Genomic DNA, 72,089 nt, shown 5'->3' with positions numbered 1-72,089 from the left:
ATTTCTTCACCTTTTAAAACTCTTCCAAAGATACCATGAAATTTCACTCTAGTCCCACATACTAATATTCATGTTAGTAAAAGTGTTTACCAGTTACATGATTTCTTCCCATCTTAAGTTACAGTATGCAAACACATGAAAGGAAATTAAGCTCATCAGTTCACAAATGAAACATTAAACATTTATGCTCATGAATAGGTATCTGTTTAGGCATTTTTATGCTCAGCAATATATATCATAAATATATATTATTGTTAGTAAAGTGTTTACTTTTATCATCAAATTGTTGAGTATAAGACTATTTACTAACAAGAATATATATTTATATATGATATATATTGCTGAACATCAAAATGCCTAAACAGATACCTATTCATGAGCATAAATGTTTAATGTTTCATTTGTGAACTGATGAGCTTAATTTCTTTTCATTTGCATGCATACTGTAACTTAAGATTGGAAGAAATCATGTAACTGGTAAACACTTTACTAACATGAATATCAGTATGTAGGACTAGAGTGAAATTTCATGGTATCTTTGGAAGAGTTTTAAAAGGTGAAGAAATAAAATATCATCATTGATTTTAACATATTTTGTCAATATCATACTAATAATTAACATAAACGAAAATCAAGTTAAAAAATTATTTGTCCAGGGGTCAAACTCAAGGTCAAAGTAAAGGTCAAAGGTCACGACCTTATAAATCTCTCCAATACATTATTTGATGCATGTTTTGGATTCCTCTCTGAATTTCCTAATAAATGGTACCAGTTTCATGAAAATTGGTCAACACGTTACGACGCAGTGGCCATTGAAAGTTGAAGGTCACGCCCATTTTTGTCAAAACAAGGAGAAAAGGGCGGGCCGTAGCGCGAGTACCGACGGACCAATTGGACTTATTTTTTTTTGTTTTGTGCGTGGGCCATGGTGAATTTTATGAGTACCAATTTACAACGAATTCCGAGAGGGTCGGGTGCAAAATTGCACATTCATTGGGTGAATTGGCATGGAATGACCCAGCTATGTTGTACCTGGATTCTGTTCTGTATTAATCCCTTACGTTATTATAAGTTTAAATTTGAAATTCATATATATTCCTTTTCTTACTATGTTAAAAGGTTTATGCGTAAACTTGAAACAATTATGTTAATGATGTCATGTTATATTCATTTTTACATGTGATATGAGGAAGAAATAAAATATGATTTAAAAAAAATAAATAAATAAATGTCTGGACAACAATCTTAGGTCAAAGTGGATTTGCATGGAGCCCCCCTCCCCCCCCCCCTTTTTATCAAAACACTGTGGTGCTTGCACAGTAAAAGTATACACAAGAATAATAAAAAGTAAAGTTATGACATTTTAAAGTTTCGCTTGACTTTAAAAAACAGTTATTTTCATATCCTGGTCGGTATGCAAATGAGGGGACTGATGAAATCACTCACTCACTATTTAGTATGAAATATGAAATATCACAATTTCCCCCTCATTTTAAAGTGAAATAAATTTTCATTCCTCCCTGAACGTATTATGGTAATTGTTTTATCATTTTATGGTTCAGTCAAGTTGGTCCTTACTGTCAAATCTGTAAAAACTTGAAATATTGTATAATTCAAACAATAAAAAAAACGAAAGAAATAGTGAGGGCTATCATCGACTTTTTTCATTTGCAAGTCACTGAGTTGTGCATATAACTGTTTAACTTTAAAATGTCATAACTTTCTTATTTTACCTCCAATTTTGATAAATTTCAGCGTTATGCCTGTTTCATCTTTCTCCGTTGATCGCGGGGTGGGCCGATTCCATTGACAAATATATACCAGGCAAGACCAAAGAAACGCGTATGGTCTCATTTTGGCACGTTACGTATATACGTAACATTATTAAAGGTGTCAAAAACATTAAAATACTGAAAAAGGTGTATATTTTGCTCGGAAAGCTACGTGTTTACGGTCAAATTTGCGAGGGTATATAACAAAGACCAAAATGCTTTAGTTCTTGATCTCGGCACTCCCAAACAAAAGAAAGTCATGGCGGACGCTCAAACAAATCCCTTATAAAAAGAGCAGGGAACAAATAGCCAACGCCCTGAATAAAATGAAGATTAGTGATTTCGTCAGGATGACCTACTGCTTTTCGTATTTAGCAGTACAAAAAGCTCTTAGGGATACTGCTATTCATATTACGACAGTAACATTTAAACAATGTAAATGTCTACTCATTTATTGACAAAACATACAGGCGCTTAAGAAACGGCAATAACGTTTTCTTCTTATAAAAAAAAAATCGCGTTTTTGTATACGTTTCCTGAAGGGGGGAGGGTGGATTGTCGCCTCCTACCGACTCCAACACCTCTGTACTGTTTTAGTTGAACGATTAAAAAGACAGAGACAAAACGGGATACAAATCTTTCATGATTTATTTATTAATTTTGTTTTCGGTTGTGAAAAACCCCAGAACGGTTAAAAAAATGAATAAAATGGAGGAACATAATAAAACACTTTTAATTTAGATGTTACAATTTCATTAAATGAAAATAATTTACTTTTTCTCATTGTGACAAACAGTAGTCGGTAGCATGGTTATTTTAGAGGGAAAAAGAAGATAAAGAAAAATGAAACGTAGAACGAGACGAGGAGAGCGTTGGGAGGTATGATTTCAGATCCACTATATAATTTGAGTCTTATTTACACCCTTCACTCTTTGAAATTGCAACGGAAAACATATCGAATATTGGTATGTAATCTTCAGGAACAAAATTGTTTGTTTTATTCCAAACCATTATTTATGAAAAGAAGATACCAAAGACGATTTTCAGTGAAATGTTGAGGCCACCGTCTTGAAGCCCCCCCCCCCCCCCCCAAAATCACAAAATAGTTTCGGACTTTCGTTGCGCGGTGTTAAATCATCATCATCGCACTTGCAAGGGAAAATTCACGCTTTTTTATTCATTCTGGAAAATAAAGGTGTTTGATATGCTTTGATTTCACCCTAACCGTTGAAATTATACACTTTGCAAATGATCTCTCTACAAGGAGGTAAAGAGACCATTCATGAGTAGCGGGACAATAGGCAATTAAAAAAAGCACCAGAGCAGACAACAAAGCGGTATCGATCGAACCTAGTCTGCTATGCAGACTCTGAATGGCTCGTGAAGTGGGATCTGCAGCTGGTTTGCGAAGCAAACCAGCCTGAAAGGGCGACCGAAGCCACATCTGCAGCTCCAGTAGACCTAGTCTGCTATGCAGACTCCTTGAATCAGCTGTGAATCACACACTGCAGATGTGGGTCTACAGTTGTAGACTAATCGAACCCGACCTGTCCGCGCGTGCTGATTGCCCTTACAAATTTTTGTACACAGTGCCTATTGACTTGGGGAAAAGCGAAGATTTTACAAAATAACACGACTTTTTCCTCGTAAATTTCTTAACTATTCTGTTGATTTGAGAGGCAAAACCTGTATTTCTAGAAAGAAAAATGTCTGATCTTTCATTTTTACATTTACTAAAAATCCTGAAAATACATCAGTTTGGCGCAATTAGCAATTGATTGGGAAAACACCACCACAGATCCAAATACCAGCAATGTACCAAAACGGCTCCGCCGCAGGGAGAGGTATCGGGATTCGCGGGTCAGCACGCAAAGGGTTAAGGATGTACTTTTTGCCCCATAGTCCAATGGTGCATGGACAGCCGACGTCCATGATCACGTCCATGACATAACAATTAAAATATCGCTGTCAATTCAGGGAATAGTTGTCAAGGGTATGCTATTCTGTTTCCAATACTGTCTTGTTAATGATAGGGTTTCACACTTAAAGAAAACCAAAACCCAAGAAAAGAAGTAATCTTATTGAAAAGAGAAAAAATGAGAGGAACAATTTTAAAAAAGTTTCATCAAAATCGGTTATGAAATAAGCAAGTTATGGACGATTAAAAAGTCTTGTTGTACTTTCTATGTGGATCCTCAAATTGGCAAACGTGCTTCAAAATGGCTGATTATGTGGACAACTCTTCATTTGTTTTGTACACATATTTTCAGATTTTCCCTTTATTTGACATATTTCACATTATCTCCTCCTGACCTTGACTAATATGGTGTGGATTATATTTTCCCATGACATATGTTGTGCTCTGAGGGATCGAGGCAAGATGCAATTTGAAAGATAATGAGGAAAATCTGAAAATTTGTGTACAAAACAAATGGAGAGTTGTCCACAAAATCAGCCATTTTGAAGCACGTTTGCCAATTTGAGGATGCCCATAGAAAGTACAACAAGAGTTTTCAAACTCCCATAACTTGCTTATTTCATAACCGATTTTGATGAAACTTTTTTTTAAATTGTTCCTCTTATTGTACTCTTTCCAAAAAGATTACTTCTCTTCTTGGGCTATGGTTTCCTTTAAGGGGCCGCGCATTTTCAGAATATCTAAATAGGCCTACCTAATTGTTTAGGGTGCATGCTTTTCGAACCCCATGGTCGCGCCTCGTATCCGCTCGTCGTGATGGAAGCAGTGGCGTACGCAGGGGGAGGGGGGGGGGTTACTAGGGGGTTCTACCCCTTAATTGTTTTTTATACCCACCCCCCCCCCTCCTTTAAAAAACTTGTTGGTTTTTTGGTTGTTTTTTGGTTGTCAACATTTTATTCCGTTTGAACCCCCCCCCCCCCCCGGCCCTTCCTTTAAAAATTCCTGCGTACGCCACTGGATGGAAGTCCCCCCCCCCAGCCATTGATTCAAATCAACATTTTTCGGGGGCGGACTTGAACTTTTAATTTATTGATTTCAGACGTCATATACGAGCAGCTGCCCCATATCTTATACCATATAAAATGCATGAAATTACTTAATAGGCCTATGTTAAAGGAAAAGTCCACCCCAACAAAAATTTGATTTCAATAAAAAGAGAAAAATCCGACAAACAGTGAAAAGTTTCATCAAAATCGCATGTAAAATAAGGAAGTTATGACATTTTAAATTTTCGCTTAATTTTACAGTTATATGCACATCCTAATCGGTATGCGAATGAGGAGACTGATGACATCACTCACTCACTATTTCTTTTGTATTTTATTATGTGAAATATGAAATATTTTAATTTTCTCCACATTTTCAAGTGAAACAAAGATGAATTCATCATTGAACATGTGGAATTAGCATTGTTTAATATTATATAGTTCAGTCAAGTTGGTCATTATTGTTAAATCTGTAAAAAGTGAAATATTGTATAATTTAAACAATAAAGAACAAAATAAATAGTAAGCGAGGGACATCATCGGCTGTCTCATTTGCGTGTCACTGAGTTGTGCATATCACTGTTTTGTGAAAAATAAACGAAACTTTAAAATATCATAACTTTCTTATTTTACATCAAATTTTGATGAAATTTTCAGCGTTATGCTAGTTTGATTTGTCTCTATTCAAATCTACATTTTATGGGGTGGACTTGACCTTTAATGGTTGATTATACTAGCATTTTCTTTCTTTCTTTCAGGAGCGGTTGTGAAATGAGTTGTTTCTTGATGTACTAGGCCTGTACATGTATTTATATATAGTCCGGGTTATAACTGAGCAAGGTGTGACTTGGAGAAGGAGAAATTTTCAAATAGTGCTTCTAGACAAGTTTTTTACGCTGAATATGAAGGCCGTGGCTGTATCGTGAAAATTAACCTATGAGGGCGCTTTTTTCAAAATAGCCGCCAAATTTTCAGAAAATTTCGAATTTTCGTACATACATTTTGACGTAAATATTCAACTGCCACAAAAGTAGTGTTATGTGAAAAACAAATACATTTCATACAATTATGTGTAGTTGATAAGTAGGTCATTTCGTCGAGATTTCAAGTAGAAAACTGCATTTTTGTATTTTTTTTTGCCAATACAGTGTACATGATTTAAATAATTCTAAGTAAAATAAAGCAGTTACCTTAAAATGTACCAGAAAACTTTATTGATATACTATTATTATGTGGATGAATTTACAACTCTGTTTTTTTCTTCAAATTTATAAGGTATCAAACTTGAATATTTTTAAACGCAAACTTAAAAAGATGCTCATTTGTCAATACTCCACACCAACAAGTCAAGCTAACACATAACCTAAACTAAAACTACATAATAACTTAACCTTTAACTACCAATAAATTTGTCAAACTTTACTTATAAAAAAAACCAACACTACAACATGATACAATACATTACGACCTGTGCACCTGCCATGTTCCTCTTTTCATTTGCACTTTTTATTTGCACCTCCCTTTTTCCCTCTTTCTCTCCTTTGCCACTTTTCCCTCCCTATTATGATTTTGTAGGTACTTTTTTGTGTGTTACCACTGTAATTATTATTATTTGAATTACTTTCTCTTATTTTTGTTGTCGCTTATTCGTTTTATTTTGATATTTGTGGATTACTCGTTTTAAGTTTGTCTTCTGTGTCCGTCTCGATTTATGTATAGAGTTGTATATATAGTTTGTTTATAATTAGTATTGAAACTAAGTTTAGGGGCTTGCCTTCTCTACAAGCTTTTGCTTTTCTTGGCAAGTCCCTCCGTTCATTTCTTGTTTCTCTTCATTGATAAAATTACTGCAACAAATTTTAGTTTTGTTTAAATTATGTTCAACATTCGTTACAAAATTTCATTGATTTGTCTGTATTATCGATTATATTGAATATGTATTGTTATTTTGATTATATTTTGAAAAAAAATTGAACAGAAATAAAAAAAATATAAATCTAAATCTAAATCTAAATCTATCTACACAAATTTCAAAAATGTCACTTTTTGTATGCATTTCCGTAGACTAAGTAGTCTCAAATCACTAAAATGGGGTATATTATAAAGCACAAACGCTTTTTTGCCTCATTATCTGGTCCAAAATGGTGAATTTTCGAATAAATTGGCAATATGATAATATCAGCAAAAGGGTTGGGTGTCTTCGAAGCCTCCCCCCCCCCCCTCGAGGAGTAGGCTTTGATGTGCCACTTTTTTTTTATTTATCTGGTAGAACAAAGCTAGATACTATTTCCTTTTAAGTGGTTTCAAGAAAGTGGCTGTACTGTAAAGCAGGAATGCCATTTGCCTCAATGGGGCTCCAAAATAGTGATTTTCCAATAAATAGGCAATATACAACATGCTATAGCCAGGGGTGACTTCGACAGCATTAGTATAATACTTACATCTCATTTTTCTCCCAAACTTTGAGATCGAGCAGGCAGAACATGGCATATTTCTGTGTACAACGTCACGTGACTAACGTATGTTAGTTTCCGTTACTAGACCCATTTCATTTGAAACAGTTAATACAGTCCAAACACACTTAATGAACGCATTTAATGTTGAAAGTAACAATGTTCTTGTACTATTAAGTTTGCCTACTTATATTCATAATATAGCTACAGTTTGAGGAAGCAAATATCGAGTCCAGAATTGATTTTGATTTACGATAGGGTCTGCGTAAGTATACTATATACTAGCAGGCTAGCATCGTCTGCTACGTAAACCAAAATGAGCGAACAATAGCACACAGTCAATGAGAGACCACACACAGTTCACTCCCCTTTTAACTCTCCAAGTGGTTAAAACATAGTAAATAATTGCATTGAATTTTTAACTATGCATTATTACATAGTATACCTACATGCATTTTTGTCTACGGAAATGCACAAAAGCGACATTCTGAAATTTGAGTATTCAAGTTTGATACCTTATAAATTTGTTAAAAAGAATGATACAGAGCAATATCATTTACATGATTATAGTACTAGTATATCAAAAAAGTTTTCTGGAACATTTTAAGGCAATTGCCTCATTTTTTCTTATATAGAATTATGCAAAATCATGTATTTCCAAAAATTTCAAATTTAAGTTGGGGAAAAATACATGAAATCCAGTTTTCTACTGAGCTAAATTACATACTTATCCGCATTATCCCATAAAAATAGTACCAAATTGTAGGAAATTTATTTGTCTTTTATATGACACTAATTTGTCAAAATCTATGTACGAAAATTCAAATTATCTGTTTTTTTATATCTTATTTTCTTCCTCTCTCAAATCAATAAGTTTACAATCAAAATTCATATACATCAAGATGTTTACAGGCATATGATAAATAAATAAGTATATCAATATCAGTGAGATTACAAATTTTCAGAATTGTTTAAAATCGCATACATTCGTAATTCCGAAGCTTCGTTATTCCGAAGGTTCGCTAATCCGAAAACGAAATAAGGTTCGTAATTCCGAAGGTTCGTTAGTCTGAAAACGAAATGAGGTTCATAATTCCGAAGAAGTTCGTCAGTCCGAAAACGAAATAAGGTTCATAATTCCGAAGAAGTTCGTCAGTCCGAAAACGAAATAAGGTTCATAATTCCGAAGGTTCGTCAGTCCGAAAAACGGAATGAGGTTCGTAATTCCGAAGGTTCGTCAATCCGTCAATCTCTTGCAGATGATAATCTCAAGGTGAAAATATCACCTAAGTGCCAATTTTGACGTATGAGTTTCATTTTTTGCTTTGCCCCCCAAACGAATGATTCGTAAGGCCGCCCTTGCCTTCCCATCCTCATAACAATTGAAAAGCAACGGTGTTTCTCTCCCCCCCCCCCCCCCCCCCCCCCCCCCCCCGCTAGCCTCTGCCTCTGCTTTCCCGGTTTTCATTTTTCAGAGTAACGAACCTTCGGAATGAAGAACCTTATTTTGTTTTCGGATTAACGAACCTTCGGAACTACGAACCTTATTTTGTTTTCGGATTAACGAACCTTCGGAACAACGAACCTTATTTCCTTTTCGGATTAACGAACCTTCGGAACAACGAACCTTATTTCGTTTTCGGATTATCGAACCTTCGGAACAACGAACCTTATTCCGTTTTCGGATTATCGAACCTACGGAACATCGAACCTTATTCCGTTTTCGGATTATCGAACCTTCGGAATAACGAACCCTGTTTTGTTTTCGGACTTACGAACCTTCGAAATAATGCCACAAATGTTCGGATTAACGAACCCTTTTTCGTTTTTGGATTAACGAACATCGAGGTATAGGCAATTTACGTGTTTCGGAATTACGAACCTTCGGAATTACGAAGTGAAACCTTTAAAATGAAGTTAACTGCCCACTAATTTCTTTTCCATAACAATGTGAAAACAGAGAAAAAAAATCAATCGGACAAATAAAAAAAACAGACTTTGTAAAAGATTATTTTATAGGTTAGAGGAGGATTATTAGCCTAAAACGTCCGTACACCCCGGGGGGGGGGGGCCACTTACATTGACGAGTGGATACCATGCGCGACCAAAAAAAAAACGTAAAAAGGATGTCTTTTTCACGATAAGGCACGTTACGTACGTAACGTGATAAGGGTGTTAAAACACAAAAAATAATGAAAAAAGGGTATCTATTTCGCTAGGAAAGTTACGTGTTTAGGGTCAAATTTGCGGGGAAGATAAAACAATATTAACATGTTTTATAATGGATGTCCTTTTTGCCCCAACACTACGTGTTTAGAGTCCGATTTGTGCGAGGTGTAGAAGGTGGGGTCGTACCAAACCAAATGATGTGTCCTTTATTTTTTAGGTTACAAACACTTACGATTTATGGTATATATACATTCCAAATTGCCATAATGATGTTTAATGTTAATAATAGTATTGCACCTAAAATAATTTGTCAAATGTTTACTCTTAATAAATCTATCCATTCCCATAATACCCGCTCATGTATAAAATACCATTACCCAAAGGTTTCGTCTCAGTCCTTACTCAACTCTCTTAGACACAACGGTCCCCATATTTGGAACAATTTACCTACTAATTTTATGTCATGCACTACATTGTTATCTTTTAAGGTCTTATTGAAGAGACAGCTCGTCTCTTCCTATCCCTTGTAACTCTATTTTAAGCACCTATGTATCATGCGTTTGATGGTGTGTGTGTGTGTGTGATGGTGTGTGTGTGTTTATATTATATCGTAACATGTGTTTCTTTTCCCTGTTTTGGGGGACTATGACTCACAAGTTTTTTAAACTTTCATATTAGTCTCCAATTTCATTCATTAGATTAAATCTCGATTGTTGCATGTTACTTTGTATATATTTTATGATTTTATGATTGAAATAAAATTGAAATTGAATTGAATTGAATAAAGGTAATTAAAACCGACGACCGAAGGGCCCGTGACATAACAATAAAATATACTTGTTTAGGGGTCCATTTCAGGGAATACTTGCCAAGAGTATCGTTTTGTTTCCAATACTTGTTAAGGGTATGATTTCACACGCCAATACTTGTTAAGGGGTGCATTTTCAGAATATGGAAATTAAGAGTTTAGGGTGCTTTTCGAGACCCCATGGTCGGCATGGTATCCACTCGTCAATGGAAGCGCCCCCCCCCCCCGCGGGCCGTACACACTCACCTTACACCCATGCCCCCCCCCCCCTTCGATCTCCTCTCTCCCCAGACACTCACACATGATCACTTAAAAACTCACCACAACTCCCCCCCCCACTGGCGGCGGAAGCCACACAATTTATGGGGGTTCACCTGAAATTTTGTAATGGACACAGGTAAAAAAAATTACAATCAACCAAAATTTTAGGGGGGACCAGAAACAAAATTGACAAGCAAAAAAAAAAAAAAAAGGTTATCAACAAAAAATTTAGGGGGGACCGTCCCCCACCTCAATTTTAGGGGGACCTGTCCCCCCACCCCCCCCCGCTTCCGCCGCCTATCCACCCCCCCCCCTTCCCCGCCACAAAACTCACACATCCATCTACACATGTATCCATACACGATACATTCTGCCCTGGTACAACTATCTGTATTTGAACAAATAAACAAAACTAAAACAAAAATGAAGCAATTAACCAACACATCCATAGTATTAAGAAAGGTATGCATTGATTTGTTCCCATTTTCTTAAGTGCACCCCATCAGCTTCCCCTAATTTTAAACTCTATTTGATATTCCGTATCTCTATATTCTTTAATCAAATGTGTCACTTTCTGTACGTTTGGCAATATTCCCTGTTTTCTTGAACTAAAAATAATATACCGCGGTACTTAATTAAGAATATAATATAATTTATTAAATATTTGTTAAAAACGCCCACACAGATAATTTCCAGGACTATGCAGCCTGTTTACCTCGTATGAAAAAAAAAAATGGTCTCGAAATGAGCACTACATGAAAATTTCTCCTTGCTCATATAACCCGGACTCAAAAAAGATCAAACTTGCTTTTCACATATATTTCATTCAAAACTTAACTTTTCTCCCTTAATTTCCAGTTAGCCCTCAATCCCTTATCATTGGTAATGTTGTAATGTTATCAATGTTTGTATATTCTTCATCATAATACTATTGTAAATATGAATTTGAAATTGAAAGCGGAAAATAAAACAATTTTTGAATTTAAATCCCTATCTCTTTTCCTTTTCATTACTGTCAGTCTTTTTCATTCAAATTCTTATATATTCACTCTTTCCTTCTTTTGTTAATTTCTCTACTCTGTAATGTAGATGACGTGATTTACAACTCAAATAACACATCCATCTACACATGTATCCATACACGATACATTCTGCCCTGGTACAACTATCTGTATTTGAACAAATAAACAAAACTAAAACAAAAATGAAGCAATTAACCAACACATCCATAGTATTAAGAAAGGTATATGCATTGATTTGTTCCCATTTTCTTAAGTGCACCCCATCAGCTTCCCCTAATTTTAAACTCTATTTGATATTCCGTATCTCTATATTCTTTAAAGGTCAAGTTCACCTCAGAACAATGTTGATTTGAATTAATAGAGAAAAATCAGACAAGCACAATGCTGAAAATTTCATCAAAATCGAATGTAAAATAAGAAAGTTATGACATTTCAAAGTTTCGCTTATTTTCAACAAAATAGTTATATGAACGAGCCAGTTACACCCAAATGAGAGAGTCGATGATGTCACTCACTCACTATTTCTTTTGTTTTTTATTGTTTGAATTATACAATATTTCAATTTTTACGAATTTGACGATTAGGACCTCCTTGCCTGAAGCACAAAATGTTAAAATAATGGAATCCCACGAGTTCAGGGAGGAATGAAACTTCATTTCACATGACAATGTCGAGAAAATAAAAATATTTCATATTTCATATAATACAATACAAAAGAAATAGTGAGTGAGTGATGTCATCAACTCTCTCATTTGGATGTAACTGGCTCGTTCATATAACTATTTTGTTGAAAATAAGCGAAACTTTAAAATGCCATAACTTTTTTATTTTACATCCGATTTTGATGAAATTTTCAGTGTTATGCTTGTTGAATTTTTCTCTTTTTATTCAAATCAAGTTTTTGTTGGGGTGGACTTGTCCTTTAATCAAATGTGTCACTTTCTGTACGTTTGGCAATATTCCCTGTTTTCTTGAACTAAAAATAATATACCGCGGTACTTAATTAAGAATATAATATAATTTATTAAATATTTGTTAAAAACGCCCACACAGATAATTTCCAGGACTATGCAGCCTGTTTACCTCGTATGAAAAAAAAAATGGTCTCGAAATGAGCACTACATGAAAATTTCTCCTTGCTCATATAACCCGGACTCAAAAAAGATCAAACTTGCTTTTCACATATATTTCATTCAAAACTTAACTTTTCTCCCTTAATTTCCAGTTAGCCCTCAATCCCTTATCATTGGTAATGTTGTAATGTTATCAATGTTTGTATATTCTTCATCATAATACTATTGTAAATATGAATTTGAAATTGAAAGCGGAAAATAAAACAATTTTTGAATTTAAATCCCTATCTCTTTTCCTTTTCATTACTGTCAGTCTTTTTCATTCAAATTCTTATATATTCACTCTTTCCTTCTTTTGTTAATTTCTCTACTCTGTAATGTAGATGACGTGATTTACAACTCAAATAACACATCCATCTACACATGTATCCATACACGATACATTCTGCCCTGGTACAACTATCTGTATTTGAACAAATAAACAAAACTAAAACAAAAATGAAGCAATTAACCAACACATCCATAGTATTAAGAAAGGTATATGCATTGATTTGTTCCCATTTTCTTAAGTGCACCCCATCAGCTTCCCCTAATTTTAAACTCTATTTGATATTCCGTATCTCTATATTCTTTAAAGGTCAAGTTCACCTCAGAACAATGTTGATTTGAATTAATAGAGAAAAATCAGACAAGCACAATGCTGAAAATTTCATCAAAATCGAATGTAAAATAAGAAAGTTATGACATTTCAAAGTTTCGCTTATTTTCAACAAAATAGTTATATGAACGAGCCAGTTACACCCAAATGAGAGAGTCGATGATGTCACTCACTCACTATTTCTTTTGTTTTTTATTGTTTGAATTATACAATATTTCAATTTTTACGAATTTGACGATTAGGACCTCCTTGCCTGAAGCACAAAATGTTAAAATAATGGAATCCCACGAGTTCAGGGAGGAATGAAACTTCATTTCACATGACAATGTCGAGAAAATAAAAATATTTCATATTTCATATAATACAATACAAAAGAAATAGTGAGTGAGTGATGTCATCAACTCTCTCATTTGGATGTAACTGGCTCGTTCATATAACTATTTTGTTGAAAATAAGCGAAACTTTAAAATGCCATAACTTTTTTATTTTACATCCGATTTTGATGAAATTTTCAGTGTTATGCTTGTTGAATTTTTCTCTTTTTATTCAAATCAAGTTTTTGTTGGGGTGGACTTGTCCTTTAATCAAATGTGTCACTTTCTGTACGTTTGGCAATATTCCCTGTTTTCTTGAACTAAAAATAATATACCGCGGTACTTAATTAAGAATATAATATAATTTATTAAATATTTGTTAAAAACGCCCACACAGATAATTTCCAGGACTATGCAGCCTGTTTACCTCGTATGAAAAAAAAAAATGGTCTCGAAATGAGCACTACATGAAAATTTCTCCTTGCTCATATAACCCGGACTCAAAAAAGATCAAACTTGCTTTTCACATATATTTCATTCAAAACTTAACTTTTCTCCCTTAATTTCCAGTTAGCCCTCAATCCCTTATCATTGGTAATGTTGTAATGTTATCAATGTTTGTATATTCTTCATCATAATACTATTGTAAATATGAATTTGAAATTGAAAGCGGAAAATAAAACAATTTTTGAATTTAAATCCCTATCTCTTTTCCTTTTCATTACTGTCAGTCTTTTTCATTCAAATTCTTATATATTCACTCTTTCCTTCTTTTGTTAATTTCTCTACTCTGTAATGTAGATGACGTGATTTACAACTCAAATAACACATCCATCTACACATGTATCCATACACGATACATTCTGCCCTGGTACAACTATCTGTATTTGAACAAATAAACAAAACTAAAACAAAAATGAAGCAATTAACCAACACATCCATAGTATTAAGAAAGGTATATGCATTGATTTGTTCCCATTTTCTTAAGTGCACCCCATCAGCTTCCCCTAATTTTAAACTCTATTTGATATTCCGTATCTCTATATTCTTTAAAGGTCAAGTTCACCTCAGAACAATGTTGATTTGAATTAATAGAGAAAAATCAGACAAGCACAATGCTGAAAATTTCATCAAAATCGAATGTAAAATAAGAAAGTTATGACATTTCAAAGTTTCGCTTATTTTCAACAAAATAGTTATATGAACGAGCCAGTTACACCCAAATGAGAGAGTCGATGATGTCACTCACTCACTATTTCTTTTGTTTTTTATTGTTTGAATTATACAATATTTCAATTTTTACGAATTTGACGATTAGGACCTCCTTGCCTGAAGCACAAAATGTTAAAATAATGGAATCCCACGAGTTCAGGGAGGAATGAAACTTCATTTCACATGACAATGTCGAGAAAATAAAAATATTTCATATTTCATATAATACAATACAAAAGAAATAGTGAGTGAGTGATGTCATCAACTCTCTCATTTGGATGTAACTGGCTCGTTCATATAACTATTTTGTTGAAAATAAGCGAAACTTTAAAATGCCATAACTTTTTTATTTTACATCCGATTTTGATGAAATTTTCAGTGTTATGCTTGTTGAATTTTTCTCTTTTTATTCAAATCAAGTTTTTGTTGGGGTGGACTTGTCCTTTAATCAAATGTGTCACTTTCTGTACGTTTGGCAATATTCCCTGTTTTCTTGAACTAAAAATAATATACCGCGGTACTTAATTAAGAATATAATATAATTTATTAAATATTTGTTAAAAACGCCCACACAGATAATTTCCAGGACTATGCAGCCTGTTTACCTCGTATGAAAAAAAAAAATGGTCTCGAAATGAGCACTACATGAAAATTTCTCCTTGCTCATATAACCCGGACTCAAAAAAGATCAAACTTGCTTTTCACATATATTTCATTCAAAACTTAACTTTTCTCCCTTAATTTCCAGTTAGCCCTCAATCCCTTATCATTGGTAATGTTGTAATGTTATCAATGTTTGTATATTCTTCATCATAATACTATTGTAAATATGAATTTGAAATTGAAAGCGGAAAATAAAACAATTTTTGAATTTAAATCCCTATCTCTTTTCCTTTTCATTACTGTCAGTCTTTTTCATTCAAATTCTTATATATTCACTCTTTCCTTCTTTTGTTAATTTCTCTACTCTGTAATGTAGATGACGTGATTTACAACTCAAATAACGTTGACAATCTATTTTAACTTGTTATTATTTTTTCAGCTACCATGTAAGAATATTTGAATTGAAGGAAGTTATAATGAACCATAGAGATATATACTCATGTAATGAACTATAGTAGGCCTATTAGTGCTTCTGCAGCAGCTAATGGGGGAGACTGCTCGATCCGGGGCTCGATCATCACCTGTGAAGTCACAAATGAAAAAAAAATACGCATATTAAATTGATAACTTTTTAAAATATTTAATATATCTATAATCTATACACATGCACCAATATTTCGAATATTTTTCCGCTATTCTTACAATAAACTTTTTGTCAGGAATCTCGACGCCCTTAGCCCTTTGAAGAAAGACTAATCAGCGATCGTAGAATTAAAACGTGCATCTATATATATATATCTATATCTCGAGGCGAGGGTTTATACTTGCAACATTACGACAACGTACGAATCTTCTGAAGTTTTTGTCAAGATGGCTAGTGAGGTAGAGATATATTACTTTTATAATTTGGCTACTTGAGACTAAAGTAAAGGTATTTTATTAGAGGAGCGACCATTCGTTTGACGGTGCTTTTTCGGGCATTGATTTACAATTGCACGATACATTCGCGTTGCGCAATATATCGGATAATGGGGAATTCCCACACTCCACCGAGCCATGTCGGCTTACCGATTCTTCATCGTGTGTAATTAATTACGCGTGCAAGTGAATGGCTAGTTATCACGGTTCCGTGATTTTTTGGATCAGGATGTATATGATTGATGGTGGTCTTTGCACCTAACGGATTTGAGTTAAGATTTAACTTGAATTTATTTTTATTTCACAAAATCTTGTTTCAGTTGGGAACGTTCCTTACATACATCATTATGAATTTACTAGAAACTAGTCAGTGTGCCAAATAAATAGACATGATAAATAGGCCGCTAACGTTAGACCCAATCTAACGTACGTTAGGGCTTAGGCCACTCTAGGCGACACCCCAATACTTACCCGTGTTAATAAACTGGGACTCCACTCACACGCATTTGGGGCGCCCTAGCTTAGAACTAAGCTTTGTTTTACTAAAAAATAAATATTCTAATCTTATGATTCAATAAATGTTACTTAATAAATTAGTACTGTTAAATCGGTACCCACCGGTTCTTTTCTTGAATTTTCTGGCAATTTCCCACGCTTCTGGCTTCAATTCTGCAACTGCTCCTGTCGCGGTAGACAGCTACATATGCAACTTTATTTATAAATGGAGCGCCCCTTACGAGAGTTGTTAATGCCGCGGAGAAATCGCTAGGCATTTTTGCCTGTGTGTTCAAGGCGTAGCTGTTCTATTTTTTTTTTATAGGTATGAATACTATGACTATGAGATCGAAATCACAGCGAACTCGTATTTACACTCTTCCATAATGATTCCGAAAGAGAGGCGCATCACCCCCACCCACATGGGCGCAATTCCCATGTCCCCCTCACCCAAAATAGTCGGGGGCACATTATGAAATGCCCCTCTACTATTTTTGGTCTTTTAATTCAAAATCGAAATAAAACATGTATTTTGGAAGAGACGATCTTACTTTTGGGGTGCCCTTTTTTTTTGGGGGGGGGCTTGTTTGCTTGTCAAATTTCTTTTGGTCAAGATGACCTTCTTTTAATTGGGGTGATAAACCTTTTTTTTTTTTTGGCTTGTCAAATTTTCCAGCCCCTAGTCCCCCTACCTTTGGGGAGAGATTTCCACCCTTGCCTAACACTACTCTTGATATTGTTTGCGAATCTGCACGGGCGTCGGGGGCTGGGGGATGAGGAAAAGCAATGAGACAAGAAAAAAATAGAAGGGAAAAGAGGACAGAAATAAAGTGAACGAAAGATAAATTAATGGAAAATAAAAGGGAGGAGAAAATAGTGAGAAAAGTGATGGGTAGGTCGAGATTTTATGTGCCCGTGCAAAAAGAAATGAGCAGAGGTTAAGATGTTGTCCGTTTGGGCAAATGTTTGTCTGTTTGTTGGACTGGCGCCTGTTGCAAAAATTATTAAGCTGATTGAATCAGGACTAAATGTTCCAACTGCTTCATGAGGATTTAGCGGTTGTAGGTATAAATCCGTATAAATCGCACTCTAACGCTCCAAAACTGTGTTCCGGGCTGTGTTCTGAAAAGTTGTCCTTCATATTCATTTCCGCAAAAGAATATAAAGTTTTCAATCAATTGTCTATAGTTATCCCGTTTATGATGAAAAAATACTTAGAAATTGGGTTAGGTTAGGGTTAAAAATTATCAGGGCACAAAATACATTTTTTCAGCTCGAGCGTCGAGCTGGCATTATTTGATCTGTGAGATTATGTTTTTAATGACATTCATTCTATTCACAGCAATATGTTATTAAACATTGCCGCACGCGCTGCGTGCCGCATGAATTATAGATAGGTCTATACTTATCAGGTGAATGCTTTACCGCTTCACACTGATCATGCTGATACTGTTTTGTAAATTAAAGGGGAATTTCACCTTGATAAAAATATTGCGATAATAAGAAAAATAATTTCAAAATATCGGTGAAGGTGTTATTTTTTTTTTTAAATTGGAGTTAATAGAATTTCAAATGCTTGATTTGTGACGCCATAAACAAACAGTTGCTCTATATTCTATGTAATATAAAATGCCAAAATTTCCCATTTTTAAAGGTCCGTAATGACCCACTTTTTTTCTTTTTGGAACGAGTAGGGGTATGAAGTTATCTATTGAAATACTGAATGTACAATAAAAGTCATTATCATGTATTTCTTGACATTTCATTTACTTTTTTTTACCATAATTATATCCTAAAGCTGCTCGCATAGGCCTACGCCGTCACAAATAATATTTTTTAAAATCTCACCTTGAATTTTTTTTTTTGGGTGGGGGATGGATTTTCCTCGAACACATACCAATTTTTCAAATTATTTTTTTCTGCTATTTCCATAATAAACTTTAAATGAATTCACCTTTGCACTACTTAATTTTTGTCTCACCTGCATAGCAGAGTGAGACTATAGGCGCCGCTTTTCCGACGGCGGCGGCGGCGGCGTCAACACCAAATCTTAACCTGAGGTTAAGTTTTTGAAATGACAGCATAACTTAGAAAGTGTATGGACCTAGTTCATGAAACTTGGCCATAAGGTTAATCAAGTATTACTGAACATCCTGCCTGAGTTTCATGTCACATGACCAAGGTCAAAGGTCATTTAGGGTCAATGAACTTAGACCATGTTGGGGGAATCAACATCAAAATCTTAACCTAAGGTTAAGTTTTTGAAATGTCATCATAACTTAGAAAATATATGGACCTAGTTCATGAAACTTATACATAAGGTTAATCAAGTATCACTAAACATCCTGCATGAGTTTCACATCACATGACCAAGGTCAAAGGTCATTTAGGGTCAATGAACTTTGGCCGAATTGGGGGTATCTGTTGAATTACCATCATAACTTTGAAAGTTTATGGATCTGATTCATGAAACTTGGACATAATAGTAATCAAGTATCACTGAACATCCTGTGCGAGTTACAGGTCACATGATCAAGGTCAAAGGTCATGTAAGGTCAAAGAACTTTGGCCACGTTGGGGGTATTTGTTGAATTGCCATCATATCTCTATAAGTGTATTGGTCTAGTTCATAAAACGTGGAAATAAGAGTAACCAAGTATCACTGAACATCTTGTGCGAGTTATAGTAGTTTTCAAAATCAGCACTGCTGCTATATTGAATCGCGTGATGCAGGTGAGACGGCCAGAGGCATTCCACTTGTTTCAAAGACAAATTACATCTAGTCATCATCATCATCACCAACTTCATTCTCATCTTCATCACCACTACCACCATCATCATCATCACCGCCACTCATCACCACCACCATCATCTTCAAGATGATTTTCATCATCATAATCATTGCCATCATCGTCTTTCTTTTTTTCTTATTTTTTCCCCTTCCAGTTCTTTTTTCCCTTCATATTTTCCTCCGTTTTTTAGAGGGGCACACCACCACGCCCCCTCACTGGATATCTGCCTCTAAATGTGTTTGATGTTGTATATAAGTTGGCGGATGCCTCATGAATTGAAATAATAGAGAAAATAAGGAAATGGAAAAAAGTAAGAAGAAAAAGAAGGATGAGGAGAAGAAAAAAGAAAGCCAAACAAACAAGAAAAAACAATATCAAAATTTTGTAATAAAGTCTTCTACGTCAGTTTAATAATTATGTTTTCAATGAAATGAGAACGTAAAAGAATTTAAACAAGTAAAAAGGGCTACATCATAGTTAAAAGAAATAGAGGGAAGCTCCGAGACAATAAAAAAGGGTAAAAAAAAATAAGAAAAGACTTTGAAACACTCACAATACGAGCATAATAAAAAAATTGGAATAAGCGAGGACAAGTAGCTGAGGGACCCCCCCCCTCTCTCTAGTTATTTATCGATCAAACTCGCATTTACAAGAACTTCTTACTAATCAAAATGTTGCGAGCAAAAAGCACGAGCTGGCATTTTTATTAAATATTCAAAACTGATAGAGAGACACCTTTTATTCAATTCATGAAACATAATAATCATTCATTAGCTTAATCGAATCATTTGATTGCAAAAGGATCTGAGAATTTAGTGTTTTTAGGAATTCATTAGAAGCATAAAATTGTATCTCAACATTAAAATAAGACGGGCGCAACGCATGAGCTAAAGCTTTATATACCAATACAAAATTTGGACATTTAAAATATTTTCGTAGTTATGAAAATGATTGATGATGAAAGCTCGAATCCTGAGGAGGAATATTTTTTATTAATTGACTTTTAAAAAGGCTGTTCTAAGCCCCATTTAATATTTGATTATAAGTCGAATAAAACAGTAAAAGCTGAAAAAATAAATTATTTTTTATTCCATCATTATTTTTATTCTCTTTAACCCTGATTCCTTTTTTTCTGGGGAGTATTTTGGTTTAAAAAAAGAGAGAAAAAAAGATAATTGCTGGCTTGTGGACGGCACACCCCCCCCTCCGTAGTTATGCGTTACGCCAATATTGGACCAAATGATCCTACATGTCCGAGGCGAAACTTCTCTTTCACCCAAATTTATGATGAATGCTAGCGTTATGAAATATATAACTATCAACGTCTGGCGAAAAGAATAACCAACCGATCACCTGACGAGAACGCGTATCACGTGATCTGCATATCAGCTCCGATCGAGAGTCAGAAGTGAAGAGCAACTGCCAAGAAAATCAAGAAAAGGTCGTCAAAATGTAAGTTTCCCTTAATTTCTTTCATTTTTTGTTGTTGCTAACAATGCATTTACACACTAACATTTAAATTTCAATAAAAGAAACGAATGATAGCTTCTACTTGTGATATAAATATAGAAATATCCTGTTCTCAAAGATTTCTAACACAAAATACTACTGATGTCGCCTATGAGGTCCATACATGTAATGTTTGGACCTCATTGGTACTAGGAGAGCGTTAGGCCTACCTCACAAAATTGAAAATTGGAAAATTATGATTTTCTTGGAAAAAACCTCGGGCAGTCATTTTCAGATTGAACAAAAAAATGGTGCCCCATGTCTGCACACCCATTCACTTTGCACATGATTCTAGGATTTTGAGCGGTCACAAGAAATGCCCAAATTTCATTATTTTTCCACCATTGTGAATAAAGTCACTAATGTGAGTCGGATTTTATAATTAATATCTGTCTATGCATTAGATGCGTAAAGTTTGTGTTTGTTGCGTATCTTCTTTTACTTGAAAGAATCGCGCAGATACGCTTAAGTATGCGCAGACAAGGCCAAGAGGGACTGCGCAGACTTAGGCCTTGGGGGAACTTGCCATATCATGCAGGGCCCTCCTTAACCCGGGGAGCCCAGGAGCTCACCGTGCATTTATCCCTACTCACGGGACTAGGGTAGATTGTGCCATTGTGGTCATAATAACTTGGAAAGAAAATTGTGAAAACAGAAATTATGCACTTACCACGATTATATGGATGAAGGTCTATCGTGTGGCAGCATCCTGACATCGAGGCACAGACTGGAATCTCAAAAAACGAAGTTCTCTCCTTCTAGTAGTTCTACCCCAGTCTCAATCGGCCATTTTGTTATGAATTTTGAAAGAATTAGGAGAGTTGTCACAACAGAACTTTTCGTTTTTTTGAGATTCCAGTCTGTGCCTCGATGTCAAGATGCTGCCACACGACAGGGTTCATCCATATAATCGTTAATCTTTGCATAATTTCTGTTTTCACAATTGTATTTCCAAGTTATTGTGACCACGATCTACCCTATTTCCGTGAGTATGAGTAAATGCACGTTGAGCTCCTGGGCTCTCGCCCGCAGGAGCTCCCTGGGTTAGGCCATTCTGGGCATAAACGCATCAGGTGACTTGACCTGAATTTTGCTTTTTGACGGGGAAAAGGAAGAAATGATAAATATAAATTAAAATACAATCAGAAGTTTTTGTTTGATGAACAGGCCGTTTAGCCTCAGTCCTATCCTACAACATTGTTCATGTTGATCGTTGGGAGTAAACTAAACTAATTTAACATTTCTAATGGATAATGTTGGTAGGCAGATTAGACTCTAATCTGCCTAATTTGCATATTAATTGGTAATGAGCCATGAATATTTTTGTTGGGTGGTCTTATTTGCCCCACTGAATTGGGGCAAATGAGGTTGCCTGATTTTAAAGCCTATTTTATTTTCAAAGTTTTATACTAAAATAAGTGCACTATCATTTGGTTTGGGTGACTTGACACAAATGGGACAAGTTCAAGGTGCATGGCCACATTGCATAGAATCAACACAGACACAATGGTCGCAGGCTGAAAGTGCAAACAAGAATACATGGATTCAGTTGCTCTCTTCTTTCAATATATTTTCCCAGCTTGAACTTGACTGCCAGGAGCTTGAAAGACTGTCGACACTGACGACCAGAGATTCAGTGAGGACCCTACTATCCAAACAGATTCAGGCCTTGAGGGAACCCGTGGAAGCCTCGAAACTACCCGACGGTCAGGACCACAAGGAAGCTGACCCTGTCGGAGCAGGAACAGAAGAGGTGGGACAAGGACAGCAGGGGGCAGTATCCAACGATGATAAACCCGTTGCATCCTCGACAGGTATGACTGCTTCGGACATACCTAAACCAAGCGAGTCACAGAAGGTGCTGGTCTCTAAACTCCCATCGAAGACCATCACATCGTATGGTAAGAAGATTAACATCTCAGTGGGAATGGTTATCAATTTGGTGTGAAAAATGGGGAGGGGGAATATTCAAATTTTGTTCATTAGCCTATGGGATGGTGTCTTCTTGCCCCACCCAGATGCAGGGTTTATGCAAAGGAGTGACTTCAAAGTTCAAGCTAAAGGCGTAAGTCACACAGCATGTACGCATACACTGTGTTTAATATGAAACACTGGTTATGGCAATGTTTCTTGTATAATTTATCCTAGTTATTTGTCTTTATTATTTGTTTCCTCTGTTTGTAGGTTGGGATCAGTCTCCTAAGTTTGTCAAGGTGTATGTCACACTGAATGGTGTCCAATCTCTAGCTAAAGATGATATCACTGTCATCTATACATCAAGGTAAGGTTAGGTTTTTTTTGTTTACTTTTATAATGACAATGAATAATTATACTGCTTATAATATAGGGCTTAAACAATTACTTGATCAGAAGTGTGCTCTAAAGTGATACAGCTCGATTACCCTGACTTAAGCAGAGCAGCTGTTCCGTGCACTGTGTTTCAAGGAATGAATTCGTACTGGGGGCCATTTTATAAAACTGTTTGTAAGTTAAGAGTAACTTTAAGAATGACTGGTGATCGTTTCTTGTGGTAAATGATATTCACCATTAAATGTTCATTTGTGATTATTTAGAGTGTAAGGCTCACTAGTCATTCTCATTCTTAAAGGAGAATGAAACCCTTGAAACCAGCTGAATCCATATCAAAGAGAAAAATCAAAGAAACATATTGTTGAAAGTTTGAGGAATATTGAATGAATAATAAGATAGTTATGAGCATTTGAATATTGAGATCACTAATGCCATGTAGATCCTCCCATTGGCAATGCGACCAAGATCTGTGATGTCACACACGTACAACTCCCTCATTACTTAGTACTTATTTCACTTATATTCTCACTTTTATAGAGTCTATCACAAGGTGAGGTGTTCTCTTTATGAGAGGACAAGTACAGAGGTTTCACAACATTATATCATTGATGAATCGTTTGTCTTATGATTAGAATGAGCAAAAAGAGATGTTTTGGGGTATGTTTTCAGTGTCCAAAAGGGGAGAGTTGTTCATCTGTGACATCATAGATCTTGGTCGCATTGCCAATGGGAGGATCTCCATAGCATTAGTGATCTCGACATTCAAATGCTCATAACTCTTCTATTGCTAGTCCTATTTTACTCAAACTTTTGTTGATCTTATTCTTTGATTTTTCTGCTTTCACAAAAGCTAACTTGCTCCAAGAGTTTCATTCTCCTTTAACTTACAATCTGCTTCATGAAACACCCACTCGGTACCCATTCACCTCACCTGGGATGAGGGCAGCACAATGTGGGTAAATTTCTTGCTGAAGGAAAACATGCCATGGCTAGTAATCAAACCAAATGTTTTCTATATATCTGAGTGGTCTATGATGTCAGTTTTGCACTTTATTGTAATATGAATTTTCGTCATTATAGGTAGAAATTCCAACTGCAATGTAATGGTATGAACGTAAGACCTTTACTGTGGGATTTATTTCAAGTTGGATTTTAGGAATGCAATTGGCTTAGCCTGTCTTTTAGTCCGGGTTATAATTGAGCAAGGTGCCACTTGGAGAAGGAGAAATTTTCATATAGTGCTTCTAGACCAGTTTTTTACGCTGAATATGAATATATGAGGTAAACAGGCTGTATCCTGAAAATTAACCCGTGAGGGCGCTTTTTTCAAAATTGCCGCCAAATTTTCATAAAATTTGAATATTCGTACATAGATTTTTACATAAGCATCCAATTGCCATGAAATTAGTGTCATATGAAAGCCAATTAAATTTCCTACAATTTGGTACTATTTATAGGGGATAAGTAGGTCATTTAGCCGAGATTTTAAGTAGAAAACTGCATTTTTTGTATTTTTTCCCAAAAATAGAAAATTTTGCAAATTCATGATTTTACATAATTCTAAGAAAAATGAATCAATTACCTTGAAATGTTCCTGAAAACTTTAATAATATATTATTATCACGTGGATGAAATTTCAACTCTGTATCATTTTTTAAAGCAAATTTATAAGGTATCAAACTTTAATTCTTCAATATCAGAAATGTCGCTTTTTGTATGCATTTCCATAGACTAATACGTATAACATGTATAATGCATATATGTATAATGTTTACCGGTAGTTAAAAATTAAATGCAATTATCTCCGCTTTTTAACCACTTGGAGAGTTAACCACTTGACTGCTATAGGCTGTAATGCGCACTGACCCCCTGGTGCTACTGAATGGGACAAACAAGTTAGATCTATTTGGGACTACAACCGATAGCAACTTGGGGGAAAAAATTATAAATAATCACATCACTTTCCTCATCACTATTTCCAATATCCATTAAAAAAAATCATCCTCCCCTTCTGACCCAGATCTTTCACTAAATTTATCACTCCTATTTTCAAAAGTTTCGTCAAAATCCTTCTGATTCACTTCTCCACTGCGAGTCGCCATTTTGGACTGAGCGTCGTACACTTTCACTATGGCAAATTGAATACAAACATTTATAAATCACTGCAAAAGTTTCGATAACTTTTTTGGAACAACGCCATCTAATGTCCATAGTCTGAAATTTGATATACACACGCTGTTTTCATCGTAGGGGTATTGACAGCGTGGTGCTGACGCCTCAAACAGAAGATAGGTCAAGCACGTAATATTACGTGCCTCGCACAGATCGTACGCTCACCCAGCACGTAATATTACGTGCTACGCAGTCAAGTGGTTAAGAGTAGGCTTTTCTTTATCAGCTACATAAAAAAAAATGTTGGCACATCAAGGCCTGACCCTCTCATGGGGGTGGGGGTGTCGAAGTCACCCCCCCCCCCCCCTGCACTTTGCTATATCATGTTGTTGTAAATTGCCTATTTGTTAGAAAAATAACAGATTTTTGGAGCACCCATGGAGGCAAAAACAGGCATTTCTGCTATACAGTACAGCCACTTTGATTGCTTTGAAACCACTTGGAGAGGAAAGAATAGGCTATCTAAAGAAGAAGCACATCGAAGCCTACCCCTCTCGGGGGGGGGGAACTTTTGCTTAATATTGCCAATTTATTTGAAAATTTACAATTTTGGACCCAACATTTAGGCCAAAAAGCGTTTGTGCTTTGTTGTACATCCCATTTTATTGATTTGAAACCACTTAGAGAGGAAAGAGTAGAATAGAGTAGAGTTTATCAGCTACATATATATATAAGCGCTGGCACGTCGAACCCTAGCCCTCTCAGCGCCTGTCTAAGTCAACCCCCCCCCCCTCTGTATCTTGTATATTGCCTATTTTATTGGATTTTTCACCATTTTGGATCACCCATTGAGGCAAAAGCGCGTTTCTACTATACAGTGCGTATCAAAAAAAAGTTTACACTTTGAAAAAGACATGGGAATTAAAAAATATACAACATGTGGGTAATTTTTTCACATATATTCTTGGGTTTGGGTCTCATCTATCCAATGAAAGTAATAGTTTTGACAGAATGTTGCAATTGAGTGAGCAATGTCCATTTTTGTAAAGCTCGCAGAAATCTGTTTGCGCAGAAATGCTCGTTTTCATGTCAAAAGGGAAAGGGCGAAATCAAACTTACCCTGTGAAACATTTCTCATACTTTTCCTTTGCACTTTTAGTCAATTGAAATAAAACGGATACATTCAAGCATATTGTAACAATTTTGCCACCCAAATTGGAATTTCAACACTTAGTAAGCACAACCTTTACTCGTTTTGTGCCAGCTGGATCTGAGGACATAACTGAATCTGAACAAAAGTTTATATCAGACATCTCCAGCATTTTTTCTCTAAGTTTTTATCATTTAAAGTGGGTTTACATTTCATTTTTTATTTAATACTTGTTTCTCCACACTTTTCCCAAGCTTGACAATGATTAACAAAATGGAAATGAAGCCTTGGCCATTTCATGTAATTTACAGCTCGGTGTAAAGCAAATATCGTCATGATGGCCTCTGTGTGTGGGGGAGTGGGGTGGGGTACAATGCACTCTTCAAAGTGTTTTGGGCAAGGAAACAGGTTAAAAAGGGTAAGAATATCTTCAAATCAATTTCAATAGCTAAATTCCAAGTGTTCTTCATGATGAAGGTCTACTTTTATTCGCATAACTATTTCAAAGTTCTATTCTATTGGACATTCACAATTTTGGATCACCTATTAAAGCAAAAGGGCGTTTCTACTATAGAGTACAGCAAATTCTATTTTCTTGCAATGACTTAGAGAAGAAAGAGTATAGACTTTGCTCTATCAGCTATAAAGAAGTGTTGGCAAATCAATGCCTATCCCCTTCAGAATGTTCAGCGGGCAGTAGAATTTACCTTACGGTATTTGACTATCTATTGGACATTCACAATTTTGGATCACCTATTAAAGCAAAAGGGCGTTTCTACTATAGAGTACAGCAAATTCTATTTACTTGTAATGACTTAGAGAAGAAAGAGTATAGACTTTGCTCTATCAGCTATAAAGAAGTGTTGGCAAATCAATGCCTATCCCCTTCAGAATGTTCAGCGGGCTGTAGAATTTACCTTACGGTATTTGACTATCTATTGGACATTCACAATTTTGGATCACCTATTAAAGCAAAAGGGCGTTTCTACTATAGAGTACAGCAAATTATATTTTCTTGCAATGACTTAGAGAAGAAAGAGTATAGACTTTGCTCTATCAGCTATAAAGAAGTGTTGGCAAATCAATGCCTATCCCCTTCAGAATGTTCAGCGGGCTGTAGAATTTACCTTACGGTATTTGACTATCTATTGGACATTCACAATTTTGGATCACCTATTAAAGCAAAAGGGCGTTTCTACTATAGAGTACAGCAAATTCTATTTACTTGTAATGATTAGAGAGGACAGAGTAGGCTTTGCTCTATTAGCTCCATATAAAGAAGTGTTGACAAATCGAAGCCTATCTCCTTCAGGCTGTAAAAGTTACCTCACTAATTTTCGGTATTTGGCTACTTGTTCAAAATTCACTATTGTGGAGCCCCCATTGAAGCAAAATTCCTCTCAGATATATAGTTCTGCCACTTTTATTGCCTTGAAACTGCTTAGAGAGGAAGGAATAAGCTTTGCTCTATCAGCTATAGAGATGTGTTGGCAAATAAAAGCCTACCCCCTTCTGGGGGCTGTCAAAATCACCCCCTCTCCCCTTTGCATTATTGCCTATTTATTGGAAAATTCACAATTTTTGAGCCCCCATTGAGGTATAAAAGAATCTCTGATACATGTATATAGTTCTGCCACTTTTACTGCCTTGAAAGAGTAGGCGGACAGAATATGCTTTGCTCTATCAGCTACCTATAAAGAAGTGTTGGCACATTGAAGCTTACCCATCTGGTCGGCAGTCAAACCATTCCACCCCTTTTGCATTATTGCCTAATTATTTGAAAATTCACAATTTTGAGCCACCATTGAGGCAATATACACTTCTGCTGTATAAAAAAAACGATTTCATTTTCTTGAAACTATTTGGAGAGCAAAGAGTAGGTTCTCCTCTTTCAGCTATATATGTTGAATTGCTGCCATATCGACGCCTGACCCACTTCAGGGACTATAGCTGTAACCCCACCTTTTTTACGATTTTTGCCAATTCATTGAAAAACTCGCCATTTTCGAGCCCCCATTGAGGCAAAAAGGTGTTTCTGGTATATAGTAGAGCCACTGCTTTATCTAGCTTCTAGCTGATAGAGGAAAGCCTACTCTTTCAAGGTGGTAATAGTGGCAGAACTATATATCAGAACCACCTTTTTGCCTAAATGGGGGCTTCAAAATGGTGAATTTTTCAATAAATATGCAATAATGCGAAAGGGATGGGGTGATTTCAACTGCATCCCGGAGGGGGTATGCTTTTATTTGCCAGCAATTGTTAATATATAGCTGATGGAGCAAAGTCTACTCTTTCCTATCCAAGTCATTGCAAGAAAAAAAAAATTGGCTGTACTATATAGTAGAAATGCCCTTTTGCCTCAATTGGTGATTTAAAATGGTGTAATTTTCAATAAATAGGCAATATACATGATATAGAGGAGGGGGGGGGGGTGACTTTGACAGCACCTGAGAGGGCTAGGGTTCGATGTGCGTGCGCTTATTTATGTAGCTGGTAGAACGAACTATACTCTTTCAAATCAATAAAATGGGGTGTACTATAATGCACAAACGCTTTTTTGCCTCAATGTTGGGTCCAAAATGGTGAATTTCCAAATGAATTAGCAATAAGCAAAAGGGGAAGGGGTGACCTCTATACCCCCCCCCCCCCCCCCGAGAGGGGTAGGCTTCGATGTGCTACTTCTTTTGATGTAGCTGGTAGAACAAAGCCTACTCTTTTCCTCTCCAAGTGGTTTTAAAGTAATTAAAGTGGCTGTACTGTATAACAGAATTGCCTTTTGCCTCAATGGGTGCTTCAGAAAATAGTGATTTTCAAATAAATACAACATGATATAGCCGGGGGGGGGGGGGGACTTCGACACCCCCACCCCCATGAAAATGTAAAGCTTTAATGTGCCAACATTTTCTTCTATGTAGCTGATAGAGAAAAGCCTACTCTTAACTCTGCAAGTGATTAACTAGCGGAGATAATTGCATTTAAGTTTTAACCATAGAGCTATTAACAGCTCCATGTTTTAACTATACATTATACATACATGTATTATACATGTTATACGTATTAGTCTATGGAAATTCATACAAAAAGCAACATTTCTGATATTGAAGAATTCAAGTTTGATACCTTATAAATTTGCTTAGAAAAATGATACAGAGTTGAAATTTCATCCATGTAATAATAATATATTAAAAAACTTTTCAGGATCATTTCAAGGTAATCTAATAATAATAATTTATTTTTCTTAGAATTATATAAAATCATGTATTTGCAAAATTTTCAATTTTGGGGAAAAAATACAAAAAATGCAGTTTTCTACTTAAAATCTCGGTTAAATGACCTACTTACCTCCATAAATAGTACCAAATTGTAGGAAATTTCATTGGCTTTCATATGACACTAATTTCATGGCAATTGGATGCTTATGTAAAAATCTATGTACGAATATTCAAATTTTATGAAAATTTGGCGGCCATTTCAGGATACAGCCTGTTTACCTCATATATTCATATTCAGCGTAAAAAACTGGTCTAGAAGCACTATATGAAAATTTCTCCTTCTCCAAGTGGCACCTTGCTCAATTATAACCCGGACTATTTAAGTATTTCCCTCCTTGCAAGCAAAAATTGCATAAATAATCTGATGTGGGTTTTTTTTTCAGTTCCATGAGTTTGAGAGTAAAGAAATCAGATTGTATTCACCAGCTTGTTGTGAATAGCCTTCTACATCAAATCATTCCTGATAAAAGTCACCATAAGGTATGTGTACATTCACTTGTGGATCGAAGGGGAGGGGGGGGGGCACAGCCGGCCCATGACCCCCCCCCCCCCACCCTTTTTGAGAGGCACAATTAAGATTTGTAATGTAAAATGCCATTAAAATAGAAGTGTGCCCCCTCCCATTCTCCCATTTTGAAAGTGAAGACTTTTTTCACTTGTCAAATTTTTTGTGGACGAAATTCACTTATTTTTTGGTTGAAACCCTTTTTCTTTTTTGCTTGTCAAACTTTTTCCCGGGAAAATGTGCCCCCCCCCCCCCCCCGCCTCCCCTTTAAAAAAATCCTGGATCCGCCCCTGTGTACGTTAATGTCAGAATTTGTCTTTTTTTAAACAAATCTTGCTGATCCAATTCTGTTGCTTGATTTGGGAGAGCTCCAGAAAATAAATGAAATAATTATAATTCTTATTCACCCAATGTAGCCACTTCAATTATAAGCTGATCTTCAAGTGGGTCCTGCTTTATGATATTATTACCCTTCTCCACTCTCAAAAGTCAGGTGCCTGATAAGAAGGCAGAAGGGCTGATTTATCAAGTCTGGTTTGACTTGGCCAGGTAATCAAACTCTGGGCCACATGGCGGGTGCTGTAACATCGAGCCATCATGCTCGGTACAATTAAATTCAAAATTTGAATAATCATATTTATGTAATTTGGGTTCTGAAGTTGTTGTCTTTGTCCCTGGAGACAAGCGTCCTGTGTAGATCCTGTTGCCCAAGAACGGAAAGTTTAGATGGGGTTAGCAGACCTGCCAACCAGTACGTTTTTGGCGTATTTAGTACCATTTAGCAACCAAAATACGGCAGTACCTTTTCTTCTTTATTTTTTTTTTAAGTAGTTACAAAATCGTAATTTATTGAGAAAAATCATCTATATATGTCTCTATTTCATAGAACTTACACAAATATGGTTATTAGATCAATATAATTTCAGGTAACTTGTTTTTTTTTTTCAATCATTTTGTTAAAACCAGGGTGAGATATACACACATGTTTAAATGTTTTTTTTTTTTTTTTTTTCATCTGCAAGAGCAGTGCGCATTTTAGCTTGCATGCAGCTTGAGTGCCGCGATGAGCAAGTGCGCCACGCATTTTATTATAAAATACACTTTTTTGGGGAAAAATACACTTTTTTTATCACAGAACACAATTTTTTATTCCCAGAGGTTGGCAGGTCTGGGTTAGATTAGGGCTGGATGTCTTGCATGTACAGTGGTGCTCTAAAGTTAGTCAACCCCACCAGAAAAATGAACATATTTAAAGTGCTCCAATTATGCCATTTTATCGATATTTATTTGTGAAATCAGGGACTGCAATCAATAATGTATGTTTCTTTGGGCCCATCGAATATTGTAGTGCCGATGTCAGTAGATATTCCGCATACTTTCGTAATTCCGAAGCTACGTTATTCCGAAGGTTCGGATATTCCTAAGGATCGTTATTCCGAAGGTTCATATTTGCAAAGGTTCGTAATTCCGAAGGTTCGTTGGTCCGAAAACGAAATGAGGTTCGTAATTCCGAAGGTCCGTTAGTCCGAAAAGAAAGTGAGGTTCGTAATTCCTAAGGTTCGTTAATCCGAAAACGACATGAAGTTCGTAATTCCGATGGTTCGTTAGTCTGAAAACGTAAAGATTAATGAACCTTATTTCGTTTTCTTATGGCTTCCCACAATTTTAGCACAGAGTTAGACCGTGGTCTAAGTTAAACCTGACTTCAGAATACGGGCCTATAGGTTTGGGAGGCCGGGTGTTGTTAAAAAACAACGTGGCCCCCGAAATAGTATTGTGTCTGATCCGGCTGGGTCCGTCTGCATACAAGTATAGTCATATTTTTTTTAAAATACATAATTTGTCTCTTTTTGTTTCAGGTCAAGACAGATAATTTGGTAATCCTATTAAAGAAGAGGGATGAAAAGAACTGGGCATATTTGACAGAGACTGAAAAGAAGGCCAAACAGAAAGGGTATGTGTATGAAATTTCATATTTTATTGTTGGAAATAGGCAAGAAATGAAATACTCTGAAAGTTTGCTTTGCCAAATTTACCGTGGGCCCAGCAGCCGCTGTGCAGCCCAGATCAACAAGGCTCTATTTGTTTAATCGTTGTACGCCAAACAAGGTAGCAGCAACTCCCATCTTTTAATGTCTTTTGGTCTGACGCGGCCGGGGTTTGAACCCCCAACCTCCCGGTTGTGAGACGGACGCTCTACCAACTGAGCCAACACACCAGTGTATGAATGCTGTAGTGGGGCACTATCATCACAACCTGGATACCACCCTCATACAGCACTTTAACAAAAAATCAGAAAGTGTAGCTTTTGATTGCTGGACAATTGGGCAGTATACAATGTACAGTGAAAAGCGTATGAAAATCACAAAAATCAGCAGATGGTGATACACTTTCAATACACTTTTCCAACCCATCATGAAAATATAATATAAGGTGCTTTTTAGGGTAAAATCTGACTAAATATTTGTTTAGGGAACCTTGTATTAAAGGGTGTTTAGGGTCTGTTATGAGAGAATTTGTACTAGCGTGGTATTCATATTGGAATTACAGAACCCATTCCATTCCCCCCCCCCCCTACACCCCCTCAGGTGTTAATGCTGACTTGAAGATATATTGAAGTGCAACATTTGTATTTTTTTTCAAACCTTGAAGCTTAAAGGGATGCTCCGGGCTAACAATATTTATATCTAAATAACTAGAGCAAAATTCACAGAGCAACACATCCCCACTTTCCTTTCTTTATGTTATAACATTCAATCATAATTGTTTCAATTTTTCATAAATGCGTAAATGATGTGTCTCCATTATGATGAAATAAGTTGCAGCAAAAAATAACTAATGCACTTAATCACTTGTCAATTGTTTTAGTTTTTGGTAGAACAATTTTGAATAAACTTAATTTCATTTATTAAAATACAAAAGAACAAGTGGAGATATGGCATCATCAGCCCACCAAATGAATATTCATGAAGACATGCCTAGAACTGTTTCACCGGAATAATGCAAATTTTTAAAATTCAATAACCTTGTTATTTGTTATCCGATTTTGATCAATTTTTTAGCTCATCCGGCCCGGGCCAGATGAGCTTATGCCGTGGCGTGGCGTCCGTCGTCTGTCGTCCGTCCACAATTTCAAAATGTATCTTCTTCGCCATTTCAAGTCCGATTTCAATTCTGTTTGCTTTATATGATAGCACTAGGTGGGGGATTCAAAACTTCTTCACAGAATTTGAAATTCATTAAATATGCTAATTTATTTGTGGACTGATTTTGAATTTTTTGCTTCCATCTTCTACACAGAATTTTGAAATTTTGTCTAGAAAATTATTTATGCTAATTTATGCAATATTTATTCATAAATCACAAAAAATGTATTTTCTTCTTCATTTGTTGATCAATTTCAATTTTGATTGCTTTATATGATGGCTCGAGGTGGTGATACAAAATTTCAACACAGAATTTTGAAACTCATTAAATATGCTAATTTATTCATATATTTTCAAAACTCACAAAAAGTACTTATTTAGTTGTGATTGATTTTGATTATTTTTGTTCCATCTGAGAGCTACATGAGGTTCACCAAGGTTCTACACAGAGTTAAGAAATTTTGACAAGAAAATTATTTATGCTTAACTTATATGAAATTTAATCATAGATCACAAAAAATGCTTCTACATGTATGTCATTTCTTCATCTATTTCAATTCTATATCCTCAATTTATGTCACCAATATAATTCACTACAGTGTCAACTGGGCTGAAATTAAAATTGTCTTAAATTTCGTTGCGAGATGCCGAATGAGCTCCACATCATTGATGTGCTAGTTTTAGAATTTTGCTCTGTGAATTTCAATAAATTTATTGAGATATGAATATCTTCAGCCTGGAGCATCCCTTTGAATTCATGTCTCTTTCACTCTCTCCCTCTCCAATAGTTTCCTTTACTGACCATGGAAACAGATTTTATTAATATGCTTTTTGACTCTGCAACATTTTAGTCTCCATTTCTTGCAAACAGTGAATGAAGTTTGGGCGTATCAAATAGATTACGATGTGCTCCTTGATTTGCGCGGGCAATTCATGAAACCTTCAACTGAAGTGATTGATTGACTGGATGAAATGCATTAGTAGCACAAATGAAATAAAATTTAGCTGTGTTCTTTATATTGATTTTAATTTTTTATTCTATTTCATAGGAAACCTACTCCCCCTAAAACAGACACCTCAGACCCCTCAGCGGGAATCGTGGATCTCATGAAGCAGATGTACGATGACGGCGATGATGACATGAAGCGAACGATCGCCCAGGCATGGACGCAAGCTCGCGAGAAAAAAGATACGATGGAGCTCCCATGATAATACCGTGCCAATATAGTCTACACCTACAGACTCTATTTGAGACAGTCGACTGAACAATTATAAATGAAGCTTTGAATCAAGCCTAAATGTGTACGTCTCTGGATGAGTTCTCAGGAGAAACAATTATGCCTGCAAGGATACGTGTAATTTCTTTGATTCCTAGTCTTAAATTGCAGAACCTTTTCATACTACCCCTATGGGTATTGAACTTTTGACTTGTAGACTTGAAATGGAAAGAAGCTAACAAAATGTGTGTCATAGAGTTGTAAACTCCTATGTTTTGTATTTTTTATTGTTGTAACATGTAAGGGCAAATAATGTTTGTAGACATTTTTTCTTCTCTTCGGGGGGGGGGGGGGGGGACATTTTTCTTTTACCTTTTTGTAACCTGTGCATATACATGTGGAACCAGCATGGACCCAGTGAGGGGGGTATTCCCTAAAGCTCCTTGTCGCGTTAGGTGCAACTGAACCCGTCAAGACTGAATGATTCTGGCTATAACCCATAGACTCCATCCTGCATGAATGCGTGTTCGGGTCCCAACGGGCTAATACTCAACTGGTGACTTGCTCCTGTGTAATATGCCACAAATTTCATTCTCTGTTTTTATTTTAACAAGGCAAGACTGAATTTGTGCTAACCTTATTCCAATTATGAAGAAAAATTATTATGAAACTAAGTTGCATTATGGCTCCCCCCCCCCCCCCGAGTATTAGAATTAATCCTCATTAAAAACTATGATGGACTAGGATAAAGAAATCATCAAATTTTGAGATTTGTTTTAAACCATATATGTGAACCAGGGATGGTATTATTCAGGGGGGTATTTCACAAAGAATTAAGTATGATTTACAGTTGCACTTAAATGTCCAGTTGCTGAATCTAAGGCATTATCGCATTGGTCAAATCATGCTACCAATGTGCACGTCAGCATTGAGCATGACTCATACTCATACTCTTTGTGACACCCCCCCCCCCTATAGTTGTCCCTATATTTTGTCATAAGATACCACTGTGACTGTCATTTTTTATTTATCGGATATAAGATGGTTTGAGAATACACAAGGGGGTGATATCACAATGAGAGCTCAACTTGAGTGTAAGAATGAGGTATATTGTTTAAAGTCATAATCATGTATTTCTTGCAGGAATTCCTCAAGTGGCTTTTTCATTTCATCACAGAAAAAGCAGCTGGGAATGTAGGAAAGCCGCTCTGGAAAGCGCATACATTCGTAATTCCGAAGCTTCGTTATTCCGAAGGTTCGGATATTCCGAAGGTTCGTTATTCCGAAGGTTCGTATTTCCGAAGGTTCGTAATTCCGAAGGTTCGTAAGTCCGAAAACGAAATGAGGTTCGTAATTCCGAAGGTTCGTTAGTCCGAAAACAGAGTGAGGTTCGTAATTCCGAAGGTTCGTTAATCCGAAAACTAAATGATTAACTAACCTTATTTCGTTTTCGGACTAACGAACCTTCAGAACAATGAACCTTGTTTCGTTTTCGGATAAACGAACCTTCGGAATAACGCCACAAATGTTCGGATTAAGGAACCCTTTTACGTTTTCGGATTAACGAACATCGAGGTATAGGCAATTTGCGTGTTTCGGAATTACGAACCTTCGGAATAAAGAACCTTCGGAATTACGAAGTGTAACCATGGAAAGATGCATAGTGCCTTTATAGCAGGGCTCCTGCTAAAAGTCCTGATACTTGTTCCTATAAAGGTCATTCCATTGTGTGAATTTGATTCATCCAAAGATTTGTGGAATTTATTTTAGTTGTTTGTGGATACACTTCACACAGCATGCTATTGGTAATCTTAGAGGACGAGTTCACCCCAACAAAAAATTGATTTGAATGAAAAGAGAAAAATCCAACAAGTATAACACTGAAAATTTCATCAAAATCGGATGTGAAGTAAGAAAGTTATGACATTTTGAAGTTTTGCTTACTTTAAAAAAACAGTTATATGTACATCCTGATCGGTATGCAAATGAGGATGCTGATGACGTCATCCACTTTTTCTTTTGTATTTCAGTATATAAAATATGAAATATTCTATTTTTTTCCTCATTGTCAAGTGATACAATGATTAAATCGTCCCTGAGCATGTGGAATTAGCATTGTTTAATACGATATGGTTCAGTCAAGTTGGTCCTTATTGTCAAATCTGTAAAAAATGAAATATTGTATAATTCAAACAATAAAAAAACAAAAGGAATAGTGAGTGAGGGACATCATCGAATGTCTCATTTGCATGCCAATGAAATGTGCATATCACTGTTTTGTTAAAAGTAAGCGAAACTTTAAAATGTCATAACTTTCTTATTTCACATCGGAGTTTGATGAAATGTTCAGTGTTATGCTAGTTTGACGTTTCTCTATTTATTCAAATTGAACATTTTTCTGGACTGGACTTGACCTTTGAGTGTTCAGATATATATATGTATACTGTATGAAATATTTTTTATACCTTTCTATCATGTTAGTAGTAGCAAGAAAATGCTGTAATTCTGTGACATGACATAGTATAAAAATAATACACATTGTCAAGGGCATTGGTAAGAATTATAACTCAAGGTACCTTTGGAACAGCTCTAACATGTCCGAGGTGTAGCTGAGGGCATTTGGACTGATTCAAAGGTAACAAATGTGTGTAATTATGCTAATGCCCGAGCAAAACGATCTGTAGTATTATATGTTTTATAAGATGAAGAGCTTGATTCCAAAAAGGGGCTAAATCCACTTTTGACCAAAATTGATTTTTTGATACAAATATATGTAGCTTTGACGTGGCAATCAAGTGCAACATATTACACTTGGAAAAAAAATGGAAAGGTTGGTAAAAATTGATTGCAAATTTGAGTTTTGTTCCAAAAGGAGCTAAATCCAAAACTGTTTTGTTCCAAAAGGAGCTAAATCCACTATATGGTTATTTAAAATTGGTTATATGTCCTATTTCACATAAAGTTCGGCATTCATTTTTTTAGGCATATGTTTGTGGATACAAGTTCACTCCATCAGTGCAAATTTTCCTGAAAATTAGAGAATTTTAGAATCTTGATGAATATTTTTGATTTAGCAGCAGCTCCTTTTGGAATTAGATGCTGAAAAATCACTGTCCCTTGAAAACGTGTCAAATTATCTTTTTTTCTTTTTGTAATTTTGAATGGATTTCACATCAGAAAAGATGTGAAATGTATTCTGCTAGCTAGCTTTATTTATCTGTTTCGTGTCCAATTGCCAATATCAATCTTGTTTAAATTGGCAAAAATTGACATTTTACTATAAAGGTTTTGTTCTAAAAGAAGCTAAATCCATGAAAAATAAAATTGCAAAAATTCTTTAAGAATTGATATTGAGTGCTAGATTTTTGAAAACATGATTTACTTAACCTAAGATGATTAAAATAAAACAGCAGTGGCTGAGGGAAAGTGGTGAATTAAATAACCTTGATTAACAGAAAAATACCAAAAGTGGATATAGCTCTTTTTGGAACGAAACTTCAAATACTGATGTGGATTTTTGTCATTTGATGAACTGTCCTCATCTCTAAAACAAGACCAGTCATTAGCATATTTGTCTGGAAGTTGAGATAAATTAATGGCAGATAACATGATACATGCAGTCAATCATTAGATCCATATCACCGTGTTATGATAGTTTATCATCTCAGATTTTAGGATTTCATACATTCAGTAGGTTTTGAACTACTGAAATCATTCTCAATATTTTAACCCTAAAAGGACTGGGCTATTTGAGATGTATTGACGGATGGGCATGATGCCCCCGCCCCGTCTGGTCTTGATTGAGCGATTTTCGGCATGAAGTTGTCCCATAAGTCACGTGGTGTTGCATTGCTATACCCGTACATGTATGTAACAAAAATGGTCTCAAAATTTGTGCAAGAATTCTGATGAAAAAGTCATAGAATTTCTCAGGGTGAAAAGCTACCCTTCACGACTATATTAGGTTCATGATAAATAATTATTTTTTTTAAGTCTTTGTAAGATGAAAATGTTTGTAAAGTATCCTTTAAATATTTTCATTGTGAGGGAGAGGGGAGGTAGAGGTAAGCTGTAATACCACAGTAGCATTGGCAAAACCCAGCCCAGACTGACCAAATGTATTCTGGTGCCCATTTTCATAAAACTTGTTACAATAAAAAAATGTCAATAACCGTTAAAAGCTATCTTTCTTTCTGATTGGATGATGGTGAAATACTGGAATATTTTTTTTTTATGAAATGGGACCCTGTTATTGGTAATGCCAAACCATTATTCAGTTTAGCTAGTGTGACTAGCACAACTCCCTTTCTTCTTACTCTTGCTCTGTCCATCTCTCATGTATCTTGCCTTGTCATTGGCATGGATCCATACTGTTTCCAGTACACTTCCATGTTGAATGTTTGTATGGTGGAACAAAGTTTTTTTTTATGATGCCATGTCAGTCAATAAATGATTGATTAAACTTGTCATACCCTTGTAAAAGTTTCTTTTACCTCCTATTGTCTTTATTGTGTGATTTTATAGCGCGGCAACACCAAATTATTTATGTTTGGGGTATATAATCTCTCTGTGAAGCACCTATCACCGTTACATGCAGAAAATATTAGATCCCTATGTTATAGCAATTATGTATTTCTGTAAACTGAGAAAGTTTTGGTTCACTTTACTGTCAACTCGAGAGAAAGCAATGAATAATCTTTGATATAATCAACATGGTCAGACCTTTACATGATCACTACTATACCTTTATTAGATATACTATTCTTTCTTCTTTAATTGGTGTTACTAATTTTGAGAAGTAAACTTCAAATGAAAATACCTCCATTGAATTTTGACATGGTTTGACCGCATGTGATCCAATTGAAAATTAGTTTCAATGCCAGCCTGGTATCTATATCGGTCCACACCAGAGAGGTGTTCAAACAACACCGGTTTGGCTTTTAGGCTAACACCATTTTTGCATTTAAGCAACTCCAATAATTGTTAAACCAATACCGGTTCGATTCTTAACTGGTGTTGTTTCAACGCTTCTCTGGTGTGGACCAATAAAGATACCGGGCTGGTGTTAAATCAACACCGGTGTTTTTGCAGTGGAGCTATCACAAAAATATCTGATTATTTTTCTTTTCGTTAAAATTATGCTAATTGTAGTTGAAGTATGGCAATTCCATAAAATATGTACGTCCGACCCCCTATATGTGGGACCTTCATGAAATTTTCTGTCTCTGATTTCTTGTTCTTTTGACAGTCTGTAATGCTCTCAAATTACCATGACTTGGTCAGTTTATGAAGTTAAGTAAAACTTGAGAAAAATGGGGGTCGGGCCTACAAAAAGGTTGATTATTTCATGGAATTACCCAGTAGTAGTGTCATTATGATGATCATCATCATCTTTTAAAGAAATATTATCTCTTGTATGTATCTGCAGTTAATCTGTAAACCCCCAATTTCTTTTTCGGCAATATTATTATTCCCACCTCCTAGTGACCCTGTATCCTTATTGCAATTATTGACCCCCAACTCCCTTCCTAGCTCCCTCCCTACATACACACACCCACTCACCCTCGCACAGCAACCTCACCCACACACAATACGATCCACCGTACTTCCTCTAGTAAAACGACTGCATGTAAGACAACGTCCAGATATTTCACAAATTAATGTTTAAATTTGTCATTATACAACGACTTTAATGACAGAAAGTAACACTCTAAACGTGTTAAAAGTATCGAATGATAACATTAGGAGAGGTCATTATGGTATATTATTACAGCCCAATGATACAAGAAAGACAATCTCTTACGATGCAGTTGACTATTCAACTATTTGAAATCATTCTGAAGTATTCTTCCCATCATTAATTTTCTCCTTATAAATCAATAACAGTTAAAGAGTTTCGACCTAGTGTTCGTAGACCACATACAACAAAATAATAAATTAAAACACAATATCTCGCGATCGTTATCATGGTTTCAATTTCGACAGTACATGCCTAAACAACTGAATGATAGCGCAACTTGAAGTTATCGAATGATATTTATCATTTGAACAAGATCTATAAGGCTTGAATGTTGTACCTTGTCCGTCTTTGCTTTTAACATGCTACGGAACGTTTATCAGAATTGTTTGCCCTTTGGCATAATCTTTATTTTCTTCCAGTTTGGATTTGGTAAGTTGAAAATCAATCACTATCGATCATTGCTCTTGGTTTGTTTTCTCTCTCACCCCCCCCCCCCCCCCTCCTCTCCCTTTCTCTCTCTCGCACACACACACACACACAAGCACATATTTTCCTTCTCTATAATTAGCTTTGATGGTTCTCATTGTTTCTCTCGACCCTCTTTTCTTTTATTGCCCCCTCTTCTAGTTCTTCTCTATCCAACCCTTCCTATCTTTGATGTCTTCTTTCCTGTTTTAGCTCTTTTCTAAATCCATCCTCTCAATGTTTTGTATTCTCTCCTGTTCTAGCTTTCTTTTTTTCTCGAGAAGGGTGAGCGATAACCTGTTGATATATTGGGAACATTTAAGCATTTTGCATGTTTTGGGGATATTTTTATTTTAAGCTCCTATTCGCCTTTACTATATTGAAGGCAGTGGCGTAAAGATGGGGGCCTTCCTCCTCCACCCCCCCCCCCACTTTTTTACGACCAAGAAATCAGGGAAAATTGAAGAAAAGAGTAGAGAGGATAGTGAAATGTGATATTCTGAATAGTATGCAAAAATATATAACGAAATAGGATTTTTGTAATAAAAAGGCTAATTTTAGCTTGCTCGCTTCGCTCGCAACTTTTTTTATACATTTGACCCATTAGGCCATTATCTGGTCCCCTCAAAGATTTTGGTTCATCACGCTAGAGATTAAAGGTTAGCAAACCAACGTAGGCTCAATGCTGTAAACTGAACTGAACGTTGGTAGACAGGGTTTTGAAGGAGCAATAGTAGAAGTACAAGTCATGAATAAGTTTGGAGGGGCCTTGAAAAAGAATTATCAGTGACACAACGTTGTTACGTTGGGAACTGGTTAGATTCGAAAGTTGATGCACGGGTGACGCTAAAATGACGTTTAAAACTTGTTTGATGGACAATTGTTGGACAGCTAACAATACCATGATGTCGAGGTGGGAAACTTATTAGGTTGAAACGTTGAGGGGGGGGGTCTGTCGACGACAGAACACCATAGAGCCTACCGTTGCTCGTTCAATATTACCACACTCCATTCGACCATTTTTTAATGTTGTGCCATTGTCAATTCGCCAAGTTTTCAACTAAACAATTTATAACAACCTTGTTAACATCTTAGTCCAACAATTTTCCATGAATATTGTTACAACGCTGTGCAATCATCACCTGTTCAATCTTACAATTTCCCAACTTTATTACTTACGTACGTCCTTCTATTTCTGTTTTTATAACACCCCTCCAATAAACCAGTTTCAAACGTTACCCCCAACGATGACAAAGCGTTGTTCTCCAACTTACAATCATATTGGAGTTTTCAACGCATCTTTTTAAATAGTACGGTGGATCATTTAAAATTGATCCACCGTACCCTGGGATATATATGATAAAATGACAAGGATGTAAAATTGTAGGAGATGATAGGAGAATTGTTATTTTCCAGTGGTTAGAGCATTGGACTCGTAATCGGAAGGTTGTGAGTTCAAATCCCCACTCTGCAATCGTCTCCACTTTGATAAAAAGGCCCTAGAGTAATATATGTCGTCTATAAGCTTAAGATCAGCCACTATGACTGAGTAACCTTGATGTAAAGTGTTTCATCGGTAATTGGTTATATACCACCTTGGCGTTTACCAGCAAAAATGCAGTCCTGCCGAGTTCCTACGGGAGTTACCATAAACTGAAACAGAAATAGGGGATAGATTTGTTAACAGTCATGTACGCCTACTTTACCTGGAAATCAATTATTATAATATGTCAGTGTTTGACTTTTTGTAAATATGCTCATTTTCTATGTTATGTTTTGTATGCTCAATGTCATCAATGCAATTTCCATTTATTATTTATTTGGACAATAGAAACTGCCTTATGACCCTTATAAAACTTATTAGTTTGAAATGTTGGCCGAAATTTGGAACAACTTAGGCAAGGCATTGGAAATATGTTCCTTGATATTGATGAAGAAATAAGTCACAAAGTATTACGTGGCATGCATTTCTATCGATGCTTCAACAATTCATCAAGGCCACAATTGATGGTGTCAACCATCGCTGGGGCATCTTTGCCGGACAATGTTCCACCATCAAAATGTGGATGGACTGTCTCATGAACTTCTATTGATGCTGTAACGTTACCTGTTACATGTACGTTGGTTCCCAGTTCCGTCTAATTATGACTATGAAGGTATGACTAGTATATATCAGGCTTGATAAAGTTCTAGCTCCAAAACAAAATATAAACTCATCTAATATGCACCTTTCAGTGATACTTGTTTGTATGTTCCCTTTTTTTCAGCCCGTGGTTCAGATATTCCTGATGAAATTGTCCCGGTAAATGACGGTGATACAGCCACGCTGCGGTGCAGGATCAGTACCAACAGGCCAGAAGACTTCGATAGGCTATCATGGACAAAAGATGATCTTCCAGAGAAGATTGCCCGTATCCAGGAATGTAAAGACATTCAAATATCGAACTCCTCGTGCAACATCTTCGTTTCTACACCGGGAAAGTACTCCGTGGCAGGCGATCTTGCGTCTGGTAGCATTTTAAGAGTGATGCATGTGACGATAGATGATGACGGGATTTACACGTGTAAAGCAATCATCTTAGGAGGGAGCCCGTCCAAGCGCATTAGGCTAGCAGTATTGAGTAAGTTTATAAAAATTAGCCTGTTCCATTTACTTGTTCAGACCTGTGACTGTTTCTCACTGTAGGCCTATTGCTTACTACCGGATGGATAGGGCGAAAGCGTGACCAGACCCACACTATCCGGGACTTCGTCGGCCCTCTGGGAGTGTTTCATCAACATTTATTCTTTTTTATAATTAACCGTATCAGACATCTGAGCAGGCAACTTTAACACATTATTGCCTGCTTAAGACTCGGATCAATTGGTCGGTCAATAAGTTTGCATTTGTCTAACCACGGATAAATTTATTGCCCGCTCAGGAAAGTCTTTGAGAAAATGCGTGGAAAGGTAGCGGGCAATAAGGCAGAGCTAACATTCGGGTATTCTAAGCGTTTTTGTACGCGGCCTTGAACCGCGCAGTGCTGTACGTCAAGTTGAGAAAAATACTGCGTCCCCAGGCCAGGGGCACGTCATGTCAATTGCGTCACAATGGTAAATTTCAGAGGCCCAGTCTGCTCAACATAGATTCCCATTCTTAAACAGTAAAATATTTATATTTTTAATGTTTTTTGCTCTAGATGTCTGATTTGGTTAATAATAGCAATATTGACTGGCCTGGGGGCGAAAGACATATATATATCGCACTAACTAAATTGATATCACTCTCGTCTACGACTCGGGCGATATAAATTGAGTTTGGGCGATATATGTCGTATCGCCCCGAGGCCAGTCAATATTGCTTTAGTATTATTATTATTTTCACCAACATGCTCACTGTCAAATAAAACATAAATTGTCGGGGGGGGATCCAAAAAGTCTTATCATGAAAACCTCCGACTCCTGAGTCTATTATATGGTATATTTTCCCAAAAAATTGCATGGGGCAACTGCTTCAAATATAGACTAAAGCAAAAGTTCAGGCCGTATATAATGATACTGATATAACAACAGAGATGATGGGTGATCATTTAAAATATCTTCTTTTTTTTCCTTACAGGACCGCCAACTGATATAACTCTTCTAGATATCGACAAGCAGCTTGCACTGACTGAAAGGGATGTGATGCACGTTGTACGTAATCGCGCGAACAGAATCAATTGCACGGTTCCCTCATCCAATCCCGAGGCGAATATCAACTGGTCTTATGGTGACGTCAATGTCAACGTACACGAACAGACCAATCGGAGCGTAGGATCAGACGTCCCGTTTATGACGTCAACCAGAGCACTTGATATTTTCCCGACTGCAGCCGTTACTGGTACCATGATAACCTGCGTAGTAACGCATTACGGACTATTGAAAGCGCTTCAGAAGAATTTCATTCTCAATGTTGGAAGTAAGTAATTGTTGTTGTTTTTTGTCCTTTTAGTACTGACAAATAATTCTGATACAATATATGCATTTTCGTGCGGAATCTATGAACATGTGCGCTGGACCAATGGCGTACGCACTTTGAATTTAATTTCCCCACCTTGAGTAGCATTATGCTACCCTTTGAATTCAGTGTATTTTTGTGCATTTTTTAAACATTTGCTTTCATTTTTTTTCCGAAACAAAGTGTCAAAATTGTTTGTCAAAATAAATGAATAAGATATCTGATTCTCCTCTGTCTGTGTTCTTCATATTTTTCCTCAAATTATTGAGGTGCAAAATGTCGAAGTAAAACCAAAAAAAATGTTTATAAATTTTCAAACAACCGGACAGTGTCTCGATGGTTGCCCGTATTTTCAGAATGTACTTTACAAAACTATATATATATTTTCTTCATGATATTCTTGAGAGTGAAAGTGAGCATTATATCAAAACTAGTACATAATTTGATAAAACACATATGGCCTAATTATATTGATTGTAACAACATTCAACATCAAACATTCCTTGAGAAGTTATGGTATACAAAACGCAGAATAGTACCCCCACACTCCCACGCCACGGGGCTATCTCAAAAGCCGTTCGTGGATAAATATAAAAAAAAGTGAAGATATGTTATTTGCATTCTTTTCGATTATTCTTTCATGGGAAGAGGCAAGTCAAGTTAACTGATCCGTGCACTGGAAGTCAGACAACATTCGGTGTTCCGGCTATTATGTCGTGAGAGCGCCACCTCACTACTTCTCGTAGATATTGAGGTGTTCTGGATTTCCCTCACCCCACAGTAGATGTCTTTTAGTTATCACAACTAAGCATTTGATACTTGCACATTAGTTAATCTTAACCATTGTTTAGGTGATGCAAATGCGTATGTTGACAAAATAGTAATTTGGTGATTTTATAATGTTTTAATGAAATGTAATTGATAGCGATTGTATAAACTCTTGTCGAAAAAATACCTACTGTCGAAAGAAATAACAACTTAACTAGGCCTACAGTACTACTGCAGCAACTAACATTATTTTGACTTATGATAGGTTTACCAAACAGCCCAAAAGATGTCAAGGTTGTCGGTGCGTCCGTCACGCCGACCTCCTTCACTCTCGCGTGGCTTCGAGGTTCCTTTGACAGCATGCCAGAAACTTACACCGTCGTTTACTGTTCAACCCACGAGCTCGAACAATGTTCGGATATTTCCGGAATCGGCACCACTCGTGTCAAGATCGACAATCTTCGGCCGTTCACTTCGTACCATATTGAAGTTAGCAGCGAGAACATATTCGGCTCCAGTGAAGATAATGCCGTCGTCACACAGTTGACCAAACGTAATACTTTATCTTCACCTCGAGGGTGGGGGGGGGGAAGTATTCAATTACATTGTTTCATACACTTGTGATCATAAACCAACCCTAAACCCGTTAATTCCGGACTGGCCCTCATTGTATAACCCTTCACAATGAGCGTTTTTCAACAATTGTTTTCGTCTTGCTGAGTTGTGACCATGTACCCTTTAAATAAATAAAAATGAAAAAAAAGTTAGTGAACCCCACCAGAGAACGCACTTACTAGTTTATGTAGAGTGTTAAACGTAGACAGCAACGCTACAGTGTCCGGCAAGCCCAGAGAAAGAAACTATATTGACTGTAATATTATATAACATGAGGCTGGTTTAATAATTAAGCTGGCAAAAGATGGCAGTAACTGTTTTGTGGGGTTCACTAACTTTTTAGCACCAAGATCAAGGAATATTTTTGTACAATTTATACCAATTTTGCGGAAAAGATACCATAGGCGATTTGCCAAACTGAAGAATTGAAGGCCAACTTTTTTATTGTGCTTTCACTTCCAGATACATAAGCCTACTTATGTTTAAACTATTAACATTAATATTTTTAGAATTTAATTCTCAATAATTAAAAATGTTAAATTGTTTTAAGCAACTACTGTTAACTTCATGTAGTAAAAAGCGTTGGATAAGATTTTAAACAGCGTTTTTACTGTGTCAGTGCTCTCTCAGTTTCTCTTTCTCTCTCTCTCTCTCTCTCTTTCTTTCTATCTATCTCCAGATATGACATATGAAAAATCAAAATATCAAACCCTAGTGGAATTTGTTCTTTAAGATTTGTATTTTTATTAAAACCTACATATACTACCATTTATCTCTATTATCTACAACCTTTTATATTCCTTATAGCCTTATCTCCAACCGAACTAGGTAAGTATCCTACAAAGAAAACCAAAACATCCAAACACTCTTTAAATGAATAGAAGACAACGAAGAAAATATTTTGTTATTGTTAAAGAAGGGAAGCCGTCCACGTTAGATGAACGCCCAATATCGTATATAATATTAATCCCTACAGTTTTGACCACTATACAAAATAAATTAAATACAAATTCTCACAAATATGACGTGGTATTGTGCAAAGCTATTTTATTTTCATTTTGTAGGTCACAGGACGTCCCAATGACAATTCCATTTCGGAGTGATAACTTAACTTGACATTATACATCTCTTTTGTAATACCCTCTCCTCCCCTTTCCCGTGATTAGTTTTATTTTTCATTCACTTGTAAAATCATGGTGGGATCGGAAACGCTCCTGCATCACCGCCCCTGACAATTTTTTTTTTGATTTTTTTAGGTGTGTGTGTGCATGTGTTCTTGATCATCCTTAATCTTTCTATGCCTTCTTTCATTCCCCTAGCTTACAATTTTCTCTCATATTTTTCTTCATCATTTTCATCTTCATAGTCAACATCTTCTTCCTTCTCCTACCATTCTCTTAATCAAATTTGATTATTTTACATATTTTTTTTCCTTTCTAACTCCTCCTTTTTATTTATCCGTGACCCACTTCCAAAACCATAAGCCCTGCTTTAGAAGCCGCCTGAAAGGGAAAATCAATCCAAGATTAAAAAGTAATAAGATTTGTTGTGACGTGACATGATAACAGCTACCCCCTGTGTCGTGTAGTAAAAATAAATATATGTAATTTTCTTAAAAATAAAAATATTACATGAATATTGTGGCCACCATATTACCCAGGTATCAAGGCTATCTACAATCCCCGAGACAGGAGTGTTGACATAACTCGGCCACACCGTGGACTCGACCCACTTCCCATAGGTATCTGTTTTCAACTCGTCCAAACATCGTCTTCAAACTCTGCCGACCCTGCTCTGGAAGAAAGCGAATGTGTGGGCGTTAATGAGAGCGTACCCATTCCACCTGGGTGGACTGTGAACAAATTGGCCATTGTCACTTACGGCAACACTGCATTGAGTGCCCCATCGGAGATACTCGGTATCTCAAAAGGCAAGGATCTTTTGTATACAAATTGCAGATTGTTTTATCATAATATCAATGATAGTAATGAAAAAAAAACAGAATGTTGGTGAAAATGATGACAATTTTAATCATGATGCTAATAACGATTTGGAAAATGTCAAAAATAGATAAAGCTTCTTCTATTCGGTATCGCCGGAATAATGTCGGCATGAATAGATTGTTTAATCTGTCAATTAGTTTTTACGATTAGGATAGGCCAGTGCAGTGGCGTACCGTGGGTCACGGCATTGGGGGGGGGGGGGCACCAGCAAATATTTTGAGTCACTTAAAGAGCGCGCGAAGTGCGCTCAGTTGCTAGGTATACTGACATAATAGAGACATTTTTAGGACAGTGTCATTAAACGGATATGTATCTCACTGATCACATAATGCGAGCGCGAAGCGCGAGCTGATTTTTTTTGAAATTCAGACCTAAAAAGGACATTATAAGCAAATTCTTGTAATCATAATACATACCTGTCTCGCTAAACAAACCATGCGAGCGCGAAGCGCTAGCTGAAATTTTTGTATATATTTACCCCAAACAGGGACATTTTAAGGACTATATTTTAGGAATCCATTAAGAGTATACATATCTCACCATAGTCATCTATTGTGAGTGCCAATCTCTTGCTGATTTTGTTAGAATAATATACATCTAAACACATGAAGCACTTTTTGTAATCATTGTAATCATGGTTAACATACGCATCTAACTAATCAAATATTGCGAGCGCGAAGCGCGAGCTGAAAATTTAGGAAATTCAGACCTGAAGAGGGACATTTTAAGGCTTGTTTGTAGAAATTCACGAAGATCATACGTATTTCACTAACAAAAATATGTGAGCGCGAAGCGCAAGCTTAAATTTTTGCATATCATTGACCCAAAACAGGGATATAAGGACTATTTTTTTTAGGAATCCATTAAGAGTACATATCTCACCATAGTCATCTAATGCGAGTGCCAAACGCATGCTGATCTTGTTAGAATTACATGTAAATGACACATGAAGCACTTTTTGTAGTCATTATCATATACGCATCTCACTAACCAAATGATGCGAGCGCGAAGCGCAAGCTGAAAATTTTTGATATTCAGATCAGAAAAAGGGACATTTTAACGACTGATTTTGGGAATTCATGAAGAACAGACATATCTCACCAATCCACGAATGCGAACGTAAGCACGGACAGGAAATGGTTTATATTAAGACCTTAAAATGGGGCAATCACTTTAAGTAGTCATGAAATAGAAGCATATATCACTACACAAACAATAATAATTCGAAGTGCGAGGAAATATATTTGGTGTATATTGACTTGAAAACGGGAGGTTTTAGTACAACAGGATTATATATCTTGTTAAACATACAATGCGAGCACCAGGAACAATGAAGACATAGGCCCTGCGCAAATTATGTTTCATAAAGTTATAATTTTTTTTTAATGTAATATAACATAACATAATTATAACATAATATAACATTATAATTAACAATAATTTCTTCTTTCCCCACTACGTTTCTTTCCCTTTCTCCCTCTTTTTCTCCTTTTCCCCGTTTTTTTTGGCCAGCCGATTGGGGGGGGGGGGGGCACGTGCCCCCCATGCCCCCCCATAGTTACGCCACTGGGCCAGTGGATTATTAGACAGACCAGACATTTGAAAAATGTCATTTTAGGGGAGACACCATACATTAAAATTCAAATTCAAGGAAGGATATAATGTTTTTTAAGTTCCAATTGCAAATTTAAAAAAAATAAACACTCTTCCTATGTATAGCTCTAATCATTTTCATAACACGCCGGGCAACGTTACTAAAAATAAAACTGATAATAATAAAGATAATGATGATTGGACATATCCCGCAAGGTCAGTATCCTATTTAGGAAAAATAGTGGAAATTTTAGGGAAATTTAAGTGGATCCCTCCATTTTCTCAGATCTACATAATGTTTATGATGATTTGCTGATATTATATACTTTGTTTCCTTTTACCTATGGAAAAGCGATATATTGTAGGCCTACATACCTCGATTTATATTGTTTGCATGGCTTTTAATTCCAAATGTCATTGTAATTATTATTTTCGTCCACTTTACTTTGTTCTGTTGAAAATGAAATAAAAATAGAAAAAAATTAAAATAGCTCCCCTTCCGGCATCTATAGCAGGGCGAGGGTTAAAAATGCACTTTCCATATTTTTTAGGCCGCTATGGCATCCACGAATTCAATACCAACTATATTTACTTACAAGGGATTTGCCCTTTCCCCATTTTTTTTTCGTCTCGACTGAATAGCAGAGCGAGACTATAGGCGCTGCTTTTCCGACGGCGACGGCGGCGTCGCCAGCATTGAAATCTTAATCAAGATTAGGTTTTTGAAATATCACTTAGAAAGAATATAGATCTACTTGATGAAAAAACTTAGACATGTTACCCCTAAGGTCAATAAATTATTGCTCAATATTCTGCCTGAGTTTCAGGTCACATGACCAAGGTCATAGGTCATTAAGGGTCAATGAACTTAAACCATGTTGGAGCAATCAACATCGAATAGAGACCCGCCGAATATATGATTTGGATTTAAACCTTGTGGATTTAAAAGTTGATCCTTCAGATAAAAAATGAATCCCATATGCGACTGGTCACTTTGAATCACAGTCGATCTGGATTTATTTAAAATCAAAATTTAGTGTAAAAAAATAACGTCACTTGTGATATTCTGGTATGTTTTGCTCAATCTTGTCTTTTCATCTGTTCGAGCTAACCCTTGTTTTAATGCCATGAATGCCAAGAATCACTATTACAATCTATTTTTTATTTCCTTGTTACAGCGAGGACCGGTCTCATTGTTGGTCTCACCTTAGGGATACTGGTTTTCATAGCTGCTATTTTCATTCTTTATAAAATGAAGAAGCGTAAGCAAAATCTTGTATTCTACAGTATTAATTGATGGTCCGATTGGAGAGGCACATACAATTTTGAACTGTTTTATAATTGTATTCATTAGCACTCGCAAAATAGGATGAATCACTGGTATAACAAATAAAAACAATCCCGCCCTGTACCACTCGACCGACGAGTAACTATGTGGATGCGTGTGTGCGCGAGGGTGTGTAAAGGTATGGGGGTTATTGCGTGCGTTAAGCTGTGTGTGATGATGGTTAAGGTCAAAAGTCCGGGGTTCGATTTCCGACTCGGCCCTTGGGCAGGGCAATTTATCTACGTTTCTCTTTAATCTGGGGCCCGTCTTACAAAGAGTTGTGATTGATCCGATCAACCGCAACTATGGAAAGCCAGCAAAGTCAACATATAAAATGCATGTTTGCTAAAAAATGTCTCTACATGTACATCCATAAATTCATTGATTACTTGACAATTTTGTGTGTTCTCCTTTGTTTACAAAGGACATTTTGCAAATTTCCTGTATAAAATTATGACACTGATATATTTCCATGAGTTATGACTGATTGGATCAATCGTAACTCTTTGTAAGACGGGGCCATGGCATCCAATGTAAAATGAAAATGATATACAAGTATACATTATTAAAACCAACTTGTACATGTGTTTTAACAAAATGTGTGGCGGTGGGTGCGTGAATATAGAGGAGGATGAAATATAGGGTGACACGTGGCATTGGCATTGTAAAGCTACTTGTCCCTATTTTCTGTTTTTTATTATTATTTTAACACAGGGCACAGTGGGATGCAAAAGGCCCGAGTAATGAGACAGCTACCAGCACAACCCAAACCGGCGAAAGATGAAGGAGAGGTATACAGCACATCTACCAAAGAAATTGATTTCTTTTAATATTTTGAGACGTAAAATTTTGGGAGCGGTTGGTGTGTTTTATTAGGACCTGTAAAGTGAAATTCGCAACACTGCGTTTCAATGGAATATAAAACACATAAACACATGCTCGCTATCTCTTTTTCTATATATTTATACTAAATAAAGCGTGTTTTTTTATTTCTAGTACTAGCTTGTTGGATGTTAGTTCTATAAACATTGACAAAACTTTGTTTGACATATTGCATAATTATATGATTTCTTCAAAAAGATGTGGATGATTCCCTTTGCATATGCGGGTTTGAAGCGTTTTCCTTTATTTTCCTTTATTTTTTTGTGCCAGTAATAAAGATGTGATTTTGGTAATAGGGTTAGTGGTAGTTTGTCGGAGTCTTAATAATGATAATAATAAAAGTCTTATATAGCGCTTTTCATGATATCTATATCAAAGCGCTTTACAATGTACATACAAGAAATATACAAACAAAAGTGAATTACAAATTATATAAAAAAAAAACATATTATCAAGGACACTGTAAATGGGGCTATGTTGAATATGCTTTCTTCATGAGATGCGTCTTTAAATTGTATCTAAACGATGTAATATTTGGGATACAACGAAGGGAAGCTGGAAGAGTATTCCAAAGACGTGGGGCAGAGCTTGAAAAGGACCTATCACCAAAAAAGTTTAGAGTTTGCTTTTTTGACCGTTAATAAATTTTGATTTGCAGAACGAATGGACCTACTGGTCGTTGTATTGTGCATACCTTTTAATATGTATCCAACGAATTGCAATCAAAGAATTCTAGTGGTGTGGAATTTTTTTGTCCTCAGACAAACACTTCACCGGAGTACCACTATGTGGATGATAGTCTCCAGGACAAGTACACAACGGACGACCTGTACGGAACAACAAAACATTTATACCAAGAGGGCGCCCTGCAGGCTGCACCAGATACAGCCGAAGACAGCAGTGGCTACAGCATGAAGATCGCTAAAACAAAGGCGGGGATTACGATGTATAAATGCCTTTAGGATGGCTCACCACAGGGATAGCAGGAGGGTTTTTTTACAGGAATTAGTGGCGTGAAGAAAAATGTGATGTCATTTTTGTTTCAAATAATTTATAAGGATCGTAAAGCTGTCATTAGGTATAACTACCCAATTCTCCATTTTGTTCTCTTCTTTCTTCTTCCACCCACTGTCCCCATTTCTTTGACTTCTCATCCCTTTGTCACTACTTGAAAGGCGACTAGGCGGCCTCCCTGCCTTCCATCCTTGAAGCCGTCCCTGTTTCAATCCAGCAAGCACAGATGAACAAAAGTTTGAGAAACTATTGGGGGTTTTCTCTAAAAAGATCATCACCCTTAGATATTTTCAGTCAGCTTAATTGTATATTTTACTTGTATATTAATAGTGGAAATGCACTTCTTTGATTGATGTAAATTGATTTATAGTACTAAGATCAAAGTGGAAAATCAAATAGACCGAAAAGCTTTTAAATGAAGTGTATATATAGAGCCGTACAGGAGAGCAGTGGTGTTCAGCAGGAAACATTTACTTTCAACCGTTGAATTCGTGGTTTTTAAGAATGCTTTAAGGCCACCGTACACCTTACGATTGGTCCACGATCAGACTTTGGAACAAATCGCATTTTGCTCATTCTCTGAAAATGTAAATGAAAAGCATTTTTTTAATGTTCAAATTAACTGAAAGAATATAAATAAACAATTTTGGGTGATTGCAAACCTTTCTTTCGGGGTAAATGACAAGTTAGTTTCAAATCGTATAGCCCATTGTACGATTGATATGACGTTATTACGACTAGATATTATATTCGCTTTTATTCTAATACGGATGATGGCATAGTCACAGATTTGAAAGGGTATTCGTATGATGACAATAAGATATTCCATATCACAATGTTAGCATTAGATTTTATTACGTTTTATTCCAAAATCGGGTTGCAGACCGATCGTAGTGTGTTTATGAATTGAAATTGCTTAATTTTTTTTTTCAAGTAGGAGTTTATTCCAGTATAAGGCAAATAAAAGAAAATCTTAAAGTGTTAAAATATTTTCATTGATTAAGGTGTAAAAAAATGTTTTCAACCATCATATTACAGTGGAAAATGCTATTTAATAGAGCATTTTCGTAATATCATTCTGATTACGTTGTATTTGACGTAGCTTGCTGTATAAGAATCCACCTTAAGGGAAAATTGATGATGATGACGATGATGATGAATTGAGTTGAAAATCAAATTGAAGATAGTGATTATGTCGAGGAAATGTAATGATCGTTAGGCTGAAAGAAATGAAGTGTGCTTTGGTGTGATATTCATTTATACTGAATATTTGTTAATGATAAGTAATAGTTTTTCACAAAATTATAACTTTCCTCACCATTTTTGTTCATTACTCACTTCCGTCTTGTCCGATATGTTTGCCTTCCATTTGAGGTTTTGAATTTTACCTACTTGCAAAAATGACGATCTCTCTTATTGAATAACTAGTGAAATGGTACTTTATTCAATGTAATTTAAAACTGAAAGAAAATTGGTCTTAACATTAATTACGTATCAGTTTTAACTCCATTTTATGTCTAACCATATCGGAGTCCAATTACAAATGAGACGTAAAATACCTTTAAAATCCGCACAAGGTAAATATTAGGTAGAGTATCAATCTTCTTCTGAATTTGTTTGGCCATGTAATATTACCTCCATGACTGCACATCCCACCCCTTCCCGGTCCTTTTCGAATGAACCTACTGTTTTTAGGCCTACTTGGCGAAAGTTTTTTGATGTACAGAATTTTTACGCAGCGATTATGTTTTCCTACTAGATTGTACGTGTTACACTGTGTTCTATACAGAAAGGTTCTCTCCTCCCCTCCCCCCCCCCTTATCTCCCTCTCTCTCTCTCTCTCTTCACTCAATATTCAAGTTCAGGGACCTGTTGCCATGGTTGCGGAAAGAATTGTAATCAACCTTGAAATTCATTCGCAATTTGATTTCAGCCAATCAAAGGCGCATATTAGTGCTAATTGGGATTCATCTTTTTGATTTGCAATCTGTAACACATCTATTTCTGAAGCGGGACACTTGGGCTAATGTAATAAGAGACGCTTCCATTAACAGACATGCATTTTTTTTATAACACTGATTTCATGTCACTTTTTAAAGATTTGATTGATGTTTGTAATGAGATATCAAATTGGAAGAGTCAACAACCACGATGTTGAGTGAGCTTCGCTTCATCAGTAGAATTTATTATCTCGTGCACTGTAAACTATCCACCCTTTCACACGGTAAAAAATCGTAATTTGAATGCTGATTCCAAAGAAGAATAAGGCTAATGACGAATTTTTGCACGTGTGAAACCAAACCAGAATATGATCACGAACGCTAATCACAATCACGAATTCAAATTCTACTCCGGAGGTGAATTCCAGTTAAGTTTCACTCAAATCACAGTTTTCGAGTGGTTCACCTTTCGAGTGAGCGTGTGAAGGGTCCGATGATTCTAAGGGCCTGAAAGACAAATTGCAATCACCATTACAATGATGATTCAAGTCTCACGTGTGAAAAGGCCATTTGTCATGTAAAAATGGATATAAAATATTAGTACCACAAATATATCATGGCAATCACGTAATCATGGTGTACAACTTCAAGAAAAAAGTACTAAAATTTACTATAGCTGAACAGGGGAGGCACGACTACTATTCATAACATATTTCCTTCAAATATATCTCAAATGTTTTTAATATGTAACTCCGTTCATTATCAGTGGAGCGTTGTGGCCCAGTGGATTAGTCTTCTGACTTTGAAACAGAGGGTCGTGGGTTCGAATCCCAGCCATGGCGTAATTTCCTTCAGCAAGAAATTTATCCACACTGTGCTGCACTCGACCCAGGTGAGGTGAATGGGTACCCGGTAGGAAGAAATTCATTAAATGCTTTGAGCGCCTAGGCAGCCCAGCTAAAGCCGGGATAATAATAATAGCAGGGCCCACTGGGAGAACAGTTTTCGGAACTGAAGTGGCTTCCCTGGGTAAAAATACCTATATTATTATTAGAACACTCACTCTGATGTAATGAATCTCATTATTCTAAGGTTAGATCACGAATTTTCCTAAATTCATTAAGGTATTATGGCCCACGCATTAGGAATAATCTTACCAAAGAAATTAAGTAGTCAACAACAATTACATTATTTAAATCTAAGTTAAAAAGAATGTATATATAAATGAATATGCAAAATAATTAGTTTTCTTTTTTCTTGCCGAAATCTCATACTTTACCGCCCCCACCATCAATGTGCGTTTGCTGGTGTTTGTTGATGCTGTGTGTGCATTTTAATTCAATGTTATCATATATTTAATTTAACATATTTGGAACTACAACTCACAGGTTTTTACAAACTTTTCTGTACGGTAGTTCCATATTTTCTCAATATTATTTGTCCTTTCTATACTTATTGTATATGTATCATTTCTGTTCATGCTGAGAAAATAAATAAATTGAACTGACCTGAACATCCGCGAAATTTGCATCGGTCTTAATTTCTAAGAGGGCATGGGGATACACTTAAGATTGTAATTGAGATTTTGGTTCAGTACATGATTAGCGTATAGAGGTTAGGTTTTATGTTTGGCGTAACGTGCAATTGTCGCTAGAGCTAATTTCATGGAACCGAAACAAGAAACTGATCGTTTTTACAGGATATACCAAATTTACACACACACACAGCCTCATCCTCATATTTACGCATATGTGTGTATATATATATATATATATGCATACATCTATATGGCTAAATATATATGTATGTATATTCATAAGATTTTGAAAACGAAACCTTTTTTTTCAATACACACACACGCACACCCTCCCTTATACATGTGTGTATAAATATATGTATATGGGTGTGTGTATCTGTGTGGGGGTGTGAGAGGGTGTGTGAGGGTGGGTGTGTGTGAAGAGCGAATGATGGTCAAGAATGAAGTGAAAAAAAGTGAAAATATGAAATGTCAAGTATTATATGTGATTTGAAATGTTAATTTGAAATGTTATGTATTTTTTTTTGTTCATGAAATCAGAATAAAAACATTATTAAAAAAAAAAAAAAAAAAAAAAAAAGAATGAAGCAGAGTTACACTGGATTGCAAAAACTTTCGGCACCTGGCTTTTTCAGTATTTATTTACTAAAATAAAGCAAATTGTAGAATCAGCATATAATGGTAAATAACAGAGATTTGAAGCAAAACCTAAACAAACGTGATAAAAATCATATAGTTACACTTTGATCTTTGATGTATATATTGTTATTTTATGTTAACAGGACCATGCTGAAAAACAGTCAATCTGAGCTTGTTATCCTGTGTAAAGATATTTTAATAAATAGATAAATAAATAAAAACATGGAATAACAAAAGTACTGTTCATACTCAACAGAAATGAAAATAAAGTGAAAAGAGTACTTGACAAGGGTCGAAGCAAATTCTTGTGAAGTTGGGTCATGTCACCTACCGTGTGTAATTTACAAAGTGAATAAATTATTTCATAATTATCATTATTACACATCTTTCATGTATAGCTTTAAAGTAGCGCAAACTGTATAATGCTGAAATTCGTCAATTTTTAAGCAGTAAAATAATTGTAGGCCCTATGATGTCTTTTTTCACTAGTAATATATATCATGTTGGCATGAAAATATCGCAAGGGCTTCCATTTTGTTGTCCATACCTACGATAAATATCTTTTGTAAATTATATTTACAAAAGAAATTTATCCAAACAATGCTACTAGATACAAATATAGTAAATAGTGATATTTCGCTTCCGCAAAAGCAAGCACGCCACATTGAATATCAAGCCCCCGCAAATGCTTTGTTATTTCTATAGATTTTCGAATAAAGGCCTATTGTGCTTTAGTTTCCTATTCAGCATAATATGAAGTAAAAGCGCAGGCTAAAAGAAAGGTCACGTTGATGTGAAAATACGACATTTTAAGCACGCTTATACAATTCTAACCAGTGTATCTCAATAGATAATGATTGCGAATGATTTTGGGTCCTTTTTTCAGATTTAGACATGAAGCCGGTACGCGCTATTTTAAATGATACCTAGCCCCCAAAGCAGATTTCAGAACTTGCTTCGTTACGGGAAAAAATGCGGAGCTGGGACATTTTAAGCACTGTTTTTGGAATGATGAACATGATGCGTATCTCACTGCTTGTGCATAAAGCTCGCAAACTCGGATTCCGTAATTACAATCACGTCCATTTAGTTACAAAAGTGTGCAATATGGCATTTACGGACAATGATATAGTAGAACGCAGAAAACTAAACAAGAACAATGTCCTCGAAGCAACAGCCCGTTTTGGGGAAAATTTATCATCATTCTAACTCCGCATCTATAATCAAACTGACAAATTCATCTATTAGGTAAACTTACAGTTTTCAGTAACTCCTGATTTTTTGGTCTGCATCAGGCCCGCAATAGAATAGTCCGCACCACAAGCGTTCAGTAAATGTAGCAGATCCTTGCTTTACTTTTTACGCTGCTTTTACGATGGCGCTAGTCTGGTGCTAGTAAGATCAGAATCAAAATAGCCCGAGCAAAACGCAGGCTGTTTTAGCCCGCGCCATTCATAAACTCAAAATCTTACGACTTCAGTTAGCCGAGGCCTGATCTGGACCATCGAGTTAATGAAAGCGGTATCCGATCCTCGAATATCCCGTCTCTTTCTCTCTTTGACCAACGATCAAAAGACGGGAAAAATAATTGATCAATCAATCGATTCGCATAAATTGAGTTGGCTAAAAGTTTACATGATGTATCGACCATACCACTTGGTTATATTTCTTGTGTTTTGATTATTTTGTCACTTCTTTTTTGCTTGATTTAGCCATTAAAGTGATTCTTAATTGCATACTTCTTTCAAACGTCAGTTCCGACCATGGAAACTACTTTGTAGCCATGGCAGCTTTGGTTTTTTAAGGCCTATTTTATCAAGCGTTTAAAAAGGTCGACTACTATAAACATTCATATTAAGAGTTTCATAATTTGTTTACCAACTTTCGGCATCACTCCGATCGGTATACTCGATCTGCAATGAAAATCACAAGTCAGAAAAAATTGGAACCAGTGGGATTCGAACCTGCCATCCACCGCTTTCCGGGCAGCGACTCAACCACCAGGCCACTCCGGCTCACGGCCAAACCACAATGAACTGGAACTCAAACACCCTCGATCCCCCTCCCCCTGACTCATTAGTATCCGAATGCCGTCCGCCGTGGACAACAGATAGCAAATGAAGAGGCTTCAATAGGAGGAAATTATAATTTGTTTACAAACTTTTTTTTTTAAGTTAATTTGTTTAACTTTCGGCATCACTCCTATTTGTTTAAGATCGGTATGCTCGATCTGCAATGACCTTTTATTGTAAGCCATACTGAGCATTGTAGCCCATTGGATTAGTCTCCGAACTTTGAAACAGAAGAGAGTCGTGGGTCAATCAGTCGTAGAGCAGACATCCCAGTCATGGCGTTATTTCCTTCAGTAAAAAAAAAATTGACCCGCAATGTGCTGCACTCAACCCATCAGGCGGGGTATTGGGTACCGACAGGATCTTACAAAAAACTGTGAGCACCTCACAAGGTGGTTATGTAGGCCTACGCCTTACAAATAACCTATAGTGCTATTATTATTGTTAACATTATTGTCATTATTATTATTAGTATTATCATCATTATAACTACTAATACTAATATTATCATTAGGCCCTATCATTATTATCATTATTATTCTATTATTATTGTTTTTATTCTCGTATAGTCGTGATTTCATTTTAGTTCATCATTTGTTCCTATCTCTGCATAAATTCTTGTTTCTAAGTTTGAAGCGTTCGGCAAAAGATTACCGTCAATGTCTTTATCGATATTAATCTCCGCGTAATCATGTTTGAGCTTTTGTTCTATATCACCTCCAGCGAGCTCCACGCTGGATCTCTCGTCCTGCAGTGATAGAACAGCTGCTGATGATTTCGTTCCTACCTCTTCATAAATTATTGTTTCCTGGTTTGTGACGTCATTGACTTTATCATCATTATTTTCCATGTACTCAATGTTGAGTTTTTCGTCGTTATGCTTCATATAATCATGGTTGAGCTTTTGTTCGCTATGGTCCATATATTCATGGTTGAGCTTTTGTTCGCTATGGTCCATATATTCATGGTTGAGCTTTTGTTCGTTATGGTCCATATATTCATGGTTGAGCTTTTGTTCGTTATGGTCCATGTATTCATGGTTGAGATTTGTTCACTAGCGTCCGTATTGAAATTATGCATATTTTCTTTATTCATATCTTCAGCTACTTCCGTCTGTGAGCTGTCCTGTAACGATACAGCTACCGGCAATTTCGTTCCTATCTCTTCATAAATTATTGTTTCCTGGTTTGTGACGTCATTGTCTTTGTCATTATTACTTTCCATGTATTCATGGTTGAGCTTTTGTTCGTTATGGTCCATGTATTCATGGTTGAGCTTTTGTTCGTTATGGTCCTTATATTCATGGTTGAGTTTTTGTTCACTAGCGTCCGTATTGAAATTATGCATATTTTCTTTATTCATATCTTCAGCTACTTCCGTCTGTGAGCTGTCCTGTAACGAAACATCTACCGGCGATTTCGTTCCTATCTCTTCATAAATTATTGTTTCCTGGTTTGTGACGTCATTGTCTTTGTCATTATTACTATCCATGTATTCATGGTTGAGCTTTTGTTCGCTATGGTCCATATATTCATGATTGAGCTTTTGTTCGCTACGGTCCATATATTCATGGTTAAGCTTTTGCTCGCTATGGTCCATATATTCATGATTGAGCTTGTGTTGGTTATGGTCCATATATTCACGGTTGAGTTTTTGTTCGCTATGGTCCAAATATTCATGGTTGAGATTTTGTTCACTAGCGTCCGTATTAAAATTGTGCATATTTGCTTTATTCATATCTTCACCTTCAACTACTTCCGCCCGTGAGCTGTCCTGTAACGATACAGCTACCGGCGATTCCGTTCCTATCTCTTCATAAATGCCTTTGTCAGGAGTTTTTGTAGCATGTGGTAAAAGATAACCACTAATATCTATAGCAATAATAGTTTCCATGTATTCATGGCTGAGCTCTTGTTCATTAAGGTCCGTAATGTGCGTCTGTTCTTCATTCATATTTTCACTTCCAGTGGGGTCCACCCGGGATTTCCTGTCCTGCAACGGAACAGGAGCTGGTACTTTGGGTTTGGAATTAAGATCTTGGTAAAGATCAACAGATCTAGAGTGCGCCAAGTCCATGTACATTGTAATAATAATTATACTTGCTTATATAGCGCTTAACGCTTACTTTGTCAGAAGTCTCTAAGCGCTCTACAGTATGGTTTTAGCAGTGCAGCTGTTACGCGCTGCGTTTCAAGGAATAAATTCCTGCCAGGTACCCATTTACCTCACCTGGGTTGAGTGCAGCACATTGTGGATGAATTTCTTGCTGAAGGAAATTACGCCATGGTTGGGATTCGAACCCACGACCTTCTGTTTCATAATCCGGAGACTAATCCACTGGGCCTTCACCATCAGACCCAATTTTCGGTCCTATCTTTCCCTTTTGACGTAAGTAACATACTAAAGAAATAACCATTGCGCTAATTAAAGCGAGGGTCATTATCACAAGTCTGAAAACACTATTCCTAGTGGCATCGAGATCTGTTGAAATGTAAAACAGAAATGAAATATGTTGTTAAAAGGCAGACATGGCAGAGGGATTAGGCTCAATGTTTGAATGATTGATTGACTGATTTTTCCGTCAAGAATATCACATGTAATAAGAGATACCATGAATTATAAGATTACCTTGACAGGATAACCTGTGGAAGCAAAAAAGCTTATTCCCAAATGGGGTCCTATTTCGATAGATAAGAAGTACTTTGGGATCAAGAAGATGAATATATTTTTTCGACATTCTTAACGATAGGTTGCTGTATAGAAGTATAAGTTATTAAAAAGAAACTTTGAAGTTCAAGACCATGATATAAATGCATTCACTTTGGTAATAGTCAGTATCAACACGCACTCTAAAATTGTTGGGCAACATACTATCCACACAACAATTAGTTAAAGGTCAAGTCCACCCCAGAAAAATGTTGATTTGAATAAATAGAGAAAAATCAAACGAGTATAACACTGAAAATTTCATCAAAATCGGATGTAAAATAAGAAAGTTATGGAATTTTAAAGTTTTGCTTATTTTTCACAAAACTGTGATATGCACAATTAGGTGAGTCAGTCGATGATGTCCATCACTCACTATTTCTTTTGTTTTTTATTGTTTGAATTATACAATTTTTAATTTTTTACAGATTTGAAAATAAGGACCAACTTGACTGAACCATATAGTATAAAACAATGCTATCTACACATGTTCAGGGAGGAATTAATCATTGTTTCACTTGACAATTAGAAGAAAATTAGAATATTTCATATTTCATATAATAAAATACAAAAGAAATAGTGAGTGGATGACGTCATCAGTCTCCTCATTTGCATACCAACCAGGATGTGAATAGAACTGTTTTGTGAAATTAAGCGAAAATTTAAAATGTCATAACTTTCTTATTTTTCATCCGATTTTGATGAAATTTTCAGTGTCATGCTTTTTGGATTTTTCTCTGTTTATTCAAATCAACTTTTTTGGGGGTGGACTTGTCCTTTAAAACTTTATCCAATTTTGGGTAGTTTTAAACCAATAATGTGTGCTTTGGGTGCAAACTACACAATATTGGGTAAAAACTATCCAGAGTTGGATAATTTTTTAACCAACTGTTGTCTGGACAGAATGTTGCCCAACATTTTGAGAGGGTGCAGCAAAAAAAAGATTTGGATGGATTCGTTATGGAATGTCCAAGCCAGTGTTAAACTACCCCTCCCCCGGGTGCTTCAAACGCTATCTCATGATAATATTTTTTTATTTCCAAACAATGGCTTCAAATCATAGATTAATTACCAGTTGTTGCTATTGTTGTTGTTGCTGCTGCTGGAGGATCATTTGTTCGGTTGGCCTTGGTCGTCGAAGACATCGTTGTTGATATGGACGGTAACGGCACTATATGAAAGAAATTAAGATACCTATGTACAATAGCCTAAATTTAATCAAAGAACACAACCACTGGTGTACATGGGAGGGCTGGCAGTCCCCCACCCCCCCCCCCCCCCCAAAAAAAAAAAAGATAAAATAAATAAATAAACAAAAACAAAGAAAAAGAAATATGATATCATTTTCTGAATTTTGTGTCAAACCCTATAACAAATTTTGATTTTTGTAATAAAAATAAAGAAATTTTAGCTCGTTCGCTTCGCCCGCACGCAATTTTTTTAAAATAGATTTTAAACGATACGCCATATCTAGCTCCCCCAGGAATTTTGGTTAATTACGCAACTGAACACAGTACATATAAATATTTATTTTATTATTATGACTATTAATCTCATCTCATCAAGAAAATTTTTAGCACCGAGTTTGCACTTTATGTATAAGCACTTGTGTTCATTTGTCTGATAGATTTTTAAAGGCCAATTTGTGTACTCTGAGATGAATTTATGTGTATATCTTGTGTAAATAATCATAGATAGCCTTCACATTAGTTGCTGAGATAACGAACCATGATTATTCATAGAGAAATAAATAAACAAACACATTCGAATTGTTTAAATGAATTTGTTCGAAAACATAAAACTTTTGTGGTTTAAAATTGCCAAAGTCTCTCTCTTTCTCCGTCTAAAATTCCTTTTTAAATTCAAAAAAATAAATACACTTGAACTGATTAAAACCAAAAATAACAGTATAAAAATGTTTAAAGTTTCTTTTGATTTTGTTCTGAGTTTTTTTGTGGGAACTCACCTTGTGCGTTACAAACGACACCTGCATCCCTTCTGTGGCCGCATCTAACCCAATCTCCAACCCCTTGATGAATACAGTCTGCTAGGTTGTCTCCCGTTCCATTGCAGTCGACCAAGGTTAAAAGAATGCGACCAGAACCTTGACCAAACCAGGCAGATTTTGGCGCCTCCAAGGCTCCATCAAACCCAAGCATTTTACAAACCACACAGGCGTCTCTAAGATCCCAGAAGTCATCACAGATAGTACCCCACGATCCATTATACAAGACCTCCACTCTTCCTTCAGTAATGTTAGATCCATCAACGAGACGAACTTCAAAGGGATCTACGAAAGGGAAACGAAAGATGGTCAAAGATGGTCATTACATTATGGCTATTTTCATCAAAGCACAATTTTTCATTAACAAAACGTGAAATCTTTTAATTTCTCGTTTAGCTTTGCTCCTCATGAAATAAGTTCAGGAAAATATATTCATTAATCTCTTTCTATATATAAAAGATGCATTTGATGGTAGATGTCAGATTTCAATGTGAGTTGTTTTGTAACGCTCCTCCTGAGTAACAAATAGCCCCTGCATCTCTTTCATGAATGCAGCCACTCGTATATCCTATCTCCCCATAATAGCAGTGTGCCAAGGTGGTTGTAGTTGCATGACACCAGACATTGGTCAGCAGAACGCGGCCAGATCCCTGTCCTGTCCTAGCATATTCCGGTGCACCAACGGCTCCATCGAACCCCAGCATCCTACAAACCACTCTGGCATCTAACAAGTGCCAGTTATCATCACATATAGTCCCCCAGGATCCGTTGTACAAGACCACTATTCTTCCTTTAGTGTTATTAGATCCACCGTCAAGACGGACTTCAAAAGGATCTGTGAGACCTGAGAGGTCAAAGAAGAATGATTTTAACAAAATGACTATTTATTATCAATTTTATCCAGGGTATACGTTAACTACTTGAGAAATTCAAAAGGAAATCAAAAGGTTGCACATAACATTATGAAGCCCATAGATTCCCCCTTTAACCGGAATCGTTCAACCATGATCCAAAGACTCCCTCTCTTCCTCCGTCATGATGCAGCCATTAAACAAACGTTGATTACTAGTATTTGAAATATTTCCGTAATTCTTTGTATTTTCGTTATGCATTTGTGCACTTCCCTGCTCTGTTTTAATGTAACCGGAGATTACAAACTCACCATGTACTTTGGTTCTAACCATCTATTTATATCTAATAAATATTTTAGGTAAACTTAGTTTTTAAAAAATCAATAACTGAAATACATGTTTTAGTGAGTTTTTATTAAAATACCAACGTAAATGACATGTTAACAGGATTGACGCTAATGGGCAATTTTAACCCGCCTTGTAAATGTGGTATCTACAGTACTTATTTGGAAGGAAGCTTATTATGTCTATGTCTTTTAATGTGGCTTGATATTACTATTCTCTCTTATTTGCGAAATGACTGAATCGAATATAACGTTTGATAAGCGAAACTGACTCTTCTTAATATCATTCTGTATTAGTGATTCCTTCTTCTTCTCTTATATCATCCCCTATTGTTATGCACAATTAAGGCCTGGGACTGAATAAACCATTGTTAGGCTCTACTGCACTCTCCCTAGCTTAACAGATGGAACATTTATCTGCATTTGGTGGGTTACCTTACCAAGCACTTAGGCTTCACTGTCTGCTCAGGGGTCAAACAGGGAGGAACTATGGGTCAATTGGTTCATAAATGCTGTTGGAAAATTGAAGTTTTAGACTTGAACTTAGGGCAGATAACGCTGCATTTTCTATGTCAAAGCATCTAGAAAATCACTGCTGACAATCGAGATCTTCCCGATGATCTTCTGCCTTTAGTCACAGACTTCAAACTATCCCAGGTAACAATACAGCGTTGGACCAACGTTGGATCAACGTTGGGAAATTTTTTCCCAACGTTGCCTCAACGTTGGCAGGCAAACGTTGCATCATCGATAGAAGTGCACGCGCATACATCGTCAGACCAACAACATTTCCAACGTCAGTTCAACGTTGTCCAGCAACAATGTTCCAACGTTGTCTGGCAACGTTGATCCAATGTTGGCTAAATATTCAAATACAACGTTGCTACAACGTTGGCAAGCAACGTTGCATCATCGATAGAAGTGCACGTCCATACATCGTCAGACCAACAACATTTCCAACGTCAGTTCAACGTTGTCCACCATCAATTCTCCAACGTTGGTCTCATGTCGGCTGAGTCATCAATAACAGCGTTACTGCAACGTTGATGGGCAACGTTGTAGCAGCGATGGAAGTGCACGCGCATACATCGTCAGTCCAACTATGTTTACAACGTTGGTTCAACGCTGTCCAGCAACGATGCTCCAACGTTGTCTGGCAACATTGCTCCATCTTTGTTACAACGTTGTCACAACGTTGCTCCAACAATGCTCCAAAGTTATTCCAACGTATGGCAATAATTAACAAAACATTAATGGGTTTCAAGGTGAAGTCCACCGTTGCAACTCAACACTCTAATCCTTATCATCATATCTTATCCTATCTTAAAATCCTACATCCTACATCCTATTCCTATCATCCTACACCTATCCACTGAATCCTGTCATTGACTCCTATATAAAGACCAACTTTGCTACACTTGGCAGAATACAGTTAATATCATTTTCCACAGTAGTTATGGTATAGACCTCATACCTATTTGACCCGGTCATGACCTTTGACCCATGCCCTTTGACCACATGACCTTTAGCCCGGTCATGACCTTGGACCCATGCCCTTTGACCACATGACCTTGACCCGGTCATGACCTTTGACCCGGTCATGACCTCTGAACCGGTCATGTCCTTTGACCCGGTCAACCGTGACCTTTGACCACATGACCTTTAGCCGGTCAGCCTTTGACCTTTGGCCCGATCAGCCATGACCTTTAGTCCGGTCACCCTTTGACCGCATGACCTTTACCCCGTTCAGACCACACGAACCGACGGCCCTAACCCAGACTTCCGGTCAGCCACGACGTCACCATGAAAAGTGTCAGTGAACATTGAACTGGAGTGATTATTTCACCGCATAAAGTGAGTTGCTTTGTATATCACTTCAAAGACTTATAATTCATGTAATTGTTTACTTTAAAAAAAAGCAATTGATTGTTCTGCAAGAACCAGAATACGGTCGTAAATAAAGATTTTGAACTCTATTTTTATTGTTAATGAAATTATTTCATTTTATGTCCTATTGAGTTAATCGGGTGTGACAAACTGACAATTGATTGCGAGAAATGATTGTATGTCCTTTTGAGTTTACTTGGATATGAAAATCTGCATGATCATGGTTGTCAACATAGTGAATAAGGAATGTCATCCTTGGTAACATTATGTTTGCCATGTCATTTGTCATGTTTTTCAGTGGGTTTCTCTAAAAATCAGATGTGGAAAAAACACCCACAGTATCCAAGGCATGGACTAAACAATCAAATTGGACATTAGTCCCGATCCAGAATTTGCTACCAATGACGTAGTGTTTGAGAAGTGACTGTAATACTTCTGAAAAGTCAATCGTGGCCTGGTATTGATGCTTGGAACAACCATGAATCTGTTCACTTTCTATTCCTTCGTCTTACCATATCAAAGCCACAGGAATATTGTCAAACTCTCACTTTCAGACAGTACAAGGACATTAAACATGACAACTTTTTCGAAAGATCTTTATACCTTTCTCCATGGAGGCGTTTCCCTTGATGACTGCACAGATTTTTGACAAGCTTTCCAATTCCTTTGCTTCAGCTGAGGATAATGTAGGCCTACTTGCTCAACATGCTAAAGCTGAGGTGAGGACACGCCCCTTTTGCACCGTCAAGGATGCAACACGGATCCCCAAGGATCTCAACCCGTGATGATCCGGGTGATAAATCAACATCCCTAGCATTTCCGGAGTGAATACGGACTTAATTGGGTATTTACCTGTTTACAAGGAAATGTACGGAAAGTGCGGTTCCTACGATTAAGGATAGACAAGGTAGTAACAGAGATCTTACTTGACAAGCTCCGGGAGCCAACACAGAAAACACAGAAGGGCACGAATGTTACTGGGTCCTTACACGGACCTACACGGTGGCTTACGCTCTATATATTGCGATATCTCTTTAGCTTTGGCCAAGATTGAAGTTTCCTTCCTTTTCGCAACATCTGAAGCATGGCATGAGCGATGACTATTGTTCATGTGCACAAACAATAGAAAATTTCGACCCCCAATTCGGCCGGTATTAACAAGGACCTCCTGGTTCAAACACGGAGCCAACCGGATGCATTCGTTAGCTACACGGATGTACGAGGTCACTACAAGAACGAACACGGATCATTATCCGTTCGTGTACTCTTGGATGGAAAACTGAACATGTTAAATTTTTCTTCAGGATATGCCGGTACATCAAGGATCCCGACGGATGAGTAGCCGGTACGTATGTAAACTGTAATCCCGGACTGAACAGGGATGACCCGGGATTGACAATCCGGGATGATCCGTGTTGCATCCGTGACAAGGGGGCTTTAGGAATGTTAGGTACAGATGTCGCCCTTATAGTGGCACATAGGTGTATCCTCGTCGTGGGCATGGCTGAGCGGAAATGATATGGCGGAAATTCAAATCCCCTGAATTTTTTTAACCTTACCTTGAATCTAAGGATAGAGTTAAGAGAACTCTCCATACATTTAGATCTTAGATCTGAACACTTAAAAGAAAAACTCTCAAAGAACGCGCTAGAAAGAATTATATTCTCAACAGCAAGAGCAATGTTCTACCTGCTCATGATTCAACAGGTGATTTGAGTAACCAACTCAAATATTTCTTGCTGATGAGATCTCTGGCATTACCCAAAACATTATTGAGCAGCGTAGAAGCCTGGGGGCCGTTTCATAAAGCTGTTCGTAAGACTTTAAGAACGACTGGTGAACCTTTCTTACGCGCTAAACCATCGCCGATGAATATATCATTTACCACAAGGAGGGATCACCAGTCGTTCTTAAAGTCGCTCTTAACTTACGAACAGCTTTATGAAACACCCACCTGAACTTGAAATTAAATCCCATATCCAGATCAGCAAACTCAATATAAATTTTAATTTCTCAGGGTAACTACTGCAGGTGTTATTTAGATAATCATGAAGAGCACATGCAGTCTTGATCCTGGCCTATATGGTAAAAACATCTTCTTCGTTTTGCTCGCTCCTTCATTTACTGCATTGGTGAATGTTTTTGTGTCTACAGATACATTTCCAGACCTACTAAAACAAGCAACTGTGGTGACAGTGATAAAGAAATCCTCATGAAACACAGACGATCACAGGAACTACAGACCAGTTGCCAAATATCGAGCTCAGATCCAAGATAATTGCGTGTGCGCCTACATTTCAGTACGTTCAGTTTATGGATGATTATTGAGTTTGACCGAAGTGACACTACTTGTGTTGAACACACTATCAGAGCATTGTCCAGATGTTTAGGAATGGTGCAGGATATGATGGCTGTGCACAAGTTGAAATCCATTGAGGACAAATCAGAGTTTCTTGTTCTTGCCTCCTAACCCAATCTTCAGCATGTACGAAACGTCAAATTGCATCTGGGTCAGCACTCATCTCTCATCTAATCAGGTGCGCTGTCTTTGAGTCGTCTTTTTTTTTTTTTTGGGGGGGGTAGGAAGCGGATGCAGCAATGGTCACTTATGTTTCACAGATCTGCAATTTAGCCATCTTATCGGAAATCTGTAGAAGATCGAGGAATTCATTGGTATTCCTGTTCTGTCATTTTTCCCTTTCTTTTTTTTTCTTCTTTTTCTTGAATGTGGAACATTAATGGAGGCACTGCATCAAGTCCCAATCCATCTATGGCCATCTATACGCAAGAGAGCAGTGCCAAAAAATGCTCGGTTACCAAAGACCTATTACTGTAAATAGTAGATCCATGGCCTCACCAAGTCTATCTACTCTTCCATTAAAAATCGGCCCCACAATCTGAAACCTAAGCATGAACTTCCTATTAAATGAGGGGCTCAAGAACTAGATGGCCATCTGCAAATGGGGTGAATGCTTGGGAACTGGAATTTAATGATATGGGGTCGTCAAAAAATTACGCCTGAAATGAGGCGCTGAGAAACGGGGAGAACGGGTTAGTCAATGAAAAAGGGTGAAAATGCTTTCATTAGGAACTGCTGGCAAGGAGTGAAAAGTGGAGGGGGGTGGGCACTCACCGTGACTCACGTACGATTGTGATTGGGTTTTTTTTTTTTTTTGGGGGGGTGGGTTATATATTTTTTCCATTCCATCTTTCAAAGCGCTAAGAGATTCAATTGTAATTTGCGTTACATAAAAAATAAGTGTTATTGTCATTATGATTATTTAGTGTGTATGAAATTTAGTCTCGAAACTGGAAAATTTAGCTTGCTTTCAGAAACCACGCTGCCTTTACTGTCTTGATTAAAATATTGAACATGAACTCTACCATGTACGTCTACTTACCAAATGCACTTTCCATGAATATACTCGAAGCTGAGATGATCATATAATACATAAGCAGAAAGGTCAAAGGCTTCATGTTTATCAAACTCGTACCAGATGATGCCCAGAAGATATGACTCAATATGGAGAACTGTCGAACACAATGCCGTTTATCCAAACGAGGAAAAATGTGTTAGGTTTAGTCGATACTTCATATTTAATGATGAGTAAACGATGATTGCGCAAGACGCTCATTGCTGAGTTCTGACAGCAATTCATACGAAAGTGTATAAATCAGATTTTGACACATCATTTGTAGTATATAGTGAGGAGATCATGCTACCTTCTGAATTTACACTTTTTGTGTGTAATATGAACACCTGAAACAACGTAAGACAAACTACTACTAATAAAATACCCATTCTCAATTTGATTGGAAAGCAAAAACAATTTCTCACAGTTCCTTGTTTCGACCTCGTCAATAACAAGAAAAGCCACTGTCATTTTCAGTTTTACTAGTAAAATATTTCTTTCAAGTGAAACTGATAAACAATTTTTTTTTAAGTACACGGCTCTTCGTCATATTTTAGTTGAGCAAATAAGGTCTATTACAATTTTGATAGGATCGCAAAGACGATTTCTCCTATTTCCTTGTTTTATGAGCGTGTCAACAACAAGGCAAAGGCATAGGAATTAACTTGCTTTTCATACTAATGAATAATAGCAAGTCTTTTGACTGTAGTCAGGGGCCGCGGACCAAAACCGTGTACAAAAACGTAAAAATTACCATAGGATTGTGATTTTTGCATGGTCAGCCCCCCCCCCCCCCCCCCCCCACTTTGAAAACCGTTCCGCGGCCCCTGGTAGTTTAATTAAAGCTGAAAAATCACACGTACCATGCAAAACGGATCCAAATTCCAGGGCAAGCGGGCGGAATCCCAAATAAAATCAACTGGGGTAAATCGTCACTTCAGAACTAAATTTGACACCGGAAATGATAAACAACCTTTTTTTACATTTTGGGGGGTCCACACACTAATAAAATGTTTACTGGTAGGATATATTAGTCCTTCTAATATGATCCTTATATCGTGTTTTTGTCTGCTATTAAGCATACATGTTTATGGGCAAATACCTAAGGGTATGACACCTACAGGTCTCACAGGCCTTATTACAACAAGAAGTCACAAATGATTCATTTGATCCAACCCATTCCAACGATTTCATAGTTTGATATAGCTTGTTTAGAAAAGAGTATATGATTCCTCATCTAACACTGCCCGAATGAGCAAGAAATATTACTTTACTTTGTGAACATTTTGTGTGCCATAAGGGTTGTATTGTTTCATTTTAAGATGTGTATATGAGATTTCGTCACGAGATGTTTTAAATACATATCGAATCGTTTTAAAAATACGGTCAATATTCCTTGTTTAAAGTGAGACATGAAATCCCGAATAAGTTTTCTGTCTGAATTACCATGGAATCGTCTAATGATCCATTGATTATATACATGTATATTTTTCATACTAATAATACTATTCATAGGTAACATATACACTGTTAAAAAAAAACCTGATTTTACAGAAAAAAAGAAGAAGATTTTGCAG

The 72,089-nt window shown here is 36.5% G+C and overlaps 2 protein-coding genes across 2 annotated transcripts; both read left to right on the top strand.

The window, feature by feature from the left end:
- Positions 1–16,069: 16,069 nt before the first annotated feature.
- Positions 16,070–39,217, top strand: LOC129266513 (calcyclin-binding protein-like). Its single transcript, XM_064103951.1, has 6 exons — positions 16,070–16,191; positions 22,603–22,924; positions 23,208–23,304; positions 30,251–30,347; positions 32,232–32,326; positions 34,568–39,217. The coding sequence occupies exons 1-6, from the start codon at positions 16,180–16,182 to the stop codon at positions 34,725–34,727; spliced, it is 783 nt and encodes a 260-aa protein (XP_063960021.1). The 5' UTR covers positions 16,070–16,179; the 3' UTR covers positions 34,728–39,217.
- Positions 39,218–40,834: 1,617 nt separating this feature from the next.
- Positions 40,835–56,569, top strand: LOC129266517 (uncharacterized). The gene is made up of 7 exons (XM_064104216.1): positions 40,835–40,904; positions 43,208–43,561; positions 44,539–44,877; positions 47,960–48,229; positions 51,074–51,157; positions 51,937–52,013; positions 52,866–56,569. Exons 1-7 carry the CDS (start codon positions 40,835–40,837, stop codon positions 53,064–53,066), a joined length of 1,395 nt encoding a protein of 464 aa, XP_063960286.1. The 3' UTR covers positions 53,067–56,569.
- The last annotated feature ends 15,520 nt before the right edge of the window (positions 56,570–72,089 follow it).

The sequence above is a fragment of the Lytechinus pictus genome, chromosome 8 (assembly GCF_037042905.1).
Source record: "Lytechinus pictus isolate F3 Inbred chromosome 8, Lp3.0, whole genome shotgun sequence".
NCBI classification, from domain to species: domain Eukaryota; kingdom Metazoa; phylum Echinodermata; class Echinoidea; order Temnopleuroida; family Toxopneustidae; genus Lytechinus; species Lytechinus pictus.
Note: the sequence above shows the minus strand (reverse complement) of the source record. Positions and strands in the feature narration are given on the sequence as shown.

Coding starts and splice junctions, on each gene's coding strand:
- LOC129266517 (XM_064104216.1), top strand. CDS start 40,835: ATGCTACGGAACGTTTATCAGAATTGTTTGCCCTTTGGCATAATCTTT. Junction 48,230..51,073: donor GATACTCGGTATCTCAAAAG/GCAAGGATCTTT, acceptor TCCTTGTTACAG/CGAGGACCGGTCTCATTGTT. Junction 52,014..52,865: donor CGGCGAAAGATGAAGGAGAG/GTATACAGCACA, acceptor TTTTGTCCTCAG/ACAAACACTTCACCGGAGTA.
- LOC129266513 (XM_064103951.1), top strand. Junction 22,925..23,207: donor GAAGACCATCACATCGTATG/GTAAGAAGATTA, acceptor CTCTGTTTGTAG/GTTGGGATCAGTCTCCTAAG. Junction 32,327..34,567: donor AAGAAGGCCAAACAGAAAGG/GTATGTGTATGA, acceptor TCTATTTCATAG/GAAACCTACTCCCCCTAAAA.